This window comes from Ambystoma mexicanum, chromosome 11 (genome assembly GCF_040938575.1).
Source record: "Ambystoma mexicanum isolate Mex_15411 chromosome 11, UKY_AmexF1_1, whole genome shotgun sequence".
Lineage (NCBI taxonomy): Eukaryota > Metazoa > Chordata > Amphibia > Caudata > Ambystomatidae > Ambystoma > Ambystoma mexicanum.
The window spans coordinates 717,566,503-717,638,591 of record NC_090934.1 but is presented as its reverse complement, the minus strand read 5'-3'; positions in this window follow the sequence as shown (position 1 = coordinate 717,638,591).

Genomic DNA, 72,089 nt, shown 5'->3' with positions numbered 1-72,089 from the left:
TAGAGAGTGCAAATCATCCAACCAAAGATGGGTGGCGTCCCCTTGGATACCAGGTGAGCGTAACAGAATGCAAAGCCTCAATAATAATATCCACCTGGGCGTCATGGAGACTTTAGAGACTGACCAGTTAGTTCAGTTGTTGGGACAATTACGCGCTGAAGTACATTTAGCCAGGCAAGAAACCAACACTCTTATGAGGGATTTGATTGTTACTAAGTATTGTACCGACTAAATAAGTAGACAATTGCTCCAATCAAAGGCAGGACAGACCCCATTGCGTGGTCACATTCCGCCAGCACCTGTACCAACTTCTTCCACCAATCCAGTACAAATAACCCTTCCTGGAGCAGTTCCTTTAGCTCCACCTGAGCGATTTACAGGGGACCCCAAGAAGCATGCAATGTTCATGAACCAGTGTCGTCTTCATTTCCTTTGCAGACCTGAGGCTTTTCCTAACGACCAAACACGGGTTGCTTTTGTCTTGTCATATCTGAGTGGCAGTGCTGCGGATTGGTCGGTACCATTGGTAAGTCAGGATAACCCATTGTTACATGACTTTGGGGTTTTCCAGATGGAAATGGAAAAACTCTTTGCTCGTCATACCCAAGGCCAAGCATTAGACAACAAACGTTTGTCACTCCGTCAAGGAAGTCAAGACTTGCTTACATATATAGTAACATTTAACAGATTAGTCATTGAAGCTCGGTGGCCTGTGATAAAAAAGACCACACTATTTCATTGGGGTCTACAAGGGGAACTAAAGGATGTCCTTACTCAAGTGGTTAACCCACCTAAAGACTGTGGAGAATTCCTTGTGGTGCAATTAGATCACAGATTGCAAGACCAAAAAGCGGACCGGATAAGGATAGACACTCGAGCTGTGTATGTCCGGTCAAAGGATAATGTTCCACGTACATTGGAAAACACAGTAGAACCCATGCAAATCAGAGGTGTATGGCCCCCTTTAACTAAAACTGAAAGAGACAAGAGAAGGCAACAGCAATTATGCTTATATTGCGGAAAATCAGGCCACTTCCTCAAAGAATGTCCAGTGAAACCGCCAAGGAGAACTGTTGGAGCCACAGAGAAGGAAGATAATAACAAGGAGTCGGAAAACTACCAAGCCCGGCAAGCGTAGAGGTCCGCTTGTCGAGAGAGAAGGATGAGCCACAGACCTCACACTTTGCATTACCAGTCATTTTGATAAATCACCAACAACCATCTCGGATGCATGCTGTCGAAGCATACATAGACAGCGGAGCAGTTGGGAATTATGTAGACCAAGATCTGGCAGCAGAGATGGGGCTTCCCTTATGCTCTAAGTTGACTGCTGAAAAAGTTACTACTGTTGATTGGACAGAAATAGCTTCCGGACCAGTAACCCAATGTACAGCAGCACTAACCCTACTGTGCCAGGATGGACACCGAGAATCTATTGCATCCGATCTCATCAAAGCTCCTCAGTTTCGACTAATCTTAGTGATGTCATAGTTTGTAGCTCACAACCCTCTAACAGATTGGCATGCCAAGAAGTTGGCCTTTTCCGTTGATTGTGCTTGCACCTGTTATTACCAAGAAAAGGGGAAAACAGACTTATGCACATCCGCTACTCCCAGTATGATGGCGATTGTACTAGGTGTGACTAGTAGACTAGTACTCTACCAAATGAATACCAAGATTTTCAAGACGTGTTCCAGAAACAACAAGCCAATATTCTACCACCGCACAGGCCCTACGATTGTCAGATCAACCTCATACCTGGTGCACAAATTCCTTGTGGTCGAATCTATGCACTTTCTGAACCAGAAAACCTCCATTTGAAATCTTATCTTGATGAGTACCTGGCAAATGGATGTATCCGCCCATCTAATTCACTGGCAGCCAGTCCCTTATTGTTCGTACCAAAGAAGGAAGGAGATTTGAGGACTTGCATCGACTATTGTGCATTAAACCAGATCACAGAAAAAAAACGTTATCCACTGCCCCTTAATCCCAAATTGTTGGATCAAGTAAAAGACGCCCAAATCTATACCAAACTGGCCCGCATTGATAAGGCCCTGTTCTGCGCACTGGTGCACCAGTGCCCACTGCATATACTTTGATACCAGGTGCCTCTCCCTTGTAGTGGTGTAAAGGGCGCAACTGTTTTTGGCTGTGCGGCTGGACTTCTGGCTTTGCTGACCCTGCTGGCTCTTGTCTGCTTACCTGATCTGGAAGTATCATCCTGCTCCGACTCGCGTGAGTCTGACAGCTGGAGCCGTCAGCAGTTGAAGAGAGCAAATTACTTCCAGTTGCTTCCTGGTTTCCCACGTGACCTGAGTCACATGACCTGCTCATGCCACTCCCACAGGAAACTAACATAAAAACTGCTAGCTGCAGCCCTTGCGGCGTGAAGCCCGCAGTGGTGTAAAGGGCGCGGCTGTTTTTGGCTGTTTGCGGCTGGGTGCGGCGGTAAGTACTGCCTTTGTTAATAACAGTTTATTACATGCGTCATTCGAATACTTCTGTATCCTGCGTGCGTGCGATAAAAATCACTAAAATGGAACCCACTAAACCACATACTTGCCTTCAAGGCAAACTAGAAGAAACGGTTTCTTTGGCAAACAAAAGCCCGGCTGAACTCATGATAAAAGCAAAGCAAATACCGAAATTAAATACTAGTTCTCAAGTAGATGTGACGGCGGAATTACACCGGCCTGAAGATCAGGCCCGAAATCCATTGGAAATTCAACAAACTCATGTAAGTCCTTTACCAACAATGCAGATAACAGAGAATAACGAGCCTGACCCTCTTTCACTGTCAGGTAAATTGAAACATACACCTCTTTCTCACGTTCTTCCGATCGCAAATAGAAAATTGTCTCTACCTGCTATCCTCACTGAATTTTCACAAACAGAAACGGGAACGACTATCCAAGTCAAGGTAAACAAATCAACACATAGGGCCTCATTACGACCCTGGCGGAAATCGCGGTGCTAAATGCACCGCGGAGCACGGCGGAAAGCTGCCGATAGCGCCATGGAGGTTGGCGGATTTTCCACCCCATGCCGACCTTGGCGGGGCGGTAAATCCCCATTCCCCATTTTACCCTTCCCCATTCCCATTTTTGCCCCATAGGGTATAATGGGAGTGGGGAAGGCGTTAATTGCGCCACCGTAAAATACGGTGGCGTAATTAACAACAAGGTCCCGTAGCGCCATGGATTTCTCCGCCCGGAAAAACCAGGCGGAAAACGTTCCATGGCGCTACGGGAACTCGTAGTAGGGCGGACGGGTCCGCCGCGAATAACGCTGGCGTAAACCCACTCCGCCAGGGTCGTAATGAGGCCCATAATATTCACCATGAACCCTCATCCTTGATTTCCACAAAACAATCCAGTCTGTCCACAGTACTTTCTCATCAACCTGTCGAACTAGTATGTAACTCTACTTTTGAGGATCCTTGCTACACACCAACCCTTAGGGAATGAGCTAAAGCAGCCAAACAACAATGGCAATCAACTTACTTACCAATTGATACAATAAATAGCGAGAAATCCAAACCACTTTCAGTTCGCATTGCGCGTCTATCACTCGATATAACCGAGATCGATGCGATTATGGATTCACAACAAAAAAGAGAGGAAGTCTTTGGAGCAATCCAGAATCATACTCTAGTTCCAAAAATTAATACTTCAACCCCAATTGCCTCAAAAGGACCCCAGGTAACCATAAAAAACTCACCAAAGTCCGCTCAAGACCTCATAGAACATGACTCTTTTTCATCACATAAGATCTCTGAAGTATCCAATGACGCCCCGGAACTACCTGAAAGACTACCAACTACGATGTTAGACCTACACAATTCGCTAGTAGCTGTACTATCTGTAGCTATGATCCCCTTTCTAAAATTACAAGAAGCGATGGTGGACTCAACCAAAGATCAAGCTACTCTACTTGCTATGATCATGACAAAATAAACTCATTTTGAAAGCTTTATTGGAACCTTACAGGAACGACTAAAATATGAAGCGGAGGCATCAAGATTGTGGCAAAGCCGTCTGGCTGAAGTGGCAAGAGTCGACCGTGCTGACAAACAAAACCTGATGGAGGCCGTATCTTGCATTACTAAAAAAATGATGGATGAAAAAATCAAAAAACAGTCACAGGTGTTGCCTCAATCTGCTTGGACAACAAAACAAACCCAAACTGTATCTAGTACTGTTCAAATAGATGTTCCAAAAATAGATCAGTGGACCCAATACGAGATGCAACCATTCAACAATGGTCTTCTGGTTCCAAAACACGATATGCCCATTTCTAATGCTGAACCGCCATTATGTACTCCATTTGATATCTTTGACCTGACCAAACAAGGCTTGGTGGGAAAAGAACTTCATTCCAAACCAAATGCAAGGAAAATCCCAAAAAATTCTCAAACAGGCTCACGGGCCTTCTTAAGGAAAATGCAAAACCTACAAAAATCTTTGCAAGAGAACACAATCAAGAACGTAGTAAAAACAACGCCAAAGCCCACTAACTCAGTAGCTGTGACTGCCACCATACCAACTGATACTAGAGCGAACTCGCCTAGCAAAAGAGCGGATCAGCCACTGTCTGAACCATTAGACGTTTTATTGGCAGTAATAAAACAAGACTCCTCTTCTAAAGTGACTCTTCCATCCCCAGCCAGTGAGAGTGGTACCGAGGATGTTTCTATCCAGGAAGACTCAACACAGGAGGCTTCCATCTCCTTGGATCCGCAAGATGACGCATTTCTCGTTCTTGATGAATGCAAAGATTCATCTCTTGATTACTCAGATATGAGTTCGGCCAATCAGGACTCCTCGAACATTTTTTTGGATTACTCAGAGGTGTCAAATGACGATTCATGGCCCCACTCAGAAATGAAAAAGAAACCAAGCAATAACACGACTTTTCCCCCTCATTTAGATCCACCTCTAGTCAGACCAACTTTTTTCAACCCGAAAAAAAGGTCCTACGCTTTTAGAATCTCTTTAGCTCCCAGTTCAACAAATATTGATGAGCCTGTAATTTTGAATAGAGCTAATGTTCTACGACTACTAAATGCTATTCCACAAACGGCGGACATCAAATCACGAGACATCGATGTGATTCTATTTCCCAACAAAGAAAAAATAGAATCAGTACAGATTGATTTTTATTGTGAAGAACTAATGTACCGCGTATTATACACTAACCAGCAACTGGAAATCTTAGGTTTTGAAGCTGAAGAAATTACTGTGTCGAGTTTAATGGCTCGGAACAAATGCAGCAATAAACTCGCGATGATGGATTCTTACCATTACAATAAAATGAACACACATAAAGAGGCCCGAAACACACAGAAAAAACATAACGATCTGTCTGTTAATCCAAAACATAACGATGGAGAAAATTATTTGACCTATACAAATGAGGCTACGAAATAACGAGGGATATGGCACGAGCAAGAGCAGATCCCTGACACTGATTCAAGATCCAATATGAGCCAAGACCGTTGGCCCCTGAGCAAGACAACCTACCTATAACAACTAACAGGACATCAAACCCAGGCGTGCCCAGTCTCTCTATGCTCATGGAACACTAGAGTCCATAAACACCTTTTCACTGAAGGCTCAGTTGCACTTGCTGAACTTGATATAATATGCCTACAAGAAACTTGGTTAAAAGAAGAGGTAGTATGTGAAGGCTTTATAACCCTAACAAATCCTGCGACCTCTTCTCAACAAGGCCGACCGGCATCAGGCATGCTGATCCTTGTAAAAATGAACCCTACATGGACAATTGTATCAAGAAAGAACATTCATCCTTGGGCCCAGTACATGACCATTCTCATACCAACTCCTAATAAAGATCGAGATCAACGTATGGAAATCATCTACGTTACCATTTTCAATATATATTGGAATCCGACTGCGATGAATGACAACAAGTTCCTCGATTCCATATATGACGAAATTGATAATATTGCCTTGGTCAATCATGGAGCAGAATTCATAATTACAGGGGATCTTAAAATCCATTTATTTGATAAAGAAGGCCTTAAATTGGAGTCAAATGCATTATCAGCCAGAGCTAAAAAAATGGGTCAAAGAATTATCCATCCATAATATCCTACTAATTGATCCCACTCTGAACAATAAAGGAGTACCTCTTCCGACATGGTCACGTGAAAATTCAACATCCATCATTGACTATATCTTTACTTCAGAAGGGATAAGAAACCTAATCATTTCTACTCACAACACTCCTCAATCCACCAGCGACCACCATCAAATAAGAATCACATGGGACACGGTAAGAACAAAATATCCACGAATAAACAAATACATTTGCCAGCTTTGGAGATCAATGACGGTCTTAGTAAACTCTGTATCAAAAACCATCAACTACCTGGATTATTATCAATCTTTAAAGAGTCCCTGCTTCAGGACCAAGCAAAACTTAACTACAGTTGGATTCTTGAGAAATATCAACAACCGTGCCATAAGATAAATAAATCTACTAACGTACATAAACATCAATTCAATTCAGAAATTGTACTGAAGAAAGAGATTCTCCAAAGGCAAATTAGGCAACTAAAAAAAATGAAAGAATCTGATTTTGAAATTAAAATAAAAAAAGAAAAACAAAAATACTCAAATGCAATTAAAGCAATGAAGGCTCAAATAAAACAGAATGATGCTGAAGCAATTCTAGCTGCACTCAAAGAGAAAAACACAAGGCATTTATGGTCTCTATTGAACGCCAGTCCCAAAGCAACATCTATGATCCAAGAAGTGGAAGCTCAAGAATGGATTAAGCACTTTACAATACTCTATAATCCCTTGCCCAATGTCTCATTAACCGCTACAACACAGAATGAGGATTCTTGGAATCTCAATTGGGATGTTAATGATATAAGAAATACAATCATGAATCTGAATCCCTCCAGAGCTCCGGGACCCTATGGGTTATCAAATGCTATGCTCAAAGCAAATCCGAACGAATGGGCAGCATTCTTCATTCTGCTTCTGCAACTTATCGAAAAAACAAAACAAATCCCTCATAGTTGGACTTTGGCCGTTTTGATTCCTATCTTCAAAGCTGGTGATCGCAAAAGCCCGACTAACCCATTGCCCTGCTGTATCCCCTGAATTATTTGCAGGATTTCTTGTTAAAAAACTTAACAACTGGGCTGAGGAGAATGCAAAACAAGAACAAAGGCAAATTGGCTTTGTCAAGAAAGTTGGAACAAACGTCAATCTACTGCTACTGAATCTGATTAAACATGAAGCGATAATCAAGAAACATCAAGTATATGCCATCTCTATAGATTTAAAGATGGCTTTTGATTCAGTGAACAGGTCAAAGCTTTGGTCCAAACTTACGACCTGGGGTTGTCCAGCCTCTATTTTGAATCCCATCAAGCAGCTATATTTAAATACCTCGGTTAGAGTCCGGCTAACCAATGACATAATGGTAACATCTGCCATTCACACCTCCAATGGTTTGAAACAAGGATGCCCATTGGCAGCCTGCCTCTACAATTTGTATACCTATGACTTTAGTGAGAAAATCCAAAACTCAGCTGCAAACCCGCCAAAAATCAACAATGAATCTATTCAGACATTAATATACGCTGATGATATTATCATTTTGGACAAAACCATATCAGGTCTACAAAAATCTTTAGATAAAACTCAAGAATACATGCATGAGAACGACCTGGTGATTAACGGCAATAAAACAAAGACAATGAAACTTGCCTCGTGTAAAAATAATAAATCAACTCTGAAAATATATTTAGCAAATAACGTGATCGCTGTAACAACGTCAATGAAATATCTGGGTGTGATGATCAACTCTTCCGCTAATGAACAAGAATGGAAGAATTATATTGAGGAAAAAGCCAGATCCCTGGCCAGACAAGGTTATTTCTTTCATAGAAAGTATGGAACATACTCTATAAAACCCATAATAGCCTTGTATAAACAAAAAGTAATCCCGATTCTGACGTATGCAACTGAGTCCTTGGTCAACCAAGAAACCATAAACTGGACCAGGTATGAAGCACTGTTCTGGAGAAAAACTCTATCTCTCCCAAAATCGTTTCCATCGGCAAGAATCCGTTACGAACTAGCTATTCAGTCCATCAAATCAATAGTTTTGTGGAAACAAATGGACCTTCTCAGGAAAATAATCTCCAAAGACAAGAACCCGTCACTGGAAATATTGAAAGACAAAAAAAACAGCTCTAACATCACAGCACTTTCAAAATGGGTTTCTGAAATCCAAATGAAGATGCAAACTGAAGATATCTCTGAAGAAATGCTGATCAATAGACCTCAGCACGCAAAGAGAAGAATACAGACCAATGATTGGATCCAAACCATAGCTGACCAAAATAAATACAAGAGATATCTAAAATGCCAAACAGAAGCTGGAGGTCTCCATGAGTTGCCTGCTTATTTAAATCTCTTTCCAGATTGTAACATTCATGATCTATTTCTCCGATTTAGGTTTAACATCTTACCAACTCGGGATTACCATTCTATGATGGACAAAACAAATGAAACAAGTCCTCACTGTCGCTTTTGTAAAGACACAAACTGCAAGGAAACTCTATTCCATTTGATTATGATTTGCCCAGCACTGAAGGATCAAAGATCCTTGCACAGAGACTACTTTGGGTTATCGAGGAATCAACTGACAACCGAAGAAAGATGGGACAATTTGTTAAGAGAACAAGATAAAAACCTAATTCTGACAATAATCAAATTTTGGTTGGCAATTACTAAGTGAAAGTCAAAAGGAATGAATGAAATATAAATATTGATTTTCTTGATACTCTCACTCTCCTTTTTCTCCCTTTTTTCTTTCTCTCCTTCCTATTCTTCTATTTTTAATGTAATACTTCATTGATTGTTATGTAGAAAGAAAAGTTTGTAAAATCAAACAAAACATTTTAAATAAAAAAATTAAAAAAAACAAACTGGTCCTTAGGGGGGCATACCATCTTGTTCGAGTGAAGAAAGGAGACAAATGGAAAACCGCCTTTCGTACCAAATACGGCTTGTATGAATACCAGGTAATGCCTTTTGGACTTTGCAATGCTCCTGCTGCATTCCAGTACTTTATGAATGATGTTTGTGGGAGTTAATCAACGTTTGCGCCCTGGTTTACATTGATGACATCTTAGTGTATTCTGCTACAAAAGAAGACCATGTGAGGCATGTCCGCTCTGTCCTTACTAAACTCTGCCAACATAAACTGTATGCTAAACTTGAAAAATGCTCTTTTCATGTCACTGAAGTGGAGTTCCTCGGTGGTATCCTCACACCAAAAGGTGTCAGAATGGCTAAGCACAAGGTAGATGCCATTCTTAACTGGCCGTCACCAACTTCATTTAAAGGAATCCATAGTATGTTGGGCTTTGCAAATTTTTACAGCTGATTCATCCACAATTTTCCCCAAATAGTGCATCCAATTACATCACTATTGAGAATAAACAATAAAATGTTCCATTGGACCAAAGAAGCAGAGAAGGCCTTTCAAGAACTTAAGAAAAAATTCACTTCTGCTCCAGTTCTACGGCATGGTCGCCCAGACCTCCCTTACATAGTTGAAACAGATGCCTCTAGCATGACTATGGGAGCTGTTCTCTCACAAAGGGATCCAGGAACTGACCAGTTACACCCTGTGGCCTTCTGGTCACGAGAATTCTCACCTACCGAACTGAACTATACTATCACAGACAAAGAACTCTTGGCTATAAAATCAGCTTTCAAGGCATGGCAACATTATCTCCCTGGTGCTAGACATACTGTCACAGTCATAACTGATAATCAAAACCTGCAATACCTAAAAACAGCAAAGGCTCAATCATCCCGTCAACTGCGGTGGGTTATTTCTTTTGCTGAATATGACTATGTGATCACCTACCGGCCAGGAGTCCAAAACGAAAAGGCTGACGCCTTGTCCCGCATGGGTGTTGATGGAAAGGTAAACATAACTCCAGATCCAGTAGCCATCATTCCAGAAGACAAATTCCTGGGTCTTACCACAACATTGACACAGGGTGAACTCCAAAACAAGATCCAACTCTTAATGGATCCCACTTTCTCATAAGAGTGGTGTACTCAAGGAGAACATTAAACCATTAAAGACCAGTTACCATATTTTAGGAACCGTCTATACTTACCAAGTAAAGATTTACAAGAGCAGGTTATTTTGGGTTATCACGACTTCCTGATTGAAGGTCATCCTGGAATTGCCAAAACTCTAGCTAAAGTAAAATGAAACTATTGGTGGCCCACATGGCGTAAAGACATCATACAATTTATCCAATCTTGCGGTGTGTTGCACAAAACAAGTCCCAAATGCAGAAACCAGCTGGTCTTCTCCAACCATTGGAAATTCCTCCCACACCATGGCACACACTGTCCCTTGATTTCATTACAGATCTACCTTCCAGTCAAGGATTCAACACCATCTTAGTAGTTGTAGACTTGTTCTCTAAAATGGCACACTTTATTCCTTTTAAGGGTCTTCCAAATGCATCCAATTTAGCAAAAGTATTCCTGGAGGAAATCATAGGTCTGCATGGCTTTCCATTGGTCTTGATCTCAGATCGAGGTAGTCAGTTTGTATCCAACTTCTGGAGGAAATGCTATTCAGTGGCCCAAATTGACATTCGACTATCCACAAAGTCACCAACCTCAAACAGATGGCCAAACAGAAAGAACAAATCAAACCCTCGAGCAATACTTATGTTGCATGTTACATCAAGTGGAAAGAAGTTGGAAGGACTTGTTATGGATAGCTGAATATGCCTATAATAATTCATTACACACCAGCACTGGACAAACCCCTTTCTACACTATATATAGTAGACATCCACGTAATTCAGAATTGGATCTCCCAACCCCTTTGGAATACCAGCGGTTAAAACCCTACAAACAACTATTTCCCAGGCCTTCAAAGAAGCAGTAGAACATTTACTCCAAGCCAAGAACAGACAAAAGAAATTCACTGACCTACATCATAGTAAAGCCCCCGACTATCAAATTGGAGACAAGGTCTGGTTAGCATCAAAATATGTGCCCTTAAAACGGACTCGGACCTTTCGTCTCCGATATCTGGGACCTTATTCTATTGAATCCATAATAAATCCAGTGGCAGTTAAATTAGCCCTACAACCCACTATGCAGATTCATCCTGTGTTTCACGTATCACTCCTGAAACCGGTACAACCCAGTACTCGGGGTAAAACACCACCAAAACCAGTATTAGTTGACGGTGAACCAGAGTGTGAAGTAAAGGATATTCTAGACTCAAAATACACCAGATCCAAACTATACTACTTAGTTGATTGGAAGGGATACGCCACTCAAGACAGATCATTGGAACCTAGTGAATAGATCCATACACCTCGCTTAATTAAAAAGTTCCATCAGAATTACCCAGCCAAACCAGGACCTGGCAGAAGTGCCACCATGAGAGGGGCCTTGGTGGGGATTGCTGTCATGACCCTTGCCCCTGGCCCTCACTGGCAAGTCAACCTTCCAGTTAGGGCCAGCTCAAAGGCCTTAAAACCTCATTAAAGACTCTCTTGGAGTCAGTCCTGGCGCCTTTGGCACCAGGCTCATAACCATCATGAAGACCAACATTAGAATGGGACTATTTACTTGGGACTATTTAACTTAGGGGTGTTCAGCAAACATGGAGGCACACACATAGCTCAGTTACAAGGAACTGAGCTATGCGGTCTAGTCTTTTGGGTGTGGCAGGCCTGGGACTACTTTACCTGGACTACTTTGGGTGTGGAAGGCCTGGGACTATTTTACATGGACTACTTTACCGGAGACTATTTAAACTGCACCCAAACAGCAGAACATGCTTTGCGTTATTCTGCTGTGGGCAGCGTAACGCTCACCGTGTCCAGTTCTTTGATGCCAGTTTACCTGAAACCAAGGTCCTGCAGAGAGAGAAAGAACACTACAAAACTTACCTGGAACAGTAGCTTGTCTTCAATCCATCGCCGACTTCTGTTCCACTCACCTGAAGGTACGAACTCCATCATCCGGCACCGCATGCATCCTGGAATACCATAACCTGGAAAGAGGAGAAAGAAAGACAGCATTAGCAAGCGTTTACTCACGTTTCCTCCCGAATGAAGAAAGCCACACAATTCTTACCTGGGTAGTCATCTCCTGGTCAGTATCATTGCTGGAACATTAGGCGCTCGGCGAGGAATATCGCAACCTGCAAGGAGAGAAAAGACACAGGTTAGCAATATAAAAGGCGAAACAGCACCGCGCATCGCTCATTACTCACCGGACAGCATCGCGCACACCACGCTTTCGCCTACCGGCCCATGCTCATCTTCAAACTGCAAGACAACACCAGAATACCTTTCCATAACTAAAAGGAAATAAGCAAGACATTATTATTTGAACTAAGAGGAACATAAGAACTGCATATAAAGACTGTAAAGCAGTAAACCTATGGAGTCGCAGCAGGCCTGGATTCCCACATGGGGGCTTGCACCAGTGAAGTAACTTGGTCGCTGCTCGCCCCCCACATCTACGTGCCCCTGCCACGAGGAGCAGGACGGAGAATCCACCTTTTACAATATTAAGGTGAGGAGAAGGCCCAAGGGGGAGGAAGGAGTTGAGGCCAAGGGAGGTGGGAAAACATAAAGACAATCTGGTATTGAATCCAGCTCTCGTATATTGCAGACCCATCTTTAACCAGAGGCCTTACCAAGGGACCGGGAGAGGGTTCGAGAGTGCAAATCATCCAACCAGGGCTGGGTGGCACCCCCGTGGATACCAAGTGAGCGTAACACCCGTAACCTCACCATTCAGTATCATCAATTCCATGTCATCAAAATATTCATCCATAAATACAAGCTTTTTTTACTGGACAATCTCTCCAACCCTTTCCCTTTACCAGTTTTCAACAAATTACCATTCTTGGTGGAGTACTATAAACAACACATGTTAAGATCTCCATCGATCAAGATCCAATCTTTTTTTACCACAGGAACATCTGTCACATAATATTTCATAAATGTAACATTGAATGTCCTCAATAGACGCTCCAGCAGGAGTGTCATGTATATTTACAACCAGAATGTTACAGTTAGGTGACACAAATATTTCTACTATCATCACATAATGATTGCCAATAGGTGATGAGATTTCACAGGAACTAAGTCTGTTGCAGATACACACAGCTAAACCCCCAAATGAGTAACCCTTTACTTCTCTCTTATAGTAGCTGGTAAAACAGTAAAAATGGCCTTCCCCAATAACGTTTCTTGCAACAATATGATGTCAGTTGTTGCTAGCAATTTCCTTGATCCCTTTTCCCTTAAACAGATGAGAAAAGCCACAGGTATTCCAAGATTTAATTTGAAAAGATTATTGGCCCTGAGGGGTAGGAAAGACATCAACCAGTCCCAATGTGCTTTAGCTTATAGGTTGTTCATCAATACTACCACCCATGCCTATCTCCAGTAGACACATTTTTGGCAATTCACGCTGAGAATTGTGTACAAGTACTCCACTCCCTTTACCGCCCACCATGCTATTGCCCTATTTACCACCACTCAATCCAAATCATACCCCCATTTCAGAAGCAATACTGGATTTGTTCTAACTAAGGCAACCACCTCTGATGAAAAGTGGTGAACTCTTGTCAGGTTGGGTGAGTCTGACTCAATTGTCTCAATGTAATCAAAATCTTCACTTTTCAATACTCTAATTCCTCTAATTCCAGGTAGGTGACTAAAGAGATTCAATTAACAGCTTTTTTGACATGTGATTTTCTCTCTTTGTATTAAACTAGAAATGGTAACTGGAGATGCAGGTAATTATTTCTGACGCAGGATGACCTTAGGATCATTAAGTCTTTTTTGCACTTCTTTAGTGCTCTTCATATTCTCAACACATTTCTCCAACAAAACAGTCATCTCATTGATATGATATGATAGTCTATTTATATAGCACCTATACACAATGTGTTTCAAAGCGCTTTAACGCAAGGGAAGGAACAAGGGAAAATACAATGACATTCTTACAGGCCATGAGCAGTATGGATGTTGAAATTAACTATCGTACTCAGCCTGACGACATTTCAGATAGTACAAGAGCTAAGACTTAGATTGGGAAGGGAGGGGGAGAGTGGCAAGGAAATGGAAACAGACAGGCGACTACCATACTAGGCCTGACGACATTTGTGGTAGAGCTGGAGAAAAACAAAAGGTGAGAGAGAGGGGTGCAGAAATGGAGAGCAGGAACAAAAAACAAGTGACTATCGTACTAGGCCTGACGACATTTCAGATAGTGCTAGAGAAGAGTGGAGGACTGAATCATTAACTGACTTGTCCTCAGAAATCTCTTCCTTTTCTGATAGCAGGGCCTCAGACACAGTTAACTGATGTTTAACTTTGTTTGTCTTCTTGTCCTTTTTGACAATCGGCCAGTGTGGTAAATTATCAATTTTATTTTTCACTCTTTTTTCTCAACTGGCCTCTTTCTTTTTTTCTTAACCAGCTGTGAACATTCCTTTTTGACCAGGACACAAATCTTCTTCTTCCTCACATTGTAGTGACAGGTTCTTCATGACAACCTTATTACCACCAGTTTTTTTCAATGTTCTCCTTTGCTTTCTTGTTAGTATAGACCCACAAAATATTGCCATAGAGTCTATCATATCACCGTCATCCTTTGTTGATTCGAGGACCTCCTCCACCAGAACCACAGGGTCATCCACTGGAACATTTTGAATTAGCGCCTTTAACTTGCTTGTTGTTGGTGTAGGCTTATAACCATCCATTGACGCACCAGTGTGACACACAGTGTCCTCTCGTTGCCAAGCTGGTCTAAGTGCACAGAGTGGTTTTGCACTACACAATGGATCTGATGATACAAGGTTTTTAATGCAAAACTGGTTGCCTTAAAGTGAGCATCCAGTCCACCAGAGGCCTCACTAATTAAGCTATATGGCATATCCTGACCTTAGATCTCCTGATTATTTCCAGTCTGAGCAGTTTCAGTATGATTAACCAGATTCTGATAATTTGCAAGACCAGTTAATCTAAGGGATCACGACAATCTGCCCGCAGGCAAAGCAACCCATTAGATATTAGATGTTAGCATGTTTTCCATGAGAATGAAAGCCTCTATTTATTAGACAATTGGCATGTCAAGTTGCAAAGCCTCTATCTGGAGCAAATAGCCCACATTTAAAAGCAAGTTGATCTTACCTATCCCCATTGAGGAATTTGCTTGAGCACTACCAATTACCTCAAGACTGCATAGTATTGGGTATAATTCCACCACACCCTCCGGTGCTCCTTTAAACACATTTGTGATTTTACCTCTAAGAGGGGCTCGATCTGAGTCCAACACCTGATTGCCCATTCCATTTGCCCAGTCATTTTATCTGGGAGTGTGCTACCGGTTGTAGTCTTATTAGCTCTTCTTAGGTTATAGTATTTTTTCATGGTTTTCCCAGGCATTTAAATATGCAACATCTTCACTTGTCTCAGCCATGAAATTATAAAACAATAAGGGCAACAATACACCACAGTTGACGTTTACTTCTGAGTTCCAGTAGCACTACTCCACTGCAAACTGCAAACTGCTTCTGAACTCTACAGCACTCTGCAGAAGGGTGTGTGAAGGAGTGCACCACCAGTGTTTTTTTAATGCTTCACAGCAGGTAGGTGTAGTTCAACTCTCCGGCAACAAGAAAAGTAGATTTCCAGGTAAGTAAGCCAACAAGCCACCAACCCGCTTCTGCACTCTACAGCACTCTGCAGAAGAGTGAGCACGCATTTAGATTATCCTCCTGGCCCCAAGATAGGTTTGTGGGCAGTGTTTTGTGATGAATGGTAATATACAAGGTGATTAAATGTAAGGATGGTTAGTCACTGAAAAGGTACTTAGTGGTGGAGTACCATTTTCCAAATTTGTCAATGTTCTGTGGCATGCCCAAGCTGAGGTTTCAAATTTGATATGAGTGTTGAATGTGGGAATTTCTTCCCTACCTTTTCCCTGTTGTTCTATATATTTGTTTGTATGGACTTGATGGCTTTGTAACTGATCCTGATAGTTGGGGAATCTCACAAGATATTTTGAGATTTGTAAAATGGGTGGTCTTTCAAGCAAGTCGTTATAGGTAGATTACGGTGTAGAAGATTCCATGGAATACACATTCATCAAATTATTTTCAATCAAATTCCACTGCATCTGTATGTGGCGGGGGTTACGGTAATAATAACTGTGGAGAGGGAATATGGATGGATGCTCAGAGTCTCCTCCTGCATGCATTTGCAGTGAAATGTCTTCAGAAAAACCATTCGATGAAGTCATATTCAATGAAATAATCTCGATGACATCAGAAAGATCCAGCAAGGCATCAAAGGCTATCAAAGCTCATGTTTCTTGAACATTGTTTGGTCAGGGTCTCATATGGTGTCTCCTCACCTCTCCGTCATGCACTAAGAATGGTGTACTTCTTGATCCTCTCAACGATTTGGTTCAGCTGCCTTTACAGCTCTTTGTCATGGTTCTACATGCTGTTTGCAGGGCTGTCCTGGGAAGACCATAAGCAAATCAAGATTGGTCCCACCACATAAGTGGAAGTCCAGCCCAAATTTCTTGGTCACATACCTTCTGTACGAGACTACAAGCAACCCCAGACATGTATCTGCCTCATTGGACTTCCTCAATGAGGTGTTGCTTGGGTCATTAGGCCGGGCAGGCTATATCTCCACTTCTGGGCATACTCATCCCACTCAGGGTGACTTGAGAAAAACAATGGAAGTGAAACTTGAAAGTCTTTGAATTAATTGTAACCTCTGGCATTGCTTTGTGCAACTCTGCAAACAGCACAAGGCAGTGCAGTGTAAGCAGAATGGCAAAAAATACCAAGCAGTGCCTACTACGCACTCATGTTCTATAGACCTTATATCCACTAGAAGCCCACTTATCCACTGAGGCTATCAAATGGATAGAATCTTTCCTGAGGGAGAGAACCATGAGGGTGTTCTTCCTATGGGCAGCGGCAGACCCCTCCCCGATACTATGTGGTGTACCTCAGGGCTCCTGCGTTTCCCCTACTCTGTACAATATATTCACCAAACCCTTGTTCGATGATCTGGACCTTCTGGGTATCACCTACACTAACTATGCAGATGATACACAGATTCTCCTCCCGCTTTCTGGGGATTATTGCAAGGACTTGGCATTGGTGAATAGGGTTTACCTCACCATTCAGGCATGGATGGCCACTCACGAACTATGCCTGAATGATGACAAGACAGAGTTGATCATTCTAGGTACTCACTCTAACATCAACAAATTAGGACACAAATATTCCTCATTTACCATTGATGGAAATATTATTAAGGTATCCAAGTAGGTAAAAACCCTTGGCTTCTACTTGGACTCCACCATGTCTTTTGATAAACAACTGAAATCGCTGGCCTCTACCACTGCTTACACATGTAAGCTCATCAGAGCTAGTAAACCATTTCTCACAAACGAAAGCTGCATTGTCATGGCTAGGGCACTAATTCTCTCTAGGCTAGATTACTGCAATGCTCACTACAGTGGTGCCAACAAAGTAATCATTTAGAGATTACAAATCTTGCAAAATAATGCTCTTAGAGCTGCACTAGGCATAAACAAAACAACCCACATTGCCTCAACCAGACAGCAACATATGTGGCTCTCCACCTACAATAAAATACAGTTAAAAATGGCCTCCCTGACTCATAAAGCATTAAACAATGTTGCACCTAGCTATTTAACAGTCAAATTGATGAGAAGAATCTCTAGCAGGCCTACAAGAATCAGTAATACTAACTGCCTGGTGATACCGAGAGTCAGGCTTACCAGGATTGGTGGCAACAGCTTTCCTGTGAAGGTGGCCAAACTATGGAACTCCTTGTCCCATGAGCTAAGAGCAGACCAACCTTATTTACATGCTCAAAAGAGATACATTACCCATCTTGAGTAGACTGTAGGTTAGGTTGTCTTTCTCCACTACCTATACTATACTACACGTCGCTGACGCTGCCTCGCCTTGTTAATATTTTTGTAATTATACTGTATAGTTCTGATTTGTATATAAGCTGAGCATTTTATATTTCCTCTGTCTGTAAATTACTCTACCTGTACATGTTTGTGGTCATATTATGAATTACCTGTCACGTTCTAAGCTTCGCATTATCCTATTGCTGCGCCCTGTTACCTCTGGGTCTGGGGCGCATTAGAAATATAATAAACAAACAAAAAAACAAACAAACTAGCTGTGGTGGTGAGGGATTCTCTGCAGAACTGCCAGCAATCCAAAAGTCAGTGGCACCCGTGATCTATGACTGTGCTCTGCATGCCTGGTGGTACCCCAACATGATTAAGGTTAAGCTAGCTGTGGTAGAAGGTCATTTAAGAGCAAAGGCTCTTTTGATTTTTGTATCACAAAATTATGCTGTAAATTCTATCTCAGAAAGTGATCACTGCTTATCTGACATCACTTTCCTAAGCGTTCCATTCTGAAAAGTACAGTGCCCATGTGGTCTCTTTGTTGAATTCCTGTCTATTGACATCCCAGCAACTACGAAGTAGTATGGCAGTATGGAAGCCACAGAGTCACATATGCATTTCAGACAAATAATTCCATTCATGGGCTGCCTTCAGTAGTGAGCACCCATGATCCAAATAAATTATAAATAACAGGACATTGCCAAGGTCTGTTGGAATATTGAAAACATATCTGGCTTGATGCAGTTGCCTTTGGGAAGCTACAGTTATACATGGATAACAAATATATGATGTTCTTGCATTTATCATGCTTTCCAATGACCCCCTGCAACTGTCACAGTTTTGTGTAGCACTGTCTGGGGATGGGTTACCCTAATAAAAGGATGTCAGGTTAGCCTTAGAGATTCGATTTCTTCTTTTCTGGAAACATTTCAAACCTCTCCAGAAGAACATATACTGCTCCCAGGGCATTGGATGGGAGCCACTGCTTCGAACAAATCTCTTCTACCACAATGGGGATATCCCACCAGTGCTTAATGATTGGAGCCACTTTTATGTAGGAGATGGGAGATATGATGGTTTAGGAAAATGAGAAGGGAATTAATATCCAGGCGAATGGTACACCTTTGTGGAGTTTCCTACCACCTATTCTTTCAGTGCACCCTTCAAACTCCATTTCAACAAAACGCTCTTAGACTGGCATCCCCAGGCAAATACCTCTTTCTAGGCAGTCAAGATTGGACCCTTACAGAAGGCGTGAAATAGATAAGCTGTGAAAAAAATGATTATGTAAAGATGTGAGCCCTCCTCCCCCTGTAATTGAATCATCTTGGGACACCAGAAGAAAAAGGATTTCACTCCAACTTTATTGGGGTTTAGTCTGTCTAATGCCCTCTGTGACTGAGGTGATGATTATTGCTTTCGAAGGAGGGATTCAGATCCTCCCCTAAATCACTTCAGGGGAACATTTGACATGTTCTGCTGTTAGACTAGGCCTGCTTACTGCAGGAACACTGGTAATCAGGACCCTGCTCCTGGAAGTGGAATCCCTACAAGTGTTCTTTGGCAATGGTCCTGAATGGGAAGGGCAGAAGAAGAATTTTCCTCATCCTTTGAGACCCTGGACAGCGTCCACAGCAACCTGGGCACACAGGCACAACTCTGGGCTCGCATTCCCACCTTGAACTGCTTTCAAGCTGACTCAACCACTTTCTAGTCATTGGGCCTCATTAGGAGTTTGGAGGTAGCCATACCGTTCTTACCGGCATGGCTACCCCCAAACCGGGTACCGGGTCTGGATCCCCGAAAAAGGGAATTACCAGGCCATTCCAACTATTGTGGGCCCAGTAATTCCCTTTTCTTGGGACCCGGACCCAGTACATCCCCATTCCCCTTCGAGCCCCCATAGGGCTCAATGGGAATGTGGAGGATGCTAACAACGGACCCGTTAATGACAGGTCCGTTGTTAGCATCCTGGTCTGCTCGCGTGTGCTGGTATGCACGTCTGGCCAGACCACAAGTGCAGTCCAGAACCCGCAAGCAGACCTTTTAATGAGGTGGTAGAGGGATAACAGCACCTGCAGCTCTACCGGTGCTGTTATCACTCTACCTCCTGGGTCATAATGAGGCCCATTGTCATGATCCCCAGAGCTGCCTTTAGTATTAATATATCTATACTCCTCTCTACCTGTGGTGTTCCCCAAGGATCTAACCTCTCGCTCTGGCTTTTCAACCAATACCTGGCAACTCTCGCCCACTGCATTGCCACTTTCTGCTCAAATTTCCAGTGCTACGCTGACATCACTCAACTCATTTTCAGGCTGCCCTCTGCCACCTCCTCTCCCTCTCTCATCTCTGATTGCCTAACTGCCATTCAAGATTGGTGTGCCATCAATGACCTTTGTCTGAATGCCATCAAGACTGAAATCCTCCTCATCGGCACACCTTCACCATCCTTTCCCCTCACTCTCTGGCCGGCCTCCCTTGGCCCTCCTCCTACCCCCACCTGCGAGGCTAAGAACCTCAGGGTCATCTTTGACTCCACCCTTTCCTCTTAGGTCCCTAGAAGTCAAATTTCCTACTGCTCCTCCTCAGAGGTACTCTGCCTTTCCCCTCCTTCCCCCAGAAGCTCATGGTATCCCAAGCTCTGGTTCTCTCTAGCTTGGACTATTGTAACAGCCTCTTTCTAAATCTACCTGCCTCTACTCTCCGCCCTCTGCAACTAATCCAGAACAGGACTGCGAGACTTGTCCTTGGCCTCAAGCCCTGGGATCGTATCTCTCCAGCTCTGAAATCTCTCCATTGGCTCCCAGTGGATGTAACGATGAAATTCAAAACCCTCTGCATTGTCCACAAGGCTTTCTGGTGCATGGGGCCAAAATACCTTAAGCTATCCCTCTGCAAATACCTTCCTTCTCAAGCTCTTTGCTCCTCTACCTCCAACTCCCTCAGGGTCAGTCATTTTTCAAAGAAACAAGCTGGGGGTAGATCTCTGTCTTCGGCTGGGGCCTCCCTCTGGAACAGACTCCCTGCACTCTAAATCTTGAGGAGAAACATCTCTGGTCCCGGAAGCACCTCAAAACCTTCCTCTTTTCTTCTGCCTTTGCCCCCCCTCTCCCTTGCTGATCTGTTCTCTCTTGGCACCGTGCACCTGGCCACCCTCTGTCCTCCGGGCCCAGTGCCTGCTCACCCTGCCACCCTCCCGCACTGCCTCTGGGCAACCCCTTGCACTGGGGTCTGTATCTATACCCATACAACCCCCCCCCTTTTTCTTCCTGCACTAATCAGACCTACCATGTCTGCTGCCTTAAACCTAGCACTTGCAAATTGCTGGCTGCATTACCAAAGTTTGTACCCTTTATTATTTATGTATTGTTATTAATCTGTTTCTCCTCTGCTTCTCACTTTCCACTTCTCCCCCTTCCATGCACCCCCCCCCTCTCCCATGCACTTGCGCGTTCTCAATGTCACAGGGCCTAGTAAAATCGCTGTTTTGTTCTCCCCTGTTCCCCTCCCTTGCCTTGTCGCGCTCTGAAACACTTGTGTACGAGGGCGATAGAAATAAAATATCAATATCAATATTAGGAGAACCGGCTCAACCCATCCGATAGAAACTTGACCCATCTGGGAACAACCTATTCAAACCACAGTGGTGGTTACCCAAACCATAGGGAACACTGGTTTGAACCATCTTGACGCCGACTTGACCCAGCTTTAAATCAAACCATTGTGATTCCGACTTGACCCATAAGGGGGCACCAACTCAATCCATTGGACCTCCAGAATACGCCTGAAACGTATTTGTAGTAATTATGTTGCCTGGGCCTGGTTTTAAGGACCCAATAGACATGTTAGATCCCACTTTACCCTTTTTAAAGGCATATTCATAAACCTGAATGAAAATTGCTAAGAAGGTTTGTGCCTATATACCAATGCATTCAGACCTAGGCTATCAATTTCTCCAAATTCTGCATAGTCTTTGTCTTCCTTACAGTCGTGGGTTATTAGTGTTTTTACGAGCATGGTTGTATTTTTCATTTAATGAAGGTCTCATATTTGTATATAACCTTGCTTGGACATTTGCCCTTTTTGGTACAACCGTGCTATTGTTGTTTGGATGCTTCTATTCTAGCTCATATCCCTATTGAGTAGTTCAGTTGGTCCACTGCCCACAGTACACGAAAAGGCAAAGCCGGTGTCATCTTTATGTTTTCAATGGCTGGTGGTTTTCCAGTAGTCTGAGGCTTAGTGGGAGTTTCCATCTCAACTAATGCCTTTATTCCTTCCGAGCAGTAATCATTTTGTCATACAAGATCCCAGGAAGCAGCTCACCAATAGTTCTCCAGAATGAGATTTGAGTACCTGGAATTGGCTCTGTCCCAGGGCCTTCTGTGCAGATATTGATAGTTAGATGGAACTCGTAGCCAGTGATAGGGTGCAAGATTCACACAGGAAATGGAGATCCAATATATTTGTATTCAAAACTCACTTAACAGCAATTGCAGCTCTGCCTGACCTCCGACTTCCACACTGACCAATTGATGTAACAAAAGATGGAAACGAATGATCATAGCAGTAAGACCCATATAGGGCAATTTTCCTTTCCACAGTACTTGAAACCCCTCCCATAGAAACATAATGGGACTCATTATGAGTCGGCCGGTCCGGAAACAACAGTGACGGTAAACACGCCTCCACTGTTTGTTTCAGGAACGGCTGGATACAAGTTCTGCAGGCGGGTGGTGTCACTCCCGCCAGGTCTAACCTGGCAGGAGTAACGCCACCTGCCTGCAGGCGAAAATGGAAACATTGGCTCCGTCATAGACGGAACCGGTGTTTCCATTGTCCCCATCCACACGGAGTCCTATGGGACTACATGGGAATGGGAATTTACGGAATTCTGCCTCTGGAATTACCGGGTCACCGGGGTTGTAATGCCCCGGTGATTCCGGCAATCATGGAGGCGGTTAATTCATTCCAAGTCTGGCAGCAACTTGCCGGTTTTTGCGGCTCGGTTACCGCCGGACTTGGAATGAGGCCCAGTGTTTCAATTGGTACCAGCATGTGACCATCAAGTAAGAGCACAAAGCCAGACGACGTTGCTCTTTTAATAGAGCAAGCAACAATGTGCATTAGCATGCACCATGTCATTCCTGCTTTTCAGTTTGCTTCTCCATTGATGGAGCACCAGTTTCCTTATTGTAGATCAGATTCTGGGTGTGGGTTTATTTATTTGCATTTTTAAGTTCTGAGGTTACATGGGAACAGTGACCATGGTACAGTTGTATAATACAGACATTTTTCATATTGCAGTAGTATTTTAAGTGGGAATCACTTAAATAAAGTGGTTTTCAGTGCCTTTCTGAAAGCTGTGAGGGATGATTCAGCTCTCAGTTTGGGCGGTAGGGAGTTCCAAGCTTTTGGCACTAGGACTTCGAAACTTGAGCCGCCAGCTTTAGCTCTATTGAAGTTGGGGACCGAGAGTTGGTTACGGCCAGGTCCCTTTTGGGTCTGAGTGTCTGAACTGGTAGTATACGTTCAGTCATGTAGCTAGGGGCAGATTGGGATATGCATCTGTGGGTAATGGTGAGAGTCTTGAACTGGATGCGCTCTTTAACTGGGAGCCAGTGGGCACTTTGTCTTGCTAGGGAGATGTGTTCCCTCCTAGGAATGTTGAGTGCTGCTCTCAAGGCATTGTTCTAGTGATTTGAAGTCTATTAATGTTTTTGCCAGAAGTGCCTAGTAGGAAGACGTTGCAGTAATACAGTTTGGCACCTATGGTGGCCCTAGCAGTGTTGAGGCAGTTTATAGTGGATAGGTGAGGCTTTACTGCATTGATTATTTTAGTTGTTAGGGCTGCTGAAGAGGAGATGTAACTAACATGTCTATCCATGGACAAGGTAGAATCTAGGTATACTCCCAGCGTTTTTACGGCAGAAGAGACCGAGATTACCGAGTTCTCAATTAGGAAGGTGCTGCATTCGTTGTCTAGCTTGCTGAGGGATTCTTTAGGGCCTACCAGTAAGATCTCTGTCTTGTCTCCATTGAGACAGAGGCCGTTGGCTGCCATCCAGGCCTGGATGATGGCATATGTGTTTTTTAGGGTTTTTAGGTCTTGTTCGTAATCACCAGTTAATGGGAGAAGAATTTGTGTATCGTCGGCATAGTTGGTGAATGTTATGCCGAATTCTTCTAAGTTGTTGAATAGAGGGAGTGTGAATAAGTTGTATAGTGTGCAGGAGGTGAAAGAACTTTGTGTACTCCGCAGTTGATGGGGGAGGGAGTGGCTGACGCTTGGTCTGAGTAGACCCTCATAGCTCTGCCCTCCAGGAAGGATGAGATCCATGTTGTGGCTTCAGTGGAGAAATGAGCTTTGTTGGTGAGGTGTGTCTTTAGGGTTTTATGGTCGATTAGGTCGAATACAGCCGACAGGTCAAGGAGTAGGAGGATAGCACATTTGCCTTTATTCATATTTTTTAGGAGTTGTTTTTTTAGGTCGAGTAGCGCTGACTCTGTGCCATGGCGTGGACGAAAGCTGGACTGTCCCTTGCCTAGGATGTTGTGAGATTCAAGGTAGGCTTGTATCTGTAGATAAGCAGCCTTATCCAAGATTTTCAGCAAAAATGGCACTGTTGTGATGGGCCTGTAGTTGTTGGGCGAGTCTGAGTCTAGAGAGGGCTTTTTTAGCAGTGGGTGAACGCAGGCTTCTTTGAGGGAGGCGGGTACTGAGCCAGTGGCAAATGATGCATTGATAAAGGTTGCAACGAACGGCGCTAGGGCCGCAGCGCAGTCTTTGATTATGTTTGCTGGACAGATGTCCCCTTTACAGAGTGAGGGTATTATTTGTTGCATAATGAGTAGGACCTCAGGAACGGTTACCTTTCTAAAGGTGAATGGCGGTGGAGGATTGCTGTTGTGTTGGGTATGGTGCTTAGGGTTGGGGTGGTCTGCGTTTTGTGAGGAGACTTGGGTAGATTGTCAAAGTTGGCTTTGAGTTTCTTTTGGAGTAGGTCTATTTTGTCAAGTATAGCCTTCTGGATGTCGTTACATAATTTCTCGCCTTTGACCGTTTGATGTTTGGACGTGGGAGGTATGACTAGCTCATTGAAGATAGCAAATAATTCTTTTGAATGTGATTGGAGATGGGTGAGGCTAATGCTGAGGCTTCTAGGACTGGGCAGATTCTCTCTTTAGTGAGTAGTTTTTTAGATCTGGCTAGGGTAGCTGGCATGCGAAGATTTTGAGAAATAGCTGCGTTTGTTGGGATGTAGAAGTGGATGAGGTGGTGATTGGTCCATGGCTGTGGCATGTTAGAACTAATATCTACCCTACAGTTGTGGTGGACTAGCCAATCTAGTATGCAGCCTTTAGTGTGAGTGGCAGAGTCAACTCTCTGGATGAATTGTAGGTCCAGAAGGGCTTTGGCAAAGGTTTTGCTTTGTTTGTCTTTTGTGTCATTGAAACCGAGATTCAGGTCACCCAGGAGTATGGCTTTAGTATTTGGTATGAGGTTGTTAACTAGGAGGTGTAGGATGTCGGCTTGGAAGTTCAAGGGTGGGCCTGGAGGCCGGTAGATAAGGTCCATTGTCATAGTGTTGTTTGGTGAGAAGGAGATTTTCCCTGATAGGGCATCGAAGTTCTCGGATGTGATGGGTTTAATTTGTCTAGCCTTCAGTGTTTCTTTGACTATTAGGGCCACACCTGCGCCTTTGTGTGTTGGTCTATCTTGACGGAGGTTGATGTACCCAGGGGGGAGGGCTTGGCATATGGCTGGTCCAGAAGCTTCATGAAGCCAAGTTTCTTTAATGGCTAGAGCGTCAAGCTCGAGGTCGCAGATTAAGTCATGTATTTCTGTGGCATGGGCTTGTAGAGATTTAGCATTAATGAGAGCAAGTTGGATGTGGGAGGGTTCATGTGTGCTCGGTTTAGCGGTGCTGGTATGGTGTTTGGTGGTGTTTTGTTTGGTGTTTGGTGGTGGGATGTTGGGGTTTAGGAGTAGGAGTGATTGTAGTGGGTGGGTGGAGCGACTGCAATGTGAGTTTGTGATTTTTGATGTGTGCTGTGGCTGTGCAGGTTCCTAATCTAGTGTTTCTTATGTGCATTGGTGGTGTGTGGGATGTGAGTCTGGCAATGGCTTTAGGCTTGGGGACAGCATTGGCAGGTGGGCTAACTGTTTATTGGTGGTTGTGGAGCTCGTGTGTGAATAGCGCTGGTAGGAACGGAGTGGGAGGAATGGAGTCTGAGCATGGAGGCCTGTTTTGGAGTGGTTGGAGGCCATGTTAAGTATAGTGGATGTGGCCTGGGGTAGGGGTCCCAATATCAGAGAATAGGCTGATTCGACTTTGGCTAGGTGCATACAAAATAGGCAGAATTGACTTGGGCTAGGTGCATACAGAATAGGCAGAATTGACTTAGGCTAGGTGCATACAAAATAGGCAGAGTTGACTTGGGTTAGGTGCATAAAGAATAGGCAGAATTGACTTGGGCTAGGTGCATACAGAATAGGCTGATTCGACTTAGGCTAGGTGCATACAAAATAGGCAGAATTGACTTGGGCTAGGTGCATACAGAATAGGCAGAATTGACTTGGGATAGGTGCATACAAAATAGGCAGATACGACTTGGGCTACGTGAGGGCAGGTTATGCTTTGGATAGGTGGAGGTAGCAGAACTGACTTGTGTCAATTACAGGTAAAGAGTAGTTCTAATATCAATTGCACTAAGGTGGGCTAGCAACAAGTGTGCATAGAGGTATGCAATAGTCTGTCTAACGTGCGGTGTGCTTACATTGGCCAATCAGGTATGGCTACAAAATGAAGACATAAAGCCGGTATGTAAGGTGCATTAGGATGTGGCAGAGTGGCTTGATGGGGCACAATCATTAGGGAAGCAGGAGTATAGGCAGATTTGCATGCACAGCATAACTAAATAGAGCATTAACTGTGCACGAATAATTTGAATATGCTTTGTTGGGGCATTTGCAGAATGGTGCGAGCAGTGATATATAGCAGCTTGAGCGGCGACAGGTCACACAGGTGTGGTAGCAGAACACAAAATACACAAGCAGCATACACAATGGTCGCAGGGCCGGTAGAAATCAATATAGGCTAAATGCAGGGATCCAGCATGCGCCGCTTGGGGGCAAAATACAACATTATACAATGGCAGCAGAGTAGAATAGGCCACAGAGGGCTATAGTGACAGTTAGGATATGGCCCTAGACTGTGCACAGCAAACAGCATATCATCGTACGTACCAACATGGGGCAGATATAGTCAGAGTCACAGTAGGGATCAGAAGGGCAAATGGGGATTAGTATTCAAACCGTAGTAAATTGTCGGGTGGCCAAGCTTTTAGGAGGATCACTAGGCGAACTTACTGCTGGACACAGGTGGAACGCAGCTGAAATGGTTGACGGAAAAAGTTTCAACAGGGGTTGTACTAGTACGCCTGTACAATCCTGGACAGGCCCAGGACAGGCGCCAGTCGCTCCCACTGGCTAATAAAGGTAGCTGTGCCTGATAGGCTCGCGCAGCTGACCTGATCTTAGTTGTGGTCGACGTGTAGAGTTACGGCGACCATCTTGGACAGTAGTCGATGCTGGGGTTCGGGGAATCGATTTGGTTATAAAAAAGATTTCCTGGATGCACTATGTCGCAGTGCAGTCTTTGCAATCATCAACACAAGCTATGCAGATAGAAGCCATGTGGCGTCTGCAAAGACGGCGAGGGATGCAGAGGAAATTCGCTCAATGCAATAAATCCCGAAGGGCTTTCTTAGTAGTAGAAAGTTGATCTGGAGGTTCAGGGTGAGCTGCTCCTGCAACGCACCTCGAGTACACCTCCTACCAGATGGGCACAGCGTCGGATAGTGTGGGCCAGGCCAGGACAGGCGCCTTTTGTGAGGTGCCTTCTGGGAAGGTGCCGGCTTGGGTTGGTGGTTGTTTGTGCTGTGAACCCTGTAAGTGCTAAAGACCTATTGTAATTCCTGCCTACTCCAGCAGTCACGTGGTTAAGTGACTTGTGTACTCATGGGAACCATGTCACAACACAGCATTATTGAGATATCTGTTGCCTCGATTACACAGTCTGTGGCATGACAATGTACAGGTGGAAGCATTAGATATTGCAATGCAGCACCTGGCAAATGTACATAATCCCACCGTGTTCTCCACAATATGCTGACTTAAAAGATGACATGTGCTTTATTGATTTCGTATTAAAGTAAGCAAGGTCCTCTGATGGTTTGTCATTCTCACGATGGAACAGTGTTTATGGATTGACGTATTGGTGATGAGAGAGTGATCATAATCCAACAAGTGCTGACGTTTGTTGTGTCTTTTCAAGCAACCACAAAGGCTGTTTATAAAAAGCGCTTGTGTCTTCTGTGCTTCAACATTCTGACACTCGTGCTTCTGACTCTGAGGGGCATTTCTTTAAGATCAAACGCTAGAATTCTTTTGCGTTCCTGAAAAGGAATTTCCTTTTACAATTGCTAGTCCTCATGTTACACCATAAACCAACAGCTTGTACTTTAAAGTGTGTACACTGGGCGCAAGCTTGTCGTGTGCATTGTGTATTTCTTATATGAGTCAATAAATATAATGTTGTGTACTTTGCCCTCTGCTCTTTTTTTTAAACTTTTATTGAACCATGTTTCTCCGCTTTATTATTCTAACCTTCATTCTGCGAGAGTTGTTGTTTTTATGCACAACTAAAGGTTTCATAACGGCAGGTTTACGTGTTTTGATTCAGGGAAAAGACGTATTGTTCCCTTTTTTCTTCTTAGCTGTCTCATGTATGGAATGCTGTCTCTACCTTTGGTCAGGGTGGTATAACTAACTCATGTCAGTTGATTGATCTTCGCAAGTATAATTGGAAATGGGCCCAGAGGTAGCTGCAGTGCTTGACATGAGATCCATTAGTTTGTTGAGAAACTTTTATCAGATGCGTTTCTGTCCCTCTCCTGTCAGGGTCTTATTTTCTTAGACCAGTGATTTATGGAACCATTTTGTTCCCGAACACGGTTTTTCCCTCATCTGTTCAGAGAGGATTTATCAAACTTTGTTGTAATGTTAATAAAGCAGGGTTTACTATTTTATGCCCATAAGGACAATGGGCCTCATTACGAGCTGGGGTGGAATTCCAGGGATAAATCTGCTGGAATACCGCCCAACGGAATTACTATTACCGCAATTACAAGTGGCAGTGGTGGAGTTAATCCCCATTTGTATAGAGTCAATTGGACTCTGTGGGGCATTTTCAGCAGAATTACTGAGGCGGTGATCCAGCACATTTTTGGCATATAGCGGGAAGATTTGCCTCCAGCATGATGCTGGAGGTAAATCCCTCACTCCAGGGCCATATTTGCAGTATGGCGGTGCAGGAAAAGTGGGGGCACCACCATAATTGCAATGAGACCCAAAGTATTTGATGTTTTAGTCCAAGGGCCTCATCAGATGTTGGACGGTATCCCAGCGGTAAATCCGCCGGGATACCACCCAGCACAATTATCGTTACTGCAACTTGGTCCGGCGCAATTAGCGCCAGATTCCAAGTTGCAGTGGCTGTGTAAATCCCCATTTTGTTAGATTCCATAGGACCCAATGAGGCATTTTCGGCACAATTAGCGATACTGTAATTCCACGAGAAATGGCCGAAAAGTTGGCGCATTCACCTCTAGCTCAGAGCTGGAAGTGAATCCTCAGAGTTTCCCCCAAACTCGGGATTGAGCGGTGCGGCAATAGCGTTACTGCCGCATTTTTACTGCACGGCCCAACCACTGATGAAACCCAAAGCACTTAATGTAAATAATGTAACAGGGTTGTTTATTAGCAAGCAAAACAATCTTTGCCTTTACTGCACAGCATGGAACACTATTACAAGTCGTGCGTCACAAACAAAACAAAACCCATCTTAAACATCATTAAATGGTACATTTTCTACCTTTTTATTTTTATTTTCATAGCGCCTGGGTATTGTTGTAGGAGGCAGGGAAGGTGGCATCGAAGGGCCAACGTAGGATGAAAAATCATGGGGAGGCAATGAATGGAGGGCCTGGCTGACTTAAAAGTATGAGGCACAGTAGTGAGGTTGGCATCAAGATAAAATGTGTTAAGGATGCCTTCTCTTCCACTTCCCTTCCCACACAGTGGGCCTCATTATGAGGTTGGTGGTAGAACCCGCCGGTAGGCGGCAGGCTGCCGCCGACCCTATAACACTCTTTCCGCCAACTGACATTCCAGTGCCACTGGGATATCATAAGCGGCGGTGGAACGGTAAATCCCCATTCCTGTGGAGTCCCATAGGACTTCATGGAATTGGTGACACTGAAGCACCGGCACTATTGCTAATGGGGCCAGTGCTTCAGTAAAAAGACTGCCTGCAGGAGCCAGAAAACCCGGCAGGTCAAGCCTGTCGGAAGTACCGTGCCCCTGTCAGCAGACTTGTAGTTTGGCAGTCCGGAAAGGGTGCCGGTATGTTGCTACCGGCACCCTTATTTCTAGGACACCAACCCTATAAGGGAGCCCAGTGTCTGCAAATACACACTCCCTGATGAGTCCCCTTAATTAATACATTTACTTGGAGAGCCAAGCGACACAGAGTGCTGGGGAAGGTTTTAGTGTCACGCGCCTGCCATCTTGCCATTTGTGGCACACATGGACAGCTCGACGCCATTAGAATACTCCATCACGTGTTTTCTTCCGTTATTGCGGTGCTGGTCTAGTTGTTTTCTTGCTCTCTTTTTGCTTCCCTACTTAACCACGCCTCTCCCTAACAACGCTGCGTTTCAACCCTTTCGCTTACTTTTGGGTTTACACGCTGTTTTCCTCTGACAACCCCTCTCGTCAAATTCCTGTTTCTTAAACTTTTCCAGTTGTTTCTTTCTTCTGTCTAGCCTTCGCGCTGCGGTAGCTACGAGTCTCGGCTCGTATTGCTGCCACGATGCGACTTTACTTTTCCACGGGTTACATCCCGTTTTTCTCAACGCAGCTTTCCTTTCCGCAGGTTACATTCCGTTTCTTTTCTTTCTGTTGCCCTCCTGCTACCTATATCTGATTCTTCTTACCTGTATTGTAAATCTATCCGCTCCGGTCTTTTCTCCCATTTGTCTTTCCATGGTCTCTTCCTTTCTCTCTGCCCTCCACCTGGTGGCCTTTCTTGTTTACCTGCCTTTGGCTATTTATACTCTAAAAGGAAGGTGCTCCTTATCCCATCCAACTGGACTTCATTCATTCCATCTCCTATTTACATCTACTCCCAGAAGCCAACCGGATCATTGTTCATACTCTTCCGCCTAAAAGCCTCATATGGACTGCATCCTTTGAGAGGTTTTTTGTGCCTTTTGGCTTTTTCCTCTCTTGCTGGCGTTCTCAGGAGGGTGTCCCCTGCCCGCTTTCACTAAACAGTTGACAGGGTGGCTTCCACCCGAGGACGACCGTATCTCTTCCGTAAAAAACGAAAGGATAAAAAGAAGAAAGGAAGACGACGGTATTCATCTTCATCGGAAGGCACAGTTGAGGAGGAGGAGGATGGAGTGCTTGAACTAAGTGGAAACCCGGAAACAATAGCCAAACCTGACAGTTTGAAACGCCTAATTCTCTCTACCATGGCTACGGCGGAACAGATACAAGAGTTAGCGAGTGCTGTACAAGGGCTGTCTCAAGAAATACAGGCCCTTAAGGCAGAGAACACCACCCTTCGACAGATGATGACCACCCGAGACCAACAACGCACTGAACTACCTCCCATGGCATTGGCATCTGGAAAGTACGACGGTTCCCCCCGTCGTTTTAAAGAGTTTATGGAGGCTTGCATAATACACTTTACCGTTCGCCCTCAGACCTATGCCTAGGACCAAGCACGTATTGGCTTCCTCATCTCAAACCTTACCGGGAATGCGCTAGCTTTGGCCACTCCTATGGTACCAGTGTTAGCCCCTTGTTGCAAGACTACATCGCGTTCAATGCCCAATTCAAGCAGACCATCGAAAGACAGGAGTCGGCGCAAGTGGCCAGTGAAGAACTTTTGGACATACATCAGGGTTCCTTGGATTTGCTTACTTACATCTCCCATTTCAATAGGGTCGCTGCCGAGACAGGATGGCCTGAAGTAGCACAATACACCATCTTTCGCGGAGGTCTGCGAGAAGAGCTCAAGGATGAACTGGCTTGTTCTCTCAGGCCTACCACAATTTCTGATCTATTATCCGCTGTCCTACAAGTAGATTTTTCGTATTTCTGAACGGTGTCTCGAGCGAAGAAGAGGACGAGGTCCACTCTTTTCCCCAGATCAACCCACTCCCGTTCCCTCCTCACCTCGACCCCCCAGAGAAGAACCCATGCAAATCGGGATGACCTGAGGTCCCTTAACTAATGAAGAACGAAAAAGAAGAAGAGATAATAATCTCTGTATGTACTGTGGTTCGGCCAAACACATACTACAGGAGTGTCCAGAAGTTCCACCACGCCGGCCGGGAAATGGCTGTCCTTGGAACTAACAGGGACTAGTTTCCGAGGTGTTTCAACCAGTCCCTATGTCTCGATGTCGGTTTCATCCACTGCTCCCACAGATGACAACCGACTCATGGTAGTTAGCATCCAACTCAAATCCAAACAAAGAGTTCTGAATGTCCTGGCTCTCATTGATTGTGGAGCGGCTGGATGTTTTATGGATATCGGTTGGGCTAAAAAGACAGGCGTCGACCTCTTGGAAAAGGAAGAAGACCAGGAAGTGGAAGGGGGTGATGGCAAGCCTTTGAGTTCCGGTCCTATCACACTTTCCACTATTGTCCTCAAGATGACAGTGATGCACCACACGGAGGAGCTTCAGTTCGACCTAATTCGAGCTGCTCACTTTCCAGTTATCCTTGGAGTATCCTGGCTTCAGAGACACAACCCCGCCATTGACTGGACCAAGAATCAGTTGTTTTTTTCTTCACAATATTGCTCCCAAATATGTCTTTCAGGGGTCCACTACGCCTCCGTTGAGGCTGTTACGGATGCTTCCATACTGCAATCATCTTTGGGTGTTCACTCCATTCCTACAGCTTTGTGTGAATACAGTGAGGTGTTTCTCGACAAAGATCCCTAAGATTAACCTCCACATCGCCCTGAAGACTGCACCATTGATCTTTTGCCTGATGCGCTTTTTCCATTTGGTCGTTTGTTTGCATTACCTCTTAAGGAGAAAGAGGTCTTACGTACATATTTGGTCTCTAATCTCTTCAATGGACTCATACAGCCTTCACGTTCCCCTGCCGGGGCTTCTTTGTTCTTTGTGCGAAAAAAGGATACTCAAGCATTGCAGCCATGTATCGATTACCGCAGCCTCAACGAGGTAACGGTACGAGACAGGTACCCTATGGCCCTCATCCAGGACATCCTTGAGGCTGGTCAAGGGGCCGTCATATTTTCTAAACTGGATTTACTGAGAGCCTACAGCCTGTTGTGTGTCCGTGCGGGGGACGAGTGGAAGACTGCCTTTCGCACCCCGTACGGACACTTTGAGTATAAAGTCATGACCTTCGGCCTGGTCAATGCACCATCCATTTTTCAAAGATTTATGGACTGTACCTTTTCGGATCTCATGTTCCACAGTACCATAATCTATCTAGACGATATCCTGGTGTACTCTACTTCACCCCAGCTCCATCAAAAGCACCTCCACCAGGTTCTTCAGCGCCTCAAGGAAAATCATCTTCTTGTTAATCCTGACAAGTGCGTGTTCCATGCTTCTACAGTGCCCTATCTGGGGTTCATCATCTCCAGTTCTGGGGTTCAGATGGATCGCAGGGAAAATGAAGGCGATATTGGATTGGCCCTCTTTATCCTCGATCAAGGAGGTACAGAAATTCTTTGGTTTGGCAAATTTTTATCGAAAGTTTATTACTGGATTTTCAGAAGCCGTCCCACCCATGACTTCGCTTCTCAAGAAGTCTTCACTTCCTTTCAGCTGGACTAAGCAGGCTGAGGAGGCATTACTACGGTTAAAGCATCTCTTCTGCTCTGCGCCCATATTGCGTCAAGCCGACCAAGGACGTCCTTTTATAGTCCAAACTGATGCCTCCTCCGCTGCCATAGGGGTGGCATTACGGCAAGAATTCAATGGGGAAGAGCATCCAGTGGCTTACATCTCCAAGACCCTCAATCCCAGTCAAACTAATTATTCGGTTATTGAGAAGGAGCTGTTAGCGATGAAAATCACCTGTGAAGAATGGCGCCACCTCCTACAAGGGGCAGCTCATCCTTTTCTATTGAGGACTGACCACAAGAATCTAAAAGTGATACAGCAAATGGAGTGTGTCAACTCCCGCCAGATGGGCGCACTTCTTCACCCAGTACGATTCTGTCATCTCCTACATCCCTGGCACAAAGAACGTACTGGCTGACGCCCTCTCACGGTTTCCTATACCTGGCGTCATCCATGACCATCTTCCTGAGTTAATCCTTCCAACTAAGAAGGTTATTTGTCACGTCAATACCTTCCCCCAGAAAGTTAAGAATGCCACCGGACTGATTACGACGGAACCTTCTACCCCCCCACAAGACCTCATCCGTAGGAAGGACAGTCTGCTTTTTGTCAACCAGCGTCTTTTCTTACCTGATGAAAGGACCAGACGATGTGCATTAAGATGGTGTCACAATAACCTTGCTGCGGGTCATCGTGGTATCGCTAATACCACAGAACTTCTCAAGAGACAGTTCTGGTGGCATGGTTTGTCATCCGATGTACTCAAATATGTTGGTACTTGCCCGATCTGAATTCGGGCCAAACGCAACACTCAGACGCCCATAGGTCTGCTGCAACATGACGCCGTACCTTCCAGACCATGGAGTACCATATCCAAAGACTTCATTGTGGAACTGCCCTCTTCTGAAGGCTGCACATGCATAATGATTACTATAGACGCCTTTACTAAGATGGACCATTTCTCACCCTTACCAGGTTTACCTTGTGCTGCAGAAATGGCCACTGTCTTTGCCAAAGACATATTCCGTCTGCATGGTTTACCAGACAAGATTATTTCAGATCGCGGAAGTCAGTACACTTCACGTTTCTGGAAGGCATTATGCAATGGATTGGGGATTGATAGGGCATTATCTTCAGGGTTCCACCCCCAGACCAATGGGCAAACCGAGAGCCTCAATGCCTCCTTAGAACAGTATCTCTGTTGCTACATCAATAGCCAACAGGACAATCGTGTGAGTTTGCTTCTCACTGCAGAGTTCTCTTATAATAACTCAAGACATAGTGCCACCTCACTCAGTCCGTTTTTCTGTTCCTATGGGTTCCACCCCTGTGCCCTCCTACTTGAGAACACACAACCATCTCCGATTCCCACAGTGGATTTCTCACTCTCTAACATCACCGAAGCCCATAATATTGCCAAGAAGACTCTTTCTGACGCCAGGCTCCGTTACTGTACCCAAACCAACCCACGGGGGCAGCTATCTCCTGATTGGGACAAGGAGTATGGCTTTCAACTAAATACCTACCGCGTTGGTTGCGGGTCTCCAAGCTGTCATCACAGTTTCTGTGGCCTTTCACCATTATAGAACGCATTAACTCTGTGGCTTATCGTCTGCAGTTGCCTAAGCATATGAAGCGCATACACACTGTTTTTCACTCTTCTTTGCTTAAAGAACATCACATGGACTCATATCAACAGTCCATTCCCACCGTTCAGGGTCCAGCTGTCTTGCCCTCTGATGAATACAAGGTTGCCATGTTGATGGACTCTAGGTACAACAGGGGTCCACTGGATTTCCTGATCCACTGGAAAGGCTATCCTCATTCGGAGGACTCTTGGGAGCCTCAATCCCATCTTCATGCTCCCAGCCTTGTCCGGAGGTTTCACCGGTGTCACCCCGGTAAGCCGGGCTGTCTGTTAGGCAGAATCCAGGGCAGTTCCCTTAGGGAGCACTACCCCAGATTAGGACTACAGGTGAGAGCAATAAATCCCCTTTGGTATCAGCCTGTACCACAAAGATTTAGTTGGTAGCTGTGGCTGAGCAGTCAGACTTATCTCAAGAGGGAGATGAGCAGTATTCAGGGTTGACACAATAGGTATTACAGTACTATGGAGCAAAGAAACACTGACCAAAGTTTTGTATTAAAAAGAGAATATATATTTATTGTATACCCTTCTAAGTCAACACATAGATCACAGTTAATAAAGTAAGTTAAGTTTAGTCAAAAGAAAAGCATATACAACTCCCTATTCAATGATAGATATGTTTGCGGTAGAGAGAAAACTGAGCAAAATGGCACAGTGAAAACCAACTACAAATGGAACTCTAACAATGTACCTAAAGGGAGGGAAAGCACAAGTTAAACTGAAATACCTTCAGACACCCCCTAGCAACACTTCCCTGAAGTTTTGTGAACAAGTAATGCACAGTAACACTTTAGCCAAAAGATAAGTGAATGAAAACTGAGCAAAATGGCACTCCACAAGTTAAAACAGTAGGAAGGAAGAGGGGTTTAGAAGATTTAGGTGCATACACACATTTCTCATTGAAAACTAATCTAGTGAGAGCAGATCTAACAAATCAGCCAGAGTCAATAGGCCTGAACCAGATTCAGAGGTACAGAACGAGGAGATTAGGAGAAAAAATGTTCTTGTAGCTGCCGTCAAGTCTTTAGTAGAAAATTGTTGAAGAGGTAGATGCGAGGCGAAAGACAATGTTAAGAGAGAGGGCGGCCGACCCCACAAGTAGTTAAAGGATTTAAAACACCTTTAGGGCTACCACAGAAAAAGGGCGGCCTGGCGGAACAATGTACCTTAAACGTGAAGAAGTGGCTCCTGCGGTGGCGGTTGTTCCTGGTAGTTCCTACAGGTCAAGGTATCCAACAGAGGAAGAGAGGCTCTCGTCGTGGAGGAAGGTTCAAGTTGCTGCACTACCCAGGGATGAAACCAGCCGCGGTGCTGCCAAACGAAGTTTAAAAGGTACGCTCCTTTTAACCGCGGTCCGGGTCCATAGCTGCCTGGCTATCCGGTCTCCAAGTGCTGGGCACTGTCGATTCGCCCAAGGCAGGTACGAGGAAGCAATTAGTGAACTGGTTGGCCCCACCAGCTCAAGGGAAGGAGGCTCTTTCGCTGAAGATCTCCTCTCGTCGTGTGAAAGAAAAGTGGTGAGACGATCCGGCAGGGCTTCACCGGTGGTGTAGATGCTGAAGATGTCTCTGGCCTCTCTCCCCTTCGGTTCCGTAGTTCCAGTGGCAACGTCTTGCTCTTCCAGTCCTCAGGACTCTGCTTTTATGCAGAAGGGGACCCATTCATACAGCCTAGCTGTCACTCACACAGTGGAGTGGTCCTCTTGGTGGGAGACCCTCCAGCCTATCAGGTTAGAGTGCGACCTGAGTTGCTGTAGCAACTCTGTCCAGGGGTTCTACACCCCCTCCCAAACAACAGACCCACCTCAGACTCAGAGGCGCCGAAAGCAGGGCTTCTGGGCAGAAGCCAGCCAAAAGAGCGAACAAAGGATCCCCGACCTGGGTTAGGAAAATGGAGTAAGACTCGAGAAAGAAGTTGTATCAAAGTTCTGGAAAATAAAACCTACCGGAGTAAAGTTAATAATAAAATAAACCGGCGGTATGTTAGAGGCTGTCAGTAAAAGTATTAGCCTCGAACAATGGGAAAATCCCATAGGAAAATATTTGCGGTCGAATATAAAAGGTAGTAACCACTGCCACCAGCCAGAAACTTTGTAAAGGGGGACTTTAAGGTATCCTCTCGAAAAATGAACATAGGGGAAAAACTATTAACCCCTTCCAATACTTCCATAATAAGATGGGGTGTACTGGTTTAGTTCATAGAGATTGACTAGTAAAGTCAATGGGGACTTTACATGCCCTGGGAGACCGTAGTCAGTCCCAGGGAATGCAGTCTATGTTTGGGGGTTGCTACGACACCCCTGTGTCACTGCACGGAGGGTGCTGTGTAACACATGTGCATAAAGATGGTTCCTATGGGTGAGAGAAAAGATCCCATAGGCATTAAACACAAAAATAGCCTAGAACGCACTTAGCAAAGATGCCTAAGAGTGGGAAAAAGAGTCTCACTCTTAGCAGGCAAAGAGAAATAAACCCTTCAAATCCAGCAAAGCTGCTGGGGGACTCTATAGGTAAGGGAAATTAGCCATAAGTGAGAATTCTCCCTAACACTCGCCCCCCCCCTCCCCAGACTAAAGGACAGGAGGATCTAATCCACTCCTGGATGAGTCTCACACCTCTAGTCAGTCATAAACATCCTAGAGAGACCATCAGCATTTTGATGGTGACATTGCGACCTGTGCTCAATGGTAAAATCAAACCCTTGGAGGCAGATTGACCATCTCAGTAGTTTTGGGTTTTCCCCTTTCATTTGCATCAACCATCTCAAGGGTTGGTGGTCTGTTTGAATGGTGAAAGTAGATCCATATATGTATGGTCTAAACTTCTTCAAAGCCAGCACAATGGCAACACATTCTCTCTCAATAGTTGCCCACCTTGTCTCAGGTTCCTTCAGTTTCCTACTGATGAAGCAAATGGGGTGCTCCCTACCTTTCTCATCCAGTTGACTGAATACTGCACCTATACCTATATTGGAAGCATCTGTCTGTACAATGAAGGGTTGGTGGTAGTCAGGAGCTCTGAGAATTGGAGCTTGACAAAGGGCTTTCTTCAGGCTTCCAAAGGCCTGATTGCACTCCTCATTAGATTTGATCTTTTTAGGGAACTTAGGAGAGGAGATTACATTCAGTGGAGAAGCTATGGATCCATAGTTCTCAATGAAATTCCTGTAATACCCAGTGAGGTCTAGGAAGGCTCTCACCTGGGTTTGAGTAGAAGGGGTTGTCCAATTTTGCATAGCTTCAATTTTGCTGAGCAAAGGCCTTATTTTGCCACCTCCTACCTCATGCCCAAGGTAGACCACTTTACTCCGACCAATTTGACATTTGCTCGCCTTTATGGTCAGCTGGGCCTGTTGCAGAGCCTGCAAAACAAATCCTAGGTTGTCAACATCTTCTTTCCAAGTAGGGCTGAACACTGCAATGTCATCCAAGTATGCCATGCAGAAGTCCTCCATCCCATTCAGAACCTGATTAACCATCCTTTGGAATGTTGCAGGGGCATTCTTTAATCCAAAAGGCATAACCTTAAACTGGTATAAGTCAACTGGGGTGGAGAATGCAGTTTTCTCCATGGCATGGTCAGTCAGGGCTATTTGCCAATAGCCTGACGTGAGATCAAATGTGCTGAGGAATTTAGCTGAACCAAGTCTATCCACCAACTCATCTGTCCTTGGCAAAGGATGGGCATCAGTCTTAGTGACTGCATTTAGAGCTCTATAGTCCACGCAGAATCTCAATTCTTTGGATCCTGCCTTTGGTACTAACACTACTGGGCTAGACCATGGACTAATAGAGGGCTCTATTACCCCAAGATCAAGCATCTTGTTGACCTCTACTTTGATGTGGGTTCTTACATTTTCTGACATCCTGTCGCCCCTGCTTCTGACAGGTAAACAGTCACCAGTTTGGATATCATGTTGGCCCCAAGGGGTCAAACCTGGTGTCAGAGAGAACAGGAGGCAAATTGATTTAACAAAAGTTTGCACTCCTGCTGTTGCTCATGTGTCAGATTAGAAGAGAGATTGACTCCATTTTTTCATCTAAAGGTTTGACTCTGAGGAGGTCAGGCAGAGGTTCACTCTCTTCCACTTCCTGAGCTGAAGCTAGAAGCAAAGCTCCCAGTTCTGGTCTCGAGACATAAGCTTTTAGACGGTTGATGTGAAAGACTCTAGGAGCCTCCTTAAGATTGCCTAAATCCACCAGATAGTTTACCTCTCCAAGTTTTCCCACAACCTTGAAGGGTCCCATCCATTTGTCCTGCAAGGCCCTCTGCCTTGTGGCTACCATAACAACAACTAGCTGGACTTGAGCGAACTCAACCATGTTGGCCTTTTGGTCATGCCAATGCTTGACCAGAGCCTGACCTGCTTTCAAGTTATCACTTGCTTCAGCCATCATGTGTGACATTCTCCTCCGGAGTCCTATCACATAGTCAGTGACTCTGACTGGTGTGGGGGAAGGAGCACTCTCCAACCCCTCCTTGATCAGGGCCAATGGACCTCTGACCGGATGGCCATAGAGAAGTTCAAAAGGACTGTAACCTACTCCCTCCTGAGGGACTTCTCTATATGCAAAGAGAAGGCATGGCAGTAAAAGATCCCACTTTTTCTTAAGAGGTTCTTCTAAAGCTCCTATCATGCTCTTCATGGTTCTGTTAAAACTTTCTACCAGCCTGTTTGTCTGAGGGTGGTATGCAGTTGAGAATTTGTAGGTAACTCCACAGTTTTTCCACATGGCCTTCATGTAGTGGGACATAAAATGTGACCCCCTGTCGGATATTATCTCCTTAGGAAGCCCAACCCTGGTTAAAATACCAAGGAGGGCCTTAGCTACAGCTGGAGCTGTAACAGTCCTCATAGGGATTGCTTCAGGGAACCTAGTAGCATGGTCTACTACAACAAGTATAAACCTGTTGCCTGAAGAAGTTGGAGGATCAAGGGGACCAACAATGTCGATTCCTACCCTCTCCAATGGTACTCCCACCACAGGGAGAGGCACTAAAGGTGCCACGTTCTTGGGTCCACTTTTACCAGAGGTTTAGCAAGTGTGGCAACTCTTGCAATACTTATCTACTTCAGCCCCCAATTTAGGCCAATAAAAGTAGAGAGAGAGACTTTCCTTGGTCTTCTTGAAGCTCAAGTGACCAGCCAAAGGTATCTCATGGGCTAGTTGCAAGAATTGGAGTCTGTTTGCTTGGGGCACTACAAGCCTTTTGTACTCCCCAGGAGTTGACTCTGTTGGTTCACTATATAAGAGGCCATCTTCCCAGTGTACCTATACTTCCCAGGCTCTTGCCCTTCAAGCTGAGAAGCTGCCTGGTGGCGAAGACCTTCCAGAGTTGGACATTCTCTCTGTCCCTTACTGAAGTCTGCCCTTTGGGGTCCCCCTTCTGCCAGTAACGACTGCAGTTCAGGATGGTCCACAGGGTCAAGATCTCCAATGAGTTCCTGGCCTCCTACTAGATCTGAGTCCTCAGGCTCTAGTTCAACCACACAGGGTTGTATCTCACTCTCAGCCTCAGCTGGAGGAGGGATCACAGGTGTGATTTTTGCTAACCTAGAAGATTTCCTGGTTGGCAGCACTGGAGTGCTTTCTGCTGTCTTTTCCTTTGAAGTCTTAGGTTTCCCTTTTGCTTCTGATTGCTTAGAAATAGCAGTTAATAACTCCAGTGGTGTAGGAGTGATTTCCATCATCTCCTCATGAGAATCTCTCAAGGTCCTCTCCCTTGCAGGTCTGGTAAACTCCTCTAATCTCTTACTAGGAGGTCTGGGAGTACTTGACACTACTCCCAGGTCTTTCAGATCATTGCCCAACAGCACCCTTCTGGGTACTTCAGATTGTACACTCACAGGTATCCTGACAGTCATTTCATTGCACTGGATGAGAGCTAGTAATTGGGGAAGCATCTTCACAGGCCCTCCAGCTAACTTGGTGAGGCGTTTGGGTGCCTTAGCAACATCCTCCACCTTGAAAAAAGATTTGTCCACCACAGTTATGCTTGCCCCAGTGTCTCTAATGGTAGGGGTCTCCTGACCATTGACTAGGACACTGTCTTTATAATACTCTTTAGTATTAGGAGGGATAGAATTATACACATCTAAATTCTGTTGTTCCCACAACCCAAGAGATACCAAAGATACACTAGCTAAGACTCCAATGGGATCATCAGCCATCAATTGAAAGTTTCCACTGGCCATCTGTACTTCCTCCTCTGGAGCGAAGGCTAAGGAGACAGTGTGGACCCCTGAAGGTTTATCCTTACATCTGGGATCCCCTTTCACATGGTCAGTTGAGCCACAAAAATAACATTTTCCAAATGTCTTTATGTATGGTGGCTTGTTCTGACCTCCTTCTGGTCTGGGACCAGTAGGCACACTAGCCCGATTTGGTTTCCCCTGTGGCTTACCCTTAGCATTTTGTTTGCGGCCCTCTTTGGAATTGGAATTATTTGAATTCTCTTTGGAGTCTTTCTTAGGCTGCCTTCCCTCATCCTTTTTCTGAGTTACCCCTGAGTCCTTGTGAGTAGCCCTGTTGGCAACCCACAAGTCAGCAGCCTTAGCTAATTTCTTAGAATCCAATTCTTTTGAATCAGCCAAGTGCTGTCTGAGCTCAGGAGAGCAGGCATCATAGATAGACTCCATCATAACATGATTTATCACTCCTTCATAAGTGTTAACTTTTAAACCCTTAACCCATCCCTCTAAATTCTTCAAACATTCATTCACCCAAGTAGCCCAAGGGGTACTATCATGCTTTTTGAGGGTCATAAACCTCTTAAGGTAATGGGAAGGAGTCTTCCAAAATATAGCTATCAGAGCTAGCTTTACACATTCATAGTCCATCCTATCCACCTCCCCCAACTCCATTACCACATCAGATGCAACAGGAGGAGCCTAGAAAATAGCCAGGGGATCAACTGATTCCCTGTGATATCCTGAAGCCAATGATTGTATTCAAACATAGCAAGCCAATCTAACACATCCAACTTAGGTTCATACATACCCACAATCTCTTTAGGCATCCAGGGTCTTTTTGGACTGGAAGGTCTAGAGGATTCGGGGAGAGAAGCATTTTCCAAAGACAATTTCTTCATCTCAAGCTCATGGTTGAGCTCCATTTCTTTGAGCCTTAGTTCTTGATGCCTCTGTTCAGTCTGGGCACTAATTCTTTTGAATTCAAGTTCAAGCCTCATTTCTTCTAGAGATATACATTCTGGACTTAACGTGGGACCTGACAAGGGTCCAGTAGCTACAGGTTGAGGCCCTTGAGCAGGCAGAGGACCAGAGGGGGTGACATAGTTATCCTCCTCTTCCTCATCTGTCTCAATAATAACATTTTCAACATTATCCTCATTACTGTTTGCCACATTTGCTGGAGTAGTAGGGCCTACAGAACCACTATCCAGACTTTGTTTCTCTAACAGTCTATCAATCATTTCTGTTTTCTTGCCTTTGACAGGAAGATCTTTCTGTCTGCACAAATCTTTAAGATAATCAACAGTTTTTGCAAGGAGGGTCTCCTGACTATAACTTTCCATTTTTGATTTTTGTTAAAATGACTTTTTGTGATTGTTAACCTTGTGGTTAGTTGCACCAAGGCACTAGTAACAGACTAAAATGTCAATCCAATACTTTTATCCTCGCCGCTGTACACCAGTGTTAGGCAGAATCCAGGGCAGTTCCCTTAGGGAGCACTATCCCATATTAGGACTACAGGTGAGAGCAATAAATCCCCATTGGTATCAGTCTGTACCACAAAGATTTAGTTGGTAGCTGTGGCTGAGCAGTCAGACTTATCTCAAGAGGGAGATGGGCAGTATTCAGGGTTGACACAATAGGTATTACAGTAGTATGGAGCAAGGAAACACTGACCAAAGTTTTGTATTAAAAAGAGAATATATATTTATGTTATACCCTTCTAAGTCATCACATAGATCACAGTTAATAAAGTAAGTTAAGTTTAGTCAAAAGAAAAGCATATACAACTCCCTATTCAATGATAGATATGTTTGCGGTTGAGTGAAAACTGAGCAAAATGGCACAGTGAAAACCAACTACAAATGGCACTCTAACAATGTACCGAAAGGGAGGGAAAGCACAAGTTAAACCGAAATACCTTCAGATACCCCATAGCAACACTTCCCTGAAGTTTTGTGAACAAGTAATGCACAGTAACACTTTAGCCAAAAGATAAGTGATTGAAAACTGAGCAAAATGGCACTCCACAAGTTAAAACAGTAGGAAGGAAGAGGGGTTTAGAAGATTTAGGGCCATCCACACATTTCTCATTGAAAACTAATCTAGGGAGAGCAGATCTAACAAATCAGCCAGAGTCAATAGGCCTGAACCAGAGTCAGTGGTACAGGACCAGGAGTTTAGGAGCAAAAATGTTATTGTAGCTGCAGTCAAGTCTTTAGTAGAAAATTGTTGAAGAGGTAGATGCGAGGCGAAAGACAATGGCCCTCATTACGACCCTGGCGGAAAGTGACTGACCGGACCGCCACAGCGTAAATAGCGTTTCCGCCATTGCACGAAGGAGCAAAGTGCGGCCCATTCCGACCCATCGGGCACGAGCACCACGGCATGGCGGAAGTGCAAAGTCCGCGATGGCGGAAATGACCCCAAAACGGCCCACACTGCCGCCGTACGGCGCCCTAGGTGCAATACCGCCACCCATCACAGCGGACACCGCAGTGTGCGCCTACCGGAAAGTACGGTGACCGTAAATATACGGAAACGGAAGCAAAAACATGGGCCCGGAACGGGAAACATCCCGCCGTACACCTATAAAACCACAAAAACCACACAACCACTAAAAACACTACCCCGAGACCCACCCCAACCCGTCATCCACCCTAGCGAAACCAAGAAAAATGGGAAAAGTAGCGAAGAAAGCGTGCAACCGCAAGCGGCAGGTCCACTTCTCCCGTGAGGAACTCACCGTGCTAACAGAGACCCTCCAGGAGAATGCTGCCGTCGTCTTCTCCACGCAAATGACCAGGACGGCACTTGCGAACAAGAAGGCCATATGGGCTCTGGTGGCACAGCGGGTAAGTGCGGTGGGGACCGCACCCCGCAACCCACAGCAATGCAGAAAGCGATGGGACGACCTGCGGATATGCGTCCGCAGCATACTCTCTGCCAACCGCAACATTGCCACAGCCACCGGGGGAGGTCCTGAATCACCCATCAAGTTGACCCCCTGGGAAGAAATCTGTGCCTCCACCATCGGAATGGAGAGCATAGAGGGAGTCGGAGGGATGGAGAAAGGAGTGCAGACATCCGAAGATTCAGGTAGGTGGGCCAGATAAAACAATGCTAAATCCACAATGTCCAATCATGTGAAGTACCATGTGTCCACATAGTGCAACAGAAACACATGTCCAGGAGAACGTCCACACACATCGCCCTGATAGCGCACTTTATAACTCACAATAAATACATAAATAATTAAAAACCCCTAAAACACCCACTACACGTGCAGCAGGCACACCCTAACTGCAGGCTGCCAAACAACTGCACCCTCACTCCACACACAAATGAAAGCACCTCCAAGGCCCCGACCCAAATCACCCTCAGGTACCACCCCAATGCATGTGATACAATGCCATTCCAATACCCACAGACCCATTAATAACCCTCGCCCTCCTTTACTCCACCACAGGGTCCGATCCAAACGACGAGCATCAGGACACCCCTACCAGCACACCTGCAAAGAGGGCCAAGACCAACGGCCAAAGACCCTCCACCTCAGCTGCACGCATCAAGACACGGCAGCAGCACACATCAGGTGGCAGCACAGAGGAGGGAACATCAACAGGCACCCCAGCAGCCAGCATGCCCACAACACCACCACCACAGGTCCCCCCAACGGATGCCACAGAAGGCACTGCCTCTGGTGGCAGCAGCACCATAGGTGACACCCCATTGATGGCAGCATGCTCCGACACAGAAGACGGGGATGTCGAAGTCAGATCCATCCATGACCTGTCCCATTCCCCCTGTCTGTCCCATCCCGTACAACATGAGGATACCACGCAGGGGCACCCACAAGACGACGACTGGCCATCCCCCACAAGCCCTGTGGCAAGGCAACATGAGGTCAACAGCCCCTCTGTGACACCCCCGCAAATGGCCATGGCCCAGCAGAGGCAACAGTCCCTCGACCAGTTAATCGTGCAACAGAAGCAACTGGCCACGCTCCTCAAGGACCATGCCGATGAATGTGGGCGCACTAAGGCAGACATAGAAACATCAACTGAGACACTCAGGGCAGAAATGGAGAGAAGTACAGGGACACTAAGGGCACAAATGGAGAGTAGCACCGAGACCCTGAGAGTCCAAATGGAGAGAAGCACCGAGAGCCTGAGGGGGGAACTGCATGCGACGTCCAAAGACGTATGTGCCGAATTTGCCGCAGTGCGCCGTGTGCTCACTGAGCTCTCACAAACCCTTAGGGACATGCATGGACGTGAGCAGGCAGAGACATCATCCGTTGCAAGTTCCGTCCAGGGCAGCCCCCAACGTAGATCTGGGAGGAACCTGCGCTCCACAGGCAGGGGTGCCCCTGATACCCGCAGAGGGGGCTTGCAATAGCGACAGCCCACTGACAATGAGCATCTTTGGACACTGGTGTTCGGGGGGGAGGTAGGAGGGTGGAGGGGGTGTGTTGGGCTCACTTGGGTGGCGGGTCGATAGGGTGTTCAACATGATATCACATATGCCATAAACAGTGCACGATCAACCAATGAGATGTGTGGACAATGATCTTTGTGTACTAGGCCATCATAGGCGTACAGTCCATATTGTGCATGTACCAGACACACACAGTGCCACGAGTCCCGTGTCCATGTATCAGCCACCAGGCGTGAGTGCTAGAAGCATGCATCAATGAGATGCTGACGAATGTCACGGCCCTCCGGTGCCTCGCAGACTCCTTGAGGTGCTGCCACATCCCCACCCTCATCATGACCATCATCAGGTGCTTGCAGTTCTGCGTCAGGGGGCATGGGCACATTTCTACGTACGCACATGTTGTGGAGCATGACACATGCATGCCATGACCATCTTTGCAACCTTCTCATGGCGGTACAGGAGTGCCCCGCCAGACCTGCTGAGGCAGCGGAAACGAGTCTTCAGTAGGCCGAATGCCTGTTCAATGACTACACGGGTACGTGAGTGGGCATGGTTGTAGTCCTCCTCATGCTGGTCCCGTGGGTTCCGGACTGGTGTGAGGAGCCATCTCTTCAGTGGATACCCAGCATCACCTGTATGTGGACGATAAACGTATGATGTGGAATGCCATTGCTACGTACGCACACCCCCCCCCCCTTCCTGCCAGGTCATTGCCGCATCACATACCCCACATCATCATGCATGAAATGAGACTCACCGAGTAGCCAGGATCTGTTCCCTGCGTGTCGCTCCATGTAGCGTGGTATAGTGGAGTTCCTCAAGACCATAGAATCATGGGTTGATCCAGGGAATCTGGCACAACAATGTGTAATGATCCTGTTGGAGTCACACACCATTTGTACATTCAGGGAATGAAATTGTTTTCGGTTGCGGTACTGGGCCTCCATGGCATGTGGGACGACCAATTCCACATCGGTGCAGTCGATGGCACCAATGCAACCCGGTATGCCGGCAAGTGCATGGAATCCCACTTTTGTGTTGGTAATTTCCTGCTCCGAGCGTGGTAGAGAGATGTAGTCGTCTGCGTGCTGCAGGAGGGCATCGAGCACTTGCAATAGTGTCCGTGAGAACAGTGGCTGAGAAATGCCATGCAACTGTCCGACTGTGTGCTGGTAGGTGCCTGTGGCCAGGAAGTGGAGTACAGACACCACCTTCAGTAGGGGTGGGATGGCGGTTGGGCTATCTATCATGCTGACAAGGTCAGCGTGTGTCATGTCCACAATGGCGGCTATGGTGTCCCGGTCCAAACGGTAGAGGGTGTGGATCTGCTCATCAGTGAGGTTGAACGGATGTGCTCGGAGGCGTGGGATTGCGGGCTGCCTGCGTGGTGGTAGTGGCTGTGCTGGCGGCCCTTGCTGGCCCTGCCTTGGCCTCCTCCTCCTCCTGCGTCTCCTCCGTGCGGCCGGTTGTAGTTGGTGTTCGTCTTCTTCTTGGAGTTGGAGTACTTGCAGTGCTATCAGGTCCCCCAGGGCCAACATCGCGAGTCCTGCCGGTAGCATTTCGGAGTGGGTGTGGTTGTGGGAGGAGACTGGGTGTGCAATTTATGTGTTTTCAGGCTGTATGGCCTCCACCTGTGGTGATTCATTCCACCTGTGCAAGCTGCTCTCCCCTTTGGGCGAGCACGTCCCGCACACAACGCTGCAATTCGAGGAATGGCATCTTGCTATTGCAATCATGTATTTGTACCCGATGGCCGTGTAACATTTGTTGATATGTACATTCGGCTATGGTCCCATTGTTTCACATACAATCTTTGCAGTCGCGAACAGACTTGTGATGGGTCAGTGGAACGTAGTACTCGAGTAACGGTGGGCCCTCATGCATCACTGTACCGAGTTGCAACGACGGGCGGGGCGTCCCATTAGTGGGTGAAGGCAGTTGCCATTTTCACACACAGCCGCACTAGATGGATTAATTTGTGATTTCAAACGGCCACAGATGCCTTTTCGACGTGATGTTGCAAATGAGGAATTCGAAGGGCGGCGCTTTCGGTTTTCAGCTAGCGGCGAGGAGATGCCCACAGGTCTGACTGCAAATATAACGTTCTATTGTTCAATGTCCTTGAGACAGGGGCCATGGCGAGGATGCAATGATTGAAATGAATAGTTTGGGATGCGCAATAGCGACGTGGACGATGAGGCCGGACGTTCCCAAATACATGTTACTTCACAACACTGGAATTACGGGCTGGGGCACTGTGGATTTTGCAGGCTGCATAACGCACAGACTCAATGGAAATTTCTAATGTTATGTGAGTAAATATTCAGGCGTTTTCATACCGGGATGAGGGAATGATGAATGGATGCATGGGCAGGTGATTTGATACAGGGTTTGCCATGTACAGGGCTTCTTGGAATCTATCCGCCTCCCCTGCGCTATGTGATGCAGGGCTGCCATAGTGGGACCATCGTCTATATGGCCTTGTTGAGCCCTCCCTGTCTCGACGCGCCTTCAGACACTTGTGTCCATGCACGTTAACATTCCCATCTGATGGAATCTGTTTTGACAGACGCATGCACAGGTACACTCGTTTGTGATGGTGTTTACACCTCGATATAGATGGTTATGAGTCGCAAGTGGTTTTGGGGTGGTGATGATCCTTTGGAGTGGGCTAGCATGCATATGGCTGTGGATTTAGTGTGATCATTGAAGTGAGTTGTTCGAATGTAGTTCTGATGGCCATTCTGTTCTTTTTCTTTTCTTTTGGTTGACAGGTATCTCCTCCCCTTTTGCCACTGCCATCTGTATGCCACTCCTGCAGATGGCTTTTACTCCCGACACCTGCTGCTTCGTGTTAATCAGTGGAGCAGCATTACGATCTTATGGGACGATCGCCAATGGGCCACATGCCCTTACGCAGTACTAGTGGCTCGGAGCAACATTTCGGCCTTTCAGCTGGACTAGTGCCTCCCCATTGGGACGGCCCTGCGGTTCTGTGCGCTTCCATGTTGCCTTTTCGTACGTGAATGTGGCTCTGTGTACCATGATGGAACAGGGCGTCACACAAGTAGTAGCTGGTCATTCCTTGCGGATGGAGCCCACAATGGTGATATGTGTTTTGGAGTTCATGGACTAATGGCTGTATGGGCTTGGTGATTTTGTTGTGCATTAAATTTCTATTCTGATATGGGCCGTGCAGCGTTCTTCTTTGCGAGTGATGTGGCATATTCCTATTTGGGGAGCGATGTATTGTGAGGAGATCTGCATGGGTTCCAGCTTCAGAGTTTAGTTGCGTGGTACTGTGCTGGGCGCGTTTGCCTACGGAGCCCAGTGAGGTCAGGGATGGGGGCTGGCAATATGACTGTTTGAATGTTGTCATGCTCAGGGGCGGGGGATTGGGTTTTGTGTAACAGATGCCGGTCAGCCAGGTGGACTGGTGGAATGTTGTGATTTTCGGAATATTGCTGGTCACAGGTGCCTGTGTTTGCGTGCGTTTCTGGAGGGGGACTGTGGTCATGTCCATTGGAATGGCTTCTGTATTCGTGCCATCTGTGCCCTGCAGCTCCCATTGGCCCCTCTTGTGATTCTTTTGTTCGTTGGCATGCATGGGTGACTTGTACATTTCACTGGTTGCATTGTGACTTCATTGCACCTACGGGGAGTTGTACTTTGTGGGCAGGGAGCGGTGTACAGGCACTCAGTGGGGCCGTTTACGGTTGATTCGCGATGCCGTACTTCTCACCATGGCGGAATGGTACTTTCCGCCATGCTTGATGGCGTTAGGTACATGTCCGCTAGGGTCGGAATTCGCGTACCCTTGCGCCATGGTGGTATTTACGGTTTGGCATGGCGCGCGCGCGCGTACTTGGTGCAGTTAGCGTTGGCGTTCACTACGGTGTCGCTAATGGCTTCGTACTTTGCGGTGACGGGTCATAGTCGCACCGAGCGCTATTCGATGGCGGTATTGCATTTCTGCCATCGTTTTCCGATTTCCGCCAGGGTCGTAATGAGGCCCAATGTTAAGAGAGAAGGCGGGCAACCCTAAAAGTAGTTAAAGGATTTAAAACACCTTTAGGGCTACCACAGAAAAAGGGAGGCCTGGCAGAACAATGTACCTTAAACGTGAAGAAGTGGCTCCTGCGGTGGAGGTTGTTCCTGGTAGTTCCTGCAGGTTGAGGTATCCAACAGAGGAAGAGAGGATCTCGTCGTGGAGGAAGGTTCAAGTCGCTGCACTACCCAGGGGTGAAACCAGCCGCGGTGCTGCCAAACAAAGTTTAAAAGGTACACTCCTTTTAATCGCGGTCGGGTCGATTGCTGCCTGGCTATCCGGTCTCCAAGTGCTGGGCACTGTCGATTCAACCAAGGCAGGTCCGAGGAAGTGATTAGTGAACTGGTTGGCCCCACCGGCTCAAGGGAAGGAGGCTCTTTCGCTGAAGATCTCCTCTCGTCGTGTGGAAGAAAAGTGGTGAGACGATCCGGCAGGGCTTCACCAGTGGTGTATATGCTGAAGATGTCTGTGGCTACTCTCCCCTTCGGTTCCGTAGTTCCAGTGGCGACGTCTTGCTCTTCCAGTCCTCAGGACCCTGCTTTTATGCAGAAAGGGACCCATTCATACAGCCTAGCTGTCACTCACACAGTGGAGTGGTCATCTTGGCGTGAGACCCTCCAGCCTATCAGGTTAGAGTGCGACCTGAGTTGCTGTGGCAACTCTGTCCAGGGGTTCTACTCCCCCTCCCAAACAACAGACCGACCCCAGATTCAGAGGTGCCGAAAGGAGGGCCGCTGGGCAGAAGCCCGCCAAAAGAGTGAACAAAGGATCCCCGACCTGGGTTAGGAAAATGGAGTAAGACTCGAGAAAGAAATTTTATCAAAGTTCTGGCAAATAAAACCTACCGGAGTAAAGTTAATAATAAAATAAACCGGCGGTATGTTAGAGGCTGTCAGTAAAAGTATTAGCCTCGAACAATGGGAAAATCCCATAGGAAAATATTCGCGGTCCACCAGCCAGAAACTTTGTAGAGGGGGACTAACTTTGTAGGGGAATAACTATTAACCCCTTCCAGTACTTCCATATTAAGATGGGGTGTACTGGTTTAGTTCATAGAGATTGACTAGTAAAGTCAATGGGGACTGTACATGCCCTGGGAGACAGTAGTCAGTCCCAGGGAATGGAGTCTATGTTTTGGGGGTCGCAACGACACCCCTGTGTCACTGCATGGAGGGTACTGTGTAACACATGTGCATAAAGATGGTTCCTATGGGTGAGAGAAAAGATCCCATAGGCATTAAACACAAAAATAGCCTAGAACGCACATAGCAAAGATGCCTAAGAGTGGGAAAAAGATTCTCACTCTTAGCAGGCAAAGAGAAATAAACTCTTCAAATCCAGCAAAGCTGCTGGGGGACTCTATAGGTAAGGGAAATTAGCCATAAGTGAGAATTCTCCCTAACACTGTCCTCCTCTAAGTATACTGTCACGCGCCTGCCATCTTGGCGTTTGTGGCACACATCGACAGCTCAACACCATTAGAATACTCCATCACATGTTTTCTTCCGTTCTTGCAGTGCTGGTCTAGTTGTTTTCTTGCTCTCTCTTTGCTTCCCTACTTAACCACGCCTCTCCCTAACAACGCTGCGTTTCAACCCTTTCACTTACTTTTGGGTTTACACGCTGTTTTCCTCTGACAAACCCTCTGGTCTAATTCCTGTTTCTTAAACTTTTCCCGTTGTTTCTTTCTTCTGTCTAGCCTTCCACGCTGCGGTAGCTACGAGTCTCGGCTCGCACTGCTGCCACGATGCGACTTTTCTTTTCCATGGGTTACATCCCGTTTTTCTCAACGCAGCTTTCCTTTCCGCGGGTTACATTCCGTTTCTTTTCTTTCTATTGCCCTCCTGCTACCTATATCTGATTCTTCTTAACTTTTGCCTTAAAACTTACCGTATTGTAAATCTATCCACTCTGGTCTTTTCTCCCATTTGTCTTTCCACGGTCTCTTCCATTCTCTCCGCCCTCCACCCGGTGGCCTTTCTTGTTTACCTGCCTTTGGCTATTTAAACTCTAAAAGGAAGGTGCTCCTTATCACGTCCAACCAGACTTCATTCATTCCATCTCCTACTTACATCTACTCCCAGCAGACAACCGGAACATTGTTCATACTCTTCCGCCTAAAAGCCTCATATCGACTGCATCCTTTGAGAGGTTTTTTTTGCCTTTTGGCTTTTTCCTCTCTTGCTGGCGTTCTCGGGAGGGGGTCCCCTGCCCGCTTTCACTAAACAGTTGACATGGTGGCTTCAACCCGAGGACGACCGTATCTCTTCAGTAAAAAATGAAAGGATAAAAAGAAGAAGGGAAGACAACGGTATTCATCTTCATCTTAAGGCACAGGTGAGGAGGAGGAGGAGGGTGTGAATGAACTAAGTGGAAACCCGGAAACAATAGCCAAACCTGACATTTAGACCCAACCTACCCAATATGTGATGTTTCTTCCCTTGAGAAACCTAAAACAGGTGGAGGAAATGCAAATGAATAACTCAATACCTCTGACTCTAACACGCTCACGTGTCATATACATTGAGACAGTTAACATGCCCTACTATACTGCAGAGATCTCTCCTCTGGAAAAGCCACAATGAGTAGCAAGGCATCAGCCACAAACATATAACACCTGTCTGAGCCACCTACAATCATAAGCTGAGAAGGAAACAGAGGTGCGGACACCACAACATACAAAATAGTCGTTGGTGTTGAACGTGTAAGTCACTTCTTCAACCAAAGAACAACAATTTACAGATGACTACCACCAATTATCAAAGTCTAATGTACCATCTGTACACATATGATGGTTGAACGATTGAAAGCCCAAAAGTGTGAGTACAATATCCCATCAAATCTACAACGGTCACTGTTGCCATTAACTCCAGCAAATGGTTAAACATTGTGACAAGGCCAGTAAATTGGCCTTGACAAGAGGGGTGGGAACTCCTCTCAGCCATGGGTGAGAGACTTACCAGGGAGAAATCAGGAGCTGATTCTTCCCCTGAGGATGGATGGTGGCAGTTTAGAGGGTCTGAATTCCTGCACCCTCCCTCTTGTTTCAGTATGTTTCTCTACAGACTGCTGTTATATTATGCCTTTCTTCTGGGACCAGACACTTGCCAGTGTCTTTCTGTTGCTTTTAGAGCTCTAGCATCTGAAGCAGAAGGCAAGAAAGACATGAAAGCAACAAAAAAGAAGAGCGGCCTCAACGGTCACCTTACTGCTACACTGATTGGCCTCAGAGAGAGGAAAGCTGTCAACAAGAAGGAAAGCAGAGACGCTGTTGGAAATGTACACCAGACACTATGGTGCTCCAATGCAGAGAGAGCGAGAAAACCACACCGATAAGATACCCCAGTACACAGCAGACCAAAGTACCTTGCAGAGAGGCTGAGAAACACCAGCAAGCTTGCGCAAAAACTCAGAGGCCTAATAGACCACCTGAGACCGAAATTGAAGCGATACGCACTCTCCCCCAAATTACTTGCATTGAGACAACTCACAACCGGGTCCTAGCATCCAATCATGAACACTTTCATCACCGGACCATGCTCTCCATTATATAGTGAGCTTGTGTCAGAAAAAGTGGACAGGGGTTAGCCCAACATCTATGACTTTCCACTGGTGGAAGCCATCGCTAGCTAGGCCAGGGAAAGGGACACAATCCTGGAAAAGAAAGGGGGATACAACCAGGAAGCAGGAAGTGTAGTTTATTTGGGTGAGGTCAGGGGTGCCCATGGAGGATGAACAAGGGACCAGCAGGAGGAATGAATGATTGACAGACAGTGGAGGCGATTTGTGGGGCAGTTGATGGATTGGCTAGAGAGTGCAAGTGGGTCTGTGGTCTAGGTGTGCGTGTTTGTGAGGCAAATGTGTGGAAAGGTTAGTGCAAGGAGTGGTTGTGTAGTGGATGTTAAAGGGTGCCAGGTGGGTGTTTGAATAGGTAGGAGTGAGGAGTACCTGGAGGAGCAGTAATAGGTGTGACAAAGTCCTGTGCCTGTCTAGTGATCATGAGCAAAGCGACTCAGGGAGGTGAGTGCCTAGACAAACCGGTAATACAAAAACACTTTCCCACTATTCCCATCGGAAACAGAAACAAACCCAGGACCGGATAAAGAAGCAGAATTAGGGGCTGGGGAAGAGGTGGACTTGGCAAAATGCCCAGTCCTTTCACTTAAGTCTGGGAAGACACCAGAGAACCTAACCTGTGCCTGGGCCCAAACATCCAGGTGATTCACAGGATCAGGTTTGGAGAAGGCTGGAGAGTGAAAGAGTGAAGACTGCTGGAAAGACGAGGTGTTGCAAAGACCTTGGAGACTAGAGACAGCAGTTTGCTACAGAGGAGAGTTTGAGAAGTGGCAGGAGGAGAGAGGAGGAGGGAATCTCTACAGAAGACAACAAAGTGGTGAGAGTTAAAGGGGAGTGAAAGGAGGGAGGAAGTAAAACCTGGAGTGGAGTGTAAGTCTGTAGTAGTAGCAGAGAGGGGAAAGAGTGAAGACACCCCAGAGTGGGTAGAGCCTGAGAATGCCAGTGGGGAGTGAGTAGAAGACAAGTCCCAGAGTGGGGACAGAGTGAGCAACCCTAGAATGGGGAGTGAGAAGGAGAAGAACCACAGAGTGGGGAAGACTGAGAAAACCCCCCGAGTGGGGATTGAGAAGGAGAGTGAAGTAAGATCCTGTCAAGAATGGCACAGGGTACCCAGGTAGGTTTTGGGTGGCTGTGCTGAAGTAAGGTAGCAGATAAGCACACACAGCAGGAAGTTCAACAAGAGAGAAGAGTAGGAAACTGTAGCTGTGAGCCAAAAGGGGCAAAAGATACAAAGGTACAAACAAACTGGATTCCCTCTTGGGGTGTATGCTGAAATGGGAAAGAGGTTCCACGAGCCTTAGGAAACTCCAGCCTTCTGCACAGATTGCTATAACAGAGCCCCACGCTGTATGATCATGGCTGGGAACAACAGCAGTGGGTGTCTGTAACACTGAAAACGCGACAAGGGAAGGGGCAGAGGTTGCCTGCCGGAAACCAACAGGCAAGCTCTGTACAAAGGGATTGCATAAGACACATGAGAAGACAAGAACAGATAAATCCAGCGAAAAGGAAGTCAATGAGCAATACAGCAGAAGGAAATGAAGGAAAGGCAGTTAGACTGAAGTATATAACCTAAGGTGGAGTACAGAGGACTCAAGGAAGAGAACAAGGGAGCAGCAGTCAGGAAAACAGAAGGGCTGCAAAGTAGGAAGCAGGTCTGCAGTCAAGAGTGGGACTAGGTGCAGGCAAACTGTGGTGGATTGCGGAGGACTGTAGTAGGCTGCAAGGCAGGGAGTCCAGAAGAACAGGACAAAGAGAGATTAGTAGTAGGCGACAGACAGAGAGCCCAAAAGAATAGGGCCGTGAGGTAGGGAGCCCAGAGGAGCAGGGCTGTAGGTAGCTAAGTGTAAAACAGGCTGTAAGGCAGAGGAGTGTAGCAAGCCACATGGCAGTGAGCCCAGAGGACAAGGGCTGTAGGCAGCGGAGGGAGACAGGCTGCAAGGAAGGAGCCCAGAGGACACGGGCTGCAGGCAGCGGAGGGAGCAGGCTGCAAGGAAGGAGCCCAGAGGACAAGGGCTGTTGGCAGCGAAGAGGTGCAGGCTGCAGGGCAGGGAGCCCAGAGGACAAGGACTGTAGGCAGCCGAAGTGAGGCAGGCTGCAGGGCAGGGAGCCCAGAGGAAAAGGACTGTAGGCAGCCGGAGTGAGGCAGGCTGCAGGGCAGGGAGCCCAGAGGACAAGGACTGTAGGCAGCCAGAGTGAGGCAGGCTGCAGGCAGGGAGCCCAGATGACAAGGACCGTAGGCAGCCAGAGTGATGCAGGCTGCAGGGCAGGGAGCCCAGAGGACAAGGACCATAGGCAGCCGGAGTGAGGCAGGCTGCAGGGCAGGGAGCCCAGAGGACAAGGACTGTAGGCAGCCTGAGTGAGGCAGGCGCAAGGGCAGGGAGCCCAGAGGACAAGGGCTGTAGGTAGAAGGCAGCAGAGCGTGATCGGCTGCAAGGCAGGGAGCCCGGAAAGGGCACTGGATAAAAACAGGATAATGCAGCAACAGGAACAGCATACAAAGTAAAGGGTCAAGGCAAACAGGAGCGGGGAGATCTCAAGATGAAAGACACTGCAGGCAGCTGCTTATATACAGACCTGCCCTGTTCTGAGGCAGGCTAATTGACAGCACCCGGAGCAGGACACCTGAAGACAATCTGCCTCCTCCCTCTCTGGTCCTGAGCAGGTGGAAGCAGCACTGGCCGCTAGGGCTTCTGGGGATTGTGGTCCCAATAACGATGAATGAGAATAGCCAGGAATTGAGGACTGCAGCAAGGTGCATTGTGGTAAATGTAGTTAGTTGAATAAAATAAGAAAGAACCAAAGTCGAGCAAATGGAAATTAAAGACCAAGGCATGAATAGGAGTTGTTCAAAGAGTATTAGGAGGATAAATGAGTACCAAGTAGTCCATGATGGTTGCCAATGCGTGTGCCAGCGACGCGGGCATGACAGTATGCCCCCCTCCATGCCCCTCTCCAGGCCCCCTGAAGACTGACCAACAAGAAGAGCACATCCAAGGCCTGTCACTCCGTGAGAGAGTCTTATACCAAAAAGGCACATCATGAAGCACCAAAAACTGTTTAATGCTACAAGGTGAGAGTCTTGAAGGGAGGAGACATTACCAATGTTTCGAACCTTTGAGGTAGAATTCAGAAAAGACAACTTCTTGGGGACCCAAAACCCAACAGTACGTTCATGAACTGAGGAACTGTGGAGATGTGCTGCAGGCTCCATGGCATATATTGCTTTGAAAGAAGTGGTCTTCCTTAGGACTGGCAATGGTACAGTGCTGAAAGGTGGAACCAGAGATTCAGCTGAATTGGTTTCTCTAGGACGGTCATCCAAAAAGTCAGAAGCAGCAATGGCAACATGAAGATTTGCGACAGAGACTTCAGGAGTAACAAATGTTGCAGGAACTCCATAAGTTGCAGAGAGATCAGGAAGGGCAGTAGGAAGTTCAGATGATGTAACAGCTGGAAGTATAGGTGTCACAGGAGCACCAGCGGACAGGGACGCAACTGAGACTGATGGCGTTGTGACTGGTAGTTTAGGTGCTGCAGAGGCACCAACAGGACCTACCGGAGCTTTAGCCTTAATAGGAGATCTTTTAACTGGCTTTGCAACAGGTACTGTCCTTGCAGGTAGAGAGGAAGGGGGTGCTTCGACTGCAGTAGGAGTGATTTGAGATGCAGCATCAGTAGCAGATTCAGGAGTACTAGCAGGGGGAGCAGCAGAGATTGGGCTTGCAGATTTTGTAACAAGTAGCATGGTGGATGTAGGACCAGGAAAGGGTAATCTTTCCGAAGGCTGGCCTGCAAAGTCTAGTTTGCCCAAGTTGATACATGAATCTGGGGTATTGACAGTAGGCAAAGTTGGATTCCAGACAGGTACTGGGTATGGTTCAGGATCAGACTCATGGTCAGGAGTACCAATGTTCATAGAAGCAGAGTACATCTCTGATCTGGTCACTTCAGTAGAGGCTGTAAGTGGGAGTAAAGGACCGACATCAAGGGCAAGAATGGAACAATCCTTTGACTCAGCGGAATCTCCAGTCAGATGATTACACTTGATCTTTGGTGTAACGGCCGTGTGAGCGATCTGGCCCACTGGAGGAGTCCATTCTTCACTATCTGAACGACAGCCTGAGTTACTGTGGCTAGTAAGTGAATGAGCGGTGTCAAGCTTTAACTGGTATGTATATGCCAAGTTCAGGTCTTCCAACTGGTCACTATAAGTCTGTATCCTCTTCTGTGTTACCAGTACAGGCCTTAATCTGTTAAACTCTAAAGACAGAATGTCGGGTGTTGGACATAGTGTCAGATGGTCTGGTAAATTGTGTCCCTTTGCTAGATTATTATAATGCAGATAGACAAATTCATCATAGAGGTCTTGGGTTTGTCTTTTAAGGCGCAAGAGCTGTTCTTGAAACTGGTATGTTCCACTAGCCAGTTCTACAACTTCGGAATCTGGTGTAGCAGAAAAGCCAGGTGTTACAATCTGAAGACTGACCTTAGAGTTATCATGGTTAGTAGTTACAGGGGAAGCATTAAGACAACCAATGGTCAGTATTGGTCCTTTGTACCCAGGACCAGCTGCTCTAACTTCAGGATACTGAATGTCTTGTCCTGTTAAATGAGTGATATCGGTAGTCTGGGGAGGTTGTGTAGCTTGCCAAGCTGATCTTGAGGATGTCACTTTGGCAATAACGTACTCTGGTTGAGAGTTTGCCACAATAAGTGCATCATCTTTGGTTGAAGCAGTGTCAAAAGTAATGCCAGAAAGCGCATGAGAGTTTTCCACTGGTTGGGCTAACAAAATCTGCAAGAATTCGTTATCTTGCTGTAGTTCTTATACAGATAGAGACTGTGGATCATAGTTGCAAATGTCATAGTAGTTATACATAGAAGGGTGAGAGAGCCAGTGAGCGTAGCACTGTGCTTGTAAACCTTTGTTTACCAGGGCGAGTCTGTCTTTTAAACTAGGGTTTTTGGTTGCTGTCCTTTGGAAAACTTTAGATTTTTGTAGCGGTTTCTTGAACCGAAAAGAAAGCATCTTTGGTCTGTGTGTGCCTTTCCTGCCTATGGAACAAGAATCTTTTGGGTCTTGCATTCTGTCAAGAATGGCACTCTGTCAAGAGTGGCACAGGGTACCCAGGTAGGTTTTGGGTGGGTGTGCTGAAGTAAGGTAGCAGATAAGCACACACAGCAGGAAGTTCAACAAGAGAGAAGAGTAGGAAACTGTAGCTGTGAGCCAAAAGGGGCAAAAGATACAAAGGTACAAACAAACTGGATTCCCTCTTGGGGTGTATGCTGAAATGGGAAAGAGTGTTCCACGAACCTTAGGAAACTCCAGCCTTCTGCACAGATTGCTATAACAGAGGCCCACTCTGTATGCTCATGGCTGGGAAACACCGCAGTGGGTGTCTGTAACACTGAAAACGCGACAAGGGAAGGGGCAGAGGTTACCTGCCGGAAACCAACAGGCAAGCTCTGTACAAAGGGATTACATAAGACACATGAGAAGACAAGAACAGATATATCCAGCGAAAAGGAAGTCAATGAGCAATACAGCAGAAGGAAATGAAGGAAAGGCAGTTAGACTGAATTAGATAACCTAAGGTGGAGTACAGAGGACTCAAGGAAGAGAACAAGGGAGCAGCAGTCAGGAAAACAGAAGGGCTGCAAAGTAGGAAGCAGGTCTGCAGCCAAGAGTCGGACTAGGTGCAGGCAAACTATAGTGGATTGCGGAGGACTGTAGTAGGCTGCAAGGCAGTGAGTCCAGAAGAACAGGACAGAGAGAGATTAGTAGTAGGCGACAGACAGAGAGCCCAAAAGAATGGGGCCACGAGGTAGGGAGCCCCGAGTAGCAGGGCTGTCGGTAGCTAAGTGTAAAACAGGCTGTAAGGCAGAGGAGTGTAGCAAGCCGCAAGGCAGGGAGCCCAGAGGACAAGGGCTGTAGGCAGCGGAGGGAGACAGGCTGCAAGGAAGGAGCCCAGAGGACACGGGCTGTAGGCAGCGGAGGGAGCAGGCTGCAAGGAAGGAGCCCAGAGGACAAGCGCTGTTGGCAGCAAAGAGGTACAGGCTGCAGGGCAGGGAGCCCAGAGGACAAGGACTGTAGGCAGCCGGAGTGAGGCAGGCTGCAGGCAGGGAGCCCAGAGGACAAGGACTGTAGGCAGCCAGACTGAGGCAGGCTGCAGGGCAGGGAGCCCAGAGGACAAGGACCGTAGGCAGCCGGAGTGAGGCAGGCTGCAGGGAGCCCAGAGGACAAGGACCGTAGACAGCCGGAGTGAGGCAGGCTGCAGGGCAGGGAGCCCAGAGGACAAGGACTGTAGGCAGCCTGAGTGAGGCAGGCGCAAGGGCAGGGAGCCCAGAGGACAAGGGCTGTAGGTAGAAGACAGCGGAGCGTGATCGGCTGCAAGGCAGGGAGCCCATAAAGGGCACTGGATCAAAACAGGATAATGCAGCAACAGGAACAGCATACAAAGTAAAGGGTCAAGGCAAACAGGAGCGGGGAGATCTCAAGATGCAAGACACTGTGCTCCTGCAGGCAGCTGCTTATATACAGCCCTGCCCTGTTCTGAGGCTGGCTAATTGACAGCACCTGGAGCAGGACACCTGAAGACAATCTGCCTCCTCCCTCTCTGGTCCTGAGCAGGTGGAAGCAGCACTGGCCGCTAGGGCTTCTGGGGATTGTGGTCCTAATAACGATGAATGAGAATAGCCAGGAATTGAGGACTGTAGCAAGGTGCATTGTGGTAAATGTAGTTAGTTGAATAAAATAAGAAAGAACCAAAGTCGAGCAAATGGAAATTAAAGACCAAGGCATGAATAGGAGTTGTCCCAAGAGTATTAGGAGGATAAATGAGTACCAAGTAGTCCATGATGGTTGCCAATGCGTGTGCCAGCGGCGCGGGCATGACAGATCCAGAGTGGAGTGGAAGGTGGTAGAAACAAGCCACGATCATAATCAGGAGACAGTAAAAAATCAGCAGGAAAGATCTGGAAGGGGAAGTGGGCTAATTCCTCTGGGACTTTGGAACAGTAATAGCTAAGATTCAAAAACTTGAGCACTCATCCTGACACTGGGGAAGCCATCACAAGAAGCATTTTTTAAAGGAAGCAATCCTTGATTTTGTTATTTCTTTGGGGAAGATCATATTTATATTTAAGTTGGCCTGCTCATGTACCCAGTCCCTAATAGAATTGTTGAACTTTAAGCGTCTGGTTTTGGTGTAATTCTTAGTTCAAATTGCCATTTTGTGACATAATGTGTTGGAGGGAGTAGTTGGGTAGTGAATGGGGAGTAACATCAGAAGGTGGAGGCAAGACCTAGGAGGAGTAGGAACATTGCAGGGACAGATGATTGGTGAGAGGAGGGAGATGGTGTGAAAAGAAGTAATAGGAGCAATGGGAGAGGTGAGAGTAAGCATGTAGATGGGGTCTGAATCAAACACAGTGTTTGTAAAGTACCATCTCAATTCCCATTAGTACACTAACCAATGCATAATGTAGGGAGAGTTAGAAGGTCCCTGAGGGAGTTTAGTGAGTTAAGGAATTCAGCCTTTAGGTCCCCACTCCTTGAAGAAGATAGAAATGGACAGCATGCATCAACTTTATGCATCTACCTACCCGTGTCAGGAATACCCGGGTAATGGTAGAGGTTCTACACTAGATGACAGAGAGTGACGGACAGCCATAGCTCCAACAAAATCTTTGAAAAAATCAATTGAAGCACCTCTGAGACCGGCAGTGATTCTGGAACCATACTGCCAAACTTAACATGATACACCTTTATTTAACGAAAAACAGCATTTTCATAAAAAAAGGTCATTAGATATGAACACTTAATAGACAGTTTGTTTGCATGCAGGGATATTACAATTCATTGTAAAAATGAATGATTATTCTTGTCCACCCTCGTCAATAATATCATTAGCATTTTGGATCAAACATGATCTAAAATTGCCAATAAGCAATGGGGTGCATGCACAGGAATTTAAATTCTCTATATGTGTCCTCATTCAACTGCCTCATCCACTGAGTGCGGTTAGGATTTGGACCTTAAAAATACCTCATTTTGTTTCTCCTGTTTAAACCATAGCTGCTACAACTTGGAATCTTCTGGCATGCTATCAATGGTGATGAAAATGCTGAAGCGCAACAGCAATAGATCAATGCACATGTTAATCAATGGGTATGTTCTTCCATTTAACTCATGCAGAAATTAGCATACAGAAGGACATTCTTATGCCTCACATACACACTTCTGAATTCTTCTGATAAGTCTAGGTCACTCATCTGAAATCTCAACAATTAATTTATTTAGATTTCTAGGTGTGTAATATAACTAGGGAACTTTATGCATTCTTTAAAACATGACCCACAACTCAAACAAAGGTAAGAACCTGAAACTCTCTCAAATGTTCTCCATCACCAAGACCATCAACAAAGATTCACGAATGTTAAAACTAAGCTCACAAACAACAAGCAAAAAGTACAACCCTCTAACAACCTCATGATTCATCTATCCTCACACACCACATTCACACCAAATTCACCAACCGCAAACAGCTGAGCTACAACCTAAACTCACACGAACAGTGTCTCAACTCTACACCTCTTGAAACAACCTGCAGACCTGTCCACTGGCCAAAACATCCAGATCCTCCCTAGAAACTGGAGGTCTTCCATCTGAAATGCAAATGCCTCCAGTTTACAAATAACTATCCATCTAGGAAACATGCACACTCAGATGCTGTATGGTCCTGGTTCTACATGCACTAACAGTGAAGTGCAACACCTTGTTTTTTTTTATGTGAGGCATATTTACATTTCTCTGCAATTTGTCTGGTTTAGGACTGGCCTTGGACAAGTCCGATATGTGGGATGAATGCCAGATGAACTATGCAGGCCATGCTAAGTGGCAGTTGTGTATTTGCATACAGTGATCAAAGAAGCTCTATGCTTCTGTTAGAGAATTTATGAAATGAAGGGTCTGTGCAGTAGGTGCTTTAAAATTTAGAATTGGGAGTAAAGTAAGGTTAGATTTGCTTAGGCCACGTACTAGCAAAGCTGCAGGTGCATCAATACAGCAGGGTTTCAGAAATCTAAGTAAAATGAAACATGAACAAGAATGTTTCATGAAAAAAAAGATTCATAGTTTGATGAGGATGTAGCAGAAGTGAGATTGGCCTTGAAAGAAACCGATCATTGTTTATGAAAGTTAGAACAGAAGGGAAGTAAAGGGATGTAAGAGTAACAGTATTCAGCGAGCAATATGAGATGGTGCCAAACAGAATACTGTTCAAAGGTCACCATTGGTCGAGGTAGGAACTGAAAAATTACACAAGTTGGCACGTGATATGGTGAGAGGAGATGTCCCATGCAGAAGGTGGGATATTTAAAGAAAATTTACAGAAGGGTGTACATGAATGGAGGGAGTTGAAATAGAAGAAAAAGGAGGAAGGAAGAGGTTGTTGTGGCTTGCTGATGGCCGTGGCTGGGGAGGATTGGAGGATCAGCACAGGGGCGTTCGTCTGACAAGGACGAGCTGAAGCCTATCAAGTTGCATGAAAGGAGCCTGCTGGCTGCGAGCATGGGCGAAGAAAAAGGGATGGCCGTGAATGTTACAGGGAGGCAGGAAAATCATTTGGATGGTGAGTATAAAAATAAATGAATAAATAAATCACCTCCTGTAGAATAATTGGCAAGGTGTCCGATTTGACACAAAGCAGCATTGTATAACCCTTTATGGTACAAAAGGTTAATGAGTAAGCTGGATGCAAATTTGAGTGGAATATTTTCCATGTATTACAGTGAGTTAAAATATAAAGAGCAATTTGATGATAGATGAGCAGGAGAGAGACACAGAAATGTGAAACCCGAATGATTTCCTATGTAGTGTTACAATAACCAATTAATGCAGAAATCTAACAGATTGCACACGTTATGAATGCCATGCCAAAGTAAATCACTGCATGTGTAGTTTTAAAATAGCTGCTTCCTGTGTGTTGGAGTCTGTGCACAACAAGTTATTTAACATAATTAACGGATTCAAGCTAATTAGATGGTTTATATAAAGTGTATAATTACAAAAGTGTGTGGCTGTCTATATTTGCCTATGGAAGTGAACAAATTGATATCATAATATTGCAGTAATAAGTCGACTGGTGCCTGGCTGAAGGTCCAGAATAAGTAGTATGATTAGCAAAGTGGAAGAGATAAACTACTTCTTCCAAATTGGTGGAGAATGCGGGCAATGCTCAGCTAGTATGCATTAGTCGGATGGTATGAAATTGTGTTGTAGGTAGAGTGCTTTGAGATACACAATCAGGGCAAAACATGGATGAGATTAGCATGTCAGACTTGTAGGTTTATGCAGAAGCCAATATTTTTAGTTTGCGAACTTGGTAATCGGATACTATGAAAGTATGGTGTGAACATTTAATTTCAGAGATTGAAAAAGAATATCAAGTTCATATATTTGAAGAGGGTTCTGTCTTGCACTTGTATCTAATTCATCAGTTCAACTACAATGACAGCAAATCACAAAAAACACTGTAATTTGGCTGGGTGCCGAACTGTGGTTCATTCTAAACAGGGTGTTGAATAGTTGAATATAAAAAATCATAATTGCAAATGATGTATCAAAATGAATTGACAGAAGTACGTGAGGAAGTGAGCCAGTTAGGAAATAATACAGGCAATGAGGGTCAACAGTTATTACAAGTGCAAGACAGATGTAAATAGTAAATGGAAGAGTTGTCACACTAACACGTGAGTTCACAGTGATGTGATGCAATACAAAGTGATTTGGAGATTAAAAAACAAATATAGAAATATTCAGAGGGAATTGGCCAGTTGAAAGGGGAAATAGATAAGATTAAAGTTGATAGGGATGAGGTCATAGTAGCAATGCAATCATTACGTCAAAAGAATAAACAGTTGTTACATGATGTTCAATAGTTAGAAGGCGAAATTGCTAATTTGATGGCAGAGAGAGAAACAAGTCTAAAGATGTCTTACAATTATAAGGAACAAGTCACAGAAATGAATACATTAGGCACGAGATTGAAATGAGAGCAAAGTAGAATGAATAGAATTCAGGATGAAACAGAAACTTTGAAAATACAGATAAGCAAATTCAAGGTGGAAAATAGAAAATTAAAAGGAGGTATTTTACATGTGTGTAAAAATGAGCCGCACAACATGGCAATAAGTGAGTCTGTGTCATTCCAAGACATGGGAGCTGGGATAGACTCTACAGCTCAGAAGGAAGGCATGATATTCCCTGAGGGGAGAGAGAGAGCTGTGTATGACAGGTCAAATTGGAAGGGGAAATAATGTACATTTAATTCTGAAGTGCACAGAAATTGTAGACTGTGAAAATGAAAGAGGGGGGACATCACAGAAACTGTACAGCTGTAGACAATGGAAAACATTGCATGTAGATCTAGATAAAGTTATAAACTAGCTTAAAGAGATTATAAAGCCATTTATAACGGATATTGATGGGTCTATTGTGGAACATGATGACTAGGTCATACTGATTTATCAAATGCTGAATGTTCCAAACAGCATTATATACAATTTCTCCATTAGACAGTCGAAACAACACATGATGGGTTTTTACAAAGTATAACTGAACACAATTTTGTGTTGTGGGAGAAATATCAAGAGTTATTTGTCAAATATTTCTCTCCATACAAGTCAATACAAGAAGCAAAGCTGGCAACCTATGCGTTGCCAGTAGGCCTAGATGAGTCCCCAGACAATTTTGACAGACACCATAAAGGGCATTTTTAAGGTTTGACACAGAGTGTAATATTAACTCGAATGACTTCAAGATAACATTTTTTATGGCTCACATCAACTGATTGTAGTGCACTTAGCATGCACATTTTCAAATAAGAAAACTATTCATTGGGTGCTGGGCCAAGTAGTGATTATATGGGAGGTCATGGTTCACATAGAAACTAGAAGTAAGATTCACAGGTGTTAGTTGGCCCTAAGGTAACAGAAATAAAGTCATGGAAGACAATGGCACTAGAGACAGGAAAGGCAATAATGGCATGTCTCAAAACAAGAAGGAATAGCCAATGCAAGGAAGGGCGCAGGTGGAGGGTGCAGCACGTACGCTGCCAGTTTTTCAGTCTACCCATCTAAGAAATACCTTGACATAAGTAAGTCCAAAATTCTTAGCGAAAACTCCCGGGATAGGGTTTCAGCACAGCCTCACAGAACCAAATAGCACCGTGGGACAATCACCTCATGGATTGTACCAGCACTGGGAACTCCACATAGGTTTAATCCAATGACTATGACATATGGGAACAGTAATCAAACAGAACCATAGTATGTAGGCTGAGTCATTGAAATGGGGGCATAACAAAGAGAATAGTAGCAACCTAATGAAAGACCTAATGTGGCAAATAGGCCATGATCCAGTGCCCAAGTCGCAGCAGAAGAGGGTTACGGACATGGAACAGCACCACACTCTCCCCCCCCGCCCCCCGTTATCACTGGAGTTTAGTGGAAATACCTGGCAAATCCAGTCACCAGAGGGTAACCATGGTAACCAGAACAGGCTCAGGAAATTTGAATTAAAACTATATAGGCATAGAGCACAGAGAAATTACTTTAGGGATCAAGAAAGATTTCAGTCTAGAGACACACATGAGGATGCTTCCTGAGTAGGTAGGGAGACTGCAGTAGCCAAAGAAATCACGAGAACATGACAAATCACAATGAGGAGCATAGAGGTGAGATTGCACAAGGGACTAGTAAGTGACTTGTCATACAAACACCACAACCTGGAGAGCAGATGCAAAATAACACACCACCAGATAAACATACAGGGATGTACAGTAACATAGATTTTGAGAACATGGTGTATGCCAACATTGGGAATAGGAGGACACACAATAAATGGGTGTGTTTTAACCTAGTTTTAAATCAAACTGTTGACTCCATTCAGGAGTATGAGGACAGTGAAAGACAGGGTGAGTGTTGAGCCCAAAGACCAATGAGAAAGAAAACAAATTAAAGGAAAATAAACTGCAAATGGAGATGAGGATACAACTAAACAAACACACAACAGTCTTAAAGGTGCAGAAATGGACACTCACAACAGTTATGGTGAAAGAGAGAGTGTTTAAATAGATGATGAGACTAAGGGCCACAGCGCGCATAGCGCCTTGGATGATCCAGTTAAAAAAATGCAAATGAGACTAGAGATCGCATTGAAGATAAATGAAATAGAAATAAATTAAAGGACCAGTGAGGGGAAAGTGAATGGAAAACAAGTGATGGGTCTCCACTGCCCAAGGAATCTAATGTTGTTCATATTTCAATAGATGTAGAAATGTATCAAACTGCACATACAGGTGACTCACCAGAGGAATATTTTGTGCCACAGATGTTCAATCAGGTGCAGTTAACAGGTAAAGTATAAGTGCAAGGTAACTTCCAAACACAAGATTATCCTGTTTTACAGCATCGAGAAGGAACTACTGAAAATATAGGGAGATTACTAAAATTATAATTGTTCTTTTATAATGCCCTTAAAACCAGGGAGTGGTTTCTAAGCGCAGGATCGGGATTCAAACCTGTATTGTGCTGCATTGTCTTGCTTCCAAGACAAACGCGTAACCCCTGGGGCCTTCCTCCCCAGCATAGCTCAGGGCCTATATGTAAATTAGGGGAGATACATGATGATAATGAAAATAATGTGAGGAAAACAGAGAAGGAGTTGGCTGTGAAAACAAGCAGACACATTACACAAGGAGGCCAATCAATAGCAATGCTTCATCTGGACTCACAGGACAGAAAATAAATAGAGAAGGCAGGGAAGTTGGAGGTGAAACAGTCAAAGAGGGGGGTAAGGTATCATTCCACATGCCCCTTTGTTTAGCAAGAAATGAAGCAGGCTTATGGAGAGTCAGGCACTAGATCAGTAACAACTCACAATTTGTATGTATACAGGAAGAATGTGAGGATCAATATTATGCCTCTATCACAGTAGAAGAATAATGCAATGTGTTTGCAGTGGTGGACACAGGAGCACAGGCTGCGGTGATGTCAAGGAAACTGATAGATGCCATACATGATGGAAAACACCAACACAACACTTTAACAAAATGACCGACAGAGTGCCCTGTGTATACTTTCAATGGTGAAGAGATACCTGTGGAAGGTGCTACTAAGGTTAACATTAAGGTAGGGAAACATAAGTTAAGACATGAAGTGGTGGTGACCACAATTGAGGAAACAACCTTCTTGCCAGGCACAAATTGTCTGAAACACCTGGTGCTGCTAATTAAAGCAGTAAACAGTATTCTATTGACATTGGCAAAAAAGCTGATGATGCCTCAAAAAGTGGCAAGCCAGCCTATGTGAAGGCATCATGAATAAGGACACAGACAGCAGATTCCATATTCAAAACAATCAGTTTCATTAACTTAAATGTCAGGATGGAAAAAGGCCTAATTTATCCTATGCTATGGTGGAATTTCGCTACCTAGATAAAACTAAGGCAAATCTGAGTCAAAGAGTTGAACTTAAGAATCTGCCTGTGTCCAAACCCTATGCTTTCTCTCACAACTTTAACTATACAATGTGTAGGGATGTCAGCAATCATAAAGAAAATAGTGTTTAACACAAGGTCCTGAGCTTCTTCCAGCTCCCAGTACTTTGCGCCTTGAAACAATTGTGTATAGGTGCAGTATAAATCATCTATCAATTAATCAATCAAAGCCTCCTTACAGCTCCATTCCGAAATTATAAAACAATTCCAAAAAGCAAAGTCTCAAACTTCCCTTTTTTAAACTTGGGATAAAATAATCATATTCAGGTCTCAGGGTTTCCTTTACCCAAGTAAGGACTTGGGAGGACCATCTCCAAGTTCCAAGTCACATATTTCAAACAATCTTGAAAATAAATGTTCCTAGTTAGGAGTCAGGGTTCCCTTCCCCACGATTCAAGTGGCAAAGTTCAAAACAAAACACAACATATTGTTGTCTCCATAGTTCAGTTAATGTTGATTTGAATATTTATTCAGATAATTTGCAGCTTGTATATAAATTGTAAAATCCACTGTTAATCTGTTTTCAGAATCTCTTGTTTACGTAATCTGTAAAGTCACATTAGATTTCAGTATACTTTGGTTTGTTTAATATAATGGTTGACTTTAAATATTAATTCAACAGTTCAACACATAATGGTTTAGTTGAATTTAAAGTGTCTTTTTCCCTCTTTGGGTTTCAAAGGTGTTAATTCTGTAATGGTTGCAAAGTTTTACTTTAGTTCGGCATTCAATAATGATATCTTTCGTTTAGGGTTCATTTTCCCTTAATCCATTGTTCAAGAGTTGTTTGTTTTGCTTAAATGTAACAGTTCACTGCTCAGAACCTTTCAAAAATGTTTTTCTTGCCACATGCAATCACTCCAATATAATATATTCACATATGTTTGATAGTAAGTGCAACAAAGGACACATTTTATCAGGCAAATGCTATCATACACAGGATGAGAATGGTTCTGGATTTATTGAACCAAAAAGTTTGGTCCTGACTGGGTGGAGCACTACAGGAATTTGAGAATAAAAAACACAAATAATGCCATATGCATTTGAGCTCCAGGTAAAAATGATATTACAATTCTTGTTATGTTATGTTAGCAGGTTTTATATAGTGCTCACATGCCCAAAGGCATCTTGGCGCTAGGAGACACACAGAGAAGCCAAGCCAACTCCAGCCCAAAAAAGTAGCATCTTTTAAAGACGTCTAAATGCCAAAGGGTTCTGGGTACATCTAAGTGCGAGGACTAGCGGTTTCCACAATTTAACAGCAACAGTGGCGAAAGCCCAGCATAAATGTACTAAGCATCCGAGGAAAGCCTCCTCATTGAAGTGGCAGGGAGAAGTCCAATGAGGCCCTGAGAAGGATTTGGGACTTTGCTAATTCCATGAGAAACGGGAAAATGAAACTTCAAGAGATAAGAAAGGAACAATCAGGCACCAGGAGAAGGGAATCCGTTCCCTATGAGGATAGGGAGGTGGGGCTGCTGCATAATAGTCCCCCTACGGGTGGTAAAAGGTGGGAGGACTTCATAGGGAGAGACTCATGGGGATAAGGACTCCAGGCCCATGTAAGACCACCATAAACCTTGGTTGCCAGAGGCTATAGGCCTATTGACTCCTTCTCTCTCCCAACCAGAAATTAGTACTGTATGTTATTGTCAAGTCTTTACTATTGCATCTGCAAGACCAGATAGGAATGAGACAAAGAAGAAAAAAGGAAACATACAGAACAACAGTAGATGAAATTATCTAGGAACTGGAACAAGGTGACCACTATGAGGGATGAAGATAACCTCAAAGGCTTGTAAAAAAACTTTAATGCTATGTTTGGTTGGGCCCAACAGCATACATTAAAGATGGAGGATTGTCTAGAGGTGTCCAGGAGCAGGCAGAGTAGCAAAGGAAGCTGGTGTCTGTCCTGTAGGACCTGGGAAATTCCAGATATAAAGCTACTGACAAAGCTCCTGCAATAACATGGGGAATTGATCAAGCCTTAAAACATTTTGGGAGGAATTAAAGAGACTACTTCTAAAGACTTGTCCAGAGCTCTTCCAGATAGACCAGGAGAAGGGAGTAAGTTGCCTGGTCTAACCATATTTGGTAAATCAGACCCTATTGCAAGAGACTGTTGTTAACTCACCTCAAGACTGGATTGTTTCAGCAGGAGAAAGGAGCTATTCTCCTGGTGGCTTGGATTAGAAGTTCATTGAATCCTTGTATTTCTGGTTTATTTTTTAGTGGTAGAGATAGAGTAGTTGATTTGGACATAGGATGGTATTTTGTTTCTTTTGACTTACATCCTGACGAACACCTGAGTTATTCTGTGTTGAGGCAGGGAAAACACATCTAGAAGTAGGGAGAGAGGAGTTATTTTCTTTATTTGAATAAAAGTTTATATCCAAAATTATACCATCTTGCCAGCCTCGTTACTCCATCACGGCACAATGGGTATGGTGAAAGCCACATCTGGCACATGCCTTGATTCAGGCCTCCTAGTATGTGAACATGAAGATGTCGAGTGCACTTGTCAATGAGCAGGTGTGTTAGCACATTTGCTACATTCCTTTGGGAGTTTACAACAGTACATGCATCCAAGGCCCGAACACATTACCTGCCATTCTAGATATCCACCGATTGATATTGTATAAAGGTCAATGAGTCTTTGCTGTTCAAGCAGTCACAGTTTGGAAGGTATTCTTCCTACTGTTGGCACACACATTGAACGAGGTTTAGGCTAGCAACAGCCCTGAATGGATACTGAGCAGCTCTGCACCTGACAGCGGTTGTTGTAAGGGGTCATTAGGCATTGTATGAGTTTGTATCGTCATTGTAGCCTATGTGCGTAGGTGTTGAGGTATCTGATAGTTTTGGTCTGTTATTTTGCAGGTGAGGATTCACCAGAAAAACAACAGGCTGGACCATCGACCAGCCCAGGGAAGCCAGCCACTGTGACTGCAGGCAATTGTGATCAGGTCTGAGAACTCTTCCTCCTTAAATAATGTGTCTACTGTTCTGGGAGACTTCTTCAGATAACTCATGCATGGGCCTGAGCGCACAAGCCAGCATGTGGTGGTGGATCTATGGTTAATGCCAGAGACTGAGTGTGAGGAAGAGAGCGAGGTCACCTAGGGCTTGTCTGGTGTGACCATGGCATCTGTTAGGGGAGCCATCTGTGTCTACACCATTACCATCTAGTGGATTCTGCAGTGCTGGGTGGTGCCAATACTTCTGGTACAGGATGTCAGCCACTGACTGTTTCCCTACTGAGACAGGGCAGGCAATTATTGTCATGCCTGACTAGGCCATGCACCCATGGTGGCCACTTTTCTGGCAGCCAGTCTGAGTGGGATATGTTTCTGCACATTCAAGCAACAGGCAAGAAGAAGTCCTGCTAGTGTTGGCCCAAAATATTAGTCAGAGGGATAATTCTGTGGTAGCTGGCATTGAGGATCTTCATCATCATATGCATACACTGAATACATAAATGAACCAGGACATGGTAACATTGAGGCAAACCATTCAGCCAAAGGCGTTGGCTTCAAGGAAAACCATTCACCAGTAGATGTTGTCTTACAGGAACACCAGGACATCGTGTAACCAAAGAAAAGCATGT